At 34.2% G+C, this 72,089-nt stretch overlaps 6 protein-coding genes and 1 long non-coding RNA gene across 8 annotated transcripts; 2 read left to right on the plus strand and 5 right to left on the minus strand.

Moving 5' to 3' along the window:
- The first annotated feature begins 206 nt into the window (after positions 1-206).
- Positions 207-4,081, plus strand: LOC142547117 (uncharacterized). Its single transcript, XM_075655218.1, has 6 exons — positions 207-339; positions 434-514; positions 2,247-2,375; positions 2,733-2,795; positions 2,985-3,109; positions 3,683-4,081. Exons 1-6 carry the CDS (start codon positions 241-243, stop codon positions 3,873-3,875), a joined length of 690 nt encoding a protein of 229 aa, XP_075511333.1. The 5' UTR covers positions 207-240; the 3' UTR covers positions 3,876-4,081.
- An 8,069-nt stretch (positions 4,082-12,150) lies between these two features.
- LOC142547118 (protein NLP2-like) lies at positions 12,151-15,771 on the plus strand. 2 transcript variants are annotated; one of them, XM_075655220.1, is made up of 7 exons: positions 12,151-12,488; positions 12,614-12,676; positions 12,834-12,961; positions 13,054-13,742; positions 13,856-13,903; positions 13,992-14,919; positions 15,000-15,771. In XM_075655220.1, the coding sequence occupies exons 3-7, from the start codon at positions 12,949-12,951 to the stop codon at positions 15,746-15,748; spliced, it is 2,427 nt and encodes an 808-aa protein (XP_075511335.1). In that variant the 5' UTR covers positions 12,151-12,488; positions 12,614-12,676; positions 12,834-12,948; the 3' UTR covers positions 15,749-15,771. The 2 variants fall into 2 exon arrangements, with proteins under 2 accessions (XP_075511335.1, XP_075511334.1); XM_075655219.1 differs by having other exon boundaries at positions 12,834-13,742.
- Positions 15,772-16,413: 642 nt separating this feature from the next.
- On the minus strand, positions 16,414-24,052 carry LOC142547119 (putative serine/threonine-protein kinase PIX13). The gene is made up of 6 exons (XM_075655221.1): positions 23,674-24,052; positions 23,268-23,584; positions 23,053-23,188; positions 22,830-22,972; positions 17,173-17,296; positions 16,414-17,082 (listed from the first exon to the last, which is right to left on the minus strand). Exons 1-6 carry the CDS (start codon positions 23,771-23,773, stop codon positions 16,622-16,624), a joined length of 1,281 nt encoding a protein of 426 aa, XP_075511336.1. The 5' UTR covers positions 23,774-24,052; the 3' UTR covers positions 16,414-16,621.
- A 7,394-nt stretch (positions 24,053-31,446) lies between these two features.
- Positions 31,447-34,934, minus strand: LOC142544878 (uncharacterized). The gene is made up of 3 exons (XR_012820131.1): positions 34,709-34,934; positions 33,830-34,036; positions 31,447-31,816 (listed from the first exon to the last, which is right to left on the minus strand). It is a non-coding gene; the product is annotated as an uncharacterized LOC142544878 (long non-coding RNA).
- Positions 34,935-61,929: 26,995 nt separating this feature from the next.
- On the minus strand, positions 61,930-63,629 carry LOC142544879 (tetraketide alpha-pyrone reductase 1-like). The gene is made up of 6 exons (XM_075651905.1): positions 63,352-63,629; positions 63,083-63,252; positions 62,818-63,006; positions 62,560-62,722; positions 62,262-62,454; positions 61,930-62,185 (listed from the first exon to the last, which is right to left on the minus strand). The coding sequence occupies exons 1-6, from the start codon at positions 63,467-63,469 to the stop codon at positions 62,029-62,031; spliced, it is 990 nt and encodes a 329-aa protein (XP_075508020.1). The 5' UTR covers positions 63,470-63,629; the 3' UTR covers positions 61,930-62,028.
- A 2,915-nt stretch (positions 63,630-66,544) lies between these two features.
- LOC142544880 (uncharacterized) lies at positions 66,545-67,368 on the minus strand. Its single transcript, XM_075651906.1, has one exon. The coding sequence runs from the start codon at positions 67,272-67,274 to the stop codon at positions 66,843-66,845; it is 432 nt and encodes a 143-aa protein (XP_075508021.1). The 5' UTR covers positions 67,275-67,368; the 3' UTR covers positions 66,545-66,842.
- Positions 67,369-68,031: 663 nt separating this feature from the next.
- LOC142547121 (damage-control phosphatase At2g17340-like) lies at positions 68,032-71,788 on the minus strand. Its single transcript, XM_075655223.1, has 12 exons — positions 71,556-71,788; positions 71,403-71,468; positions 71,218-71,284; positions 71,048-71,116; positions 70,303-70,443; positions 69,482-69,610; positions 69,290-69,376; positions 68,978-69,052; positions 68,820-68,897; positions 68,653-68,730; positions 68,384-68,446; positions 68,032-68,306 (listed from the first exon to the last, which is right to left on the minus strand). Exons 1-12 carry the CDS (start codon positions 71,714-71,716, stop codon positions 68,226-68,228), a joined length of 1,095 nt encoding a protein of 364 aa, XP_075511338.1. The 5' UTR covers positions 71,717-71,788; the 3' UTR covers positions 68,032-68,225.
- Positions 71,789-72,089: the final 301 nt, after the last annotated feature.

A 72,089-nucleotide genomic window follows, 5' to 3' on the forward strand; every position in this document is an offset into this window, starting at 1 on the left:
TGGATCCATTTACATTAATTTACTTATATTTTCGAAAATGAAAATAAATTTATCCTTTTTTAAATACTTGAGTTTTGGAATTAAATATTTAATATGACACTTATTTATTCTGAAACTTCTAAATTTATATATTATTATTATTTAAATAATAAATTTTTTTAACAGTTTAGATATTAAAATGTTTTATATCACGTTTGCCGGGTTCAGTATACGTTTGAAGAGTGGCTGCTGAATGTTTTGATGGCGGCTGAGTATTCATCGTTTCTGAAGAACAAAATCTGGGTACTCAGGCATGGAAGAAGCATCCCAAACGCAAAGGGAATAATCATTTCATCTCTGGTAATCGTATCCTCAATCGCCATTTATCCACCAACACCACTATGCGCTCTGTTTTCTGCCATTTCTTGTTAAATTTCCGATTTGTTTGTGATAGGAAAATGGGATTCTTGAAGAATATCGTCTGTGTCCTGATGGGATTCAGCAGGCTCGTTTGGCTGGAGAATCCTTCCTCAGGGTACCCCCCACTCTCATTCATCGATTATTACACTAGCTTTAATTTTGTTTCGTTGTAGAATCAAAATTTCGTGTCTTATATATTTAATACTCGTATTCATATTTTGATGATAATGCTATTCCTAGTGTTGCATTGAGATTTGAGATATGACGCACATTTTCAGCACTCACTTCCGCTTTGAAGCCAAACTCCGTTGATTGGTTTATATATTAGCTTAAAAGTGTATTACATAATTTGTTATATGTTGGGGGCTCAACAAATAACTGTGGGAGGAGTAACAAATTTGAGACATTGTCACGCCCCATACCTGAGGCGAGTGACACCAACATTATATCGAATTATATATTCGAAATTTCAGAAATCATTCTATTAATTGATAATGTCGAAATACAATGTCTTTACGACAATCAAAAATAAATAATAAAAACAACGAAATGTCTAACAAAGACATCGAATTAACATAAAATAAACTAAACCAATTAATTAATTTAATCTCCTTCGCCGGTCCCAGAACAAGGCTTGCTCTTCTTCTTCAACCCTTCTTCATTCTTGTCGGAGAAGGGTGAGTGAGTGGTATGATCGTCACTCAGTAAGTTGGGAAAATAATCCTCACAACCTTTAAAATCATTTTTCAATGGAAATCCCTATATAACAATAATAAAAAATATTTACATAAATATTTTGATTTTCAAAATAAACAGATACGAAAATTATGCACTGAAGATATTACGAATTTATGGCTCACTGATATCAGTCCGCCGTATTTTAATTCTCTGAGGGGTCAGATAAGAATCAGAAATAACAAGAATCATGCATGTTCAGAATATATATTCTTATTATTTGTTTATAAATTTTAGTGCTTCAAACATACAAATTTCAAGAATCATACTTTGGATACATGAAATACATGTTGGTTGGTTTTAAATCAAATTACGCGAGTTAAAACAGAAAACTTACTTACCGTGATATGCTTAATAAGCTTCGGTTGGTGTTTGAAAAAACATACGCTCTCGCTACTAGAATGCTGCTCGAATAAGGTTGCTCTTTGCTCGAATTTTAGGGTGATTTGTTAAGAATTTTGTGTAACAATGATTCAGAATTTCGTGCGTTATTTATAGGGTAAAGTATGATTGTTAGCCTCTCATTTACTGCAATTATCTGCCATAATTTCGAAATAATTTGTCTGATAAGATTTTATATGGCTGTCGACTGATGGGATGCTCTGCTGAAATTTGGCTGCGGCGATGGTCCGCTGAAATTGTCATGCTGAAATTGAGGGTTGCCCTACTAAAATCAATAGCTATGCTGAAATTATTAATTTTGCTGAAATTTGGGGTTCTCACAGACATCCCATCTAATAAGCTAAATTTTATGTTTAGTCCCTCCTCTCGTTCTTATAACTTTCAAGTTAACAAATTTGTTGAGAGCTTATACAATGAAAGGACCTGAAAGCTACCATTGATTCAATGTTGATTGACTAATTCCATCACTAAAATAGTTTTTGTCGAGAATAAAATTTAGTTCTTAAAAAACTTATCTTTTGAGAATCGAGGAGTTAAAGCAATTATTTTTAATGTTGTGCAGTTGACATTGTTCCAGTAGTAGTAGCAGTAATGGTTTTTATAGCTAGCATAGGTGCTGTTTTTTTGTTGAAACTTCTTTTAAATTTCAGAAGTTTCACTATGGTCGATCAGTTATTTATTTTTTTTCTAACTTTGAATTCTCTGTGCAGGAAATAAAGAAAAGAAACATTGGAATAGAACACATTCGTATATGTTACTCACCATTTTCAAGGACCAGTCATACTGCAAAAGTGGTTGCTTCTGTTCTAAATGTTGCATTTGATGGTCCACAGTGCGAGGTGATTTATTTTTACATATTGAAATTACCTGTTTATTTTTGTTTGAGAGTTTGCATTCAAAGTTTGAGAAATTTACCAGGCTTGTGTCACATGTTTATCGGATACCCGGTTTAAGAATGTGGTTTGGCTGTTAAATTTTTTGGACTCTGACGATGGATTATTCCTTATGTTGAATGAAAATTTATGATTTTAGAGAGCAGTTATTTGTCTTCGACCAGTCACCTGAAAACGCAGTACTTAATGGTGAAAGTATAATCTCGTGGAGAAGTGATGAGTGACACGGTGATAGTTGTTTCCATTTCTTATTTTGAGGTTAATATATGCTTTGTTTTTATCCCAGTAATATCTGTTTAACAGGCTATGGAGGATCTTCGGGAGCGGTTCTTTGGCTGTTCATTTGAGCTGATGTCCCATGATAAAGTAAGTAGCTTGAGAAAGTACTAGCAGATATCATCTCAGATCCAATTTGATTATCAATATGCTCCTTGAGTCTCCTTTTGTGGTTATCACGGAGCTTATGAGTATCGAAGCTCACCTAGGTTTACAGAATCCTACCTAGGTTTACAGAATCCTCAATTAATTAACGGTAATTGTGTTTTCTTCTCACAGTACCCTGAGATTTGGGCTATGGATGAGAAAGATCCCTTCACACGGCCTGAAGGAGGAGAAAGTGTTGCTGATGTTGTCACAAGGCTGACAAGTGCTTTGACTAAAATGGAATCAGCATTTGAAGAGTAACAATTGACTTTATTCTTTTTTCAGCTTTTGTTTCAATGCTTGACATGTTTATCAAGTGATGTTCGATCCATTTGGTAAATTTGTAGTGCATCTTTACCTGTTTTGGCATCATATTTCTGGTTTTTTCTTTTTTAATACCAGGGAAAACTTATATATGTTGAAGTAGCCATCACATGTTTATTCTCCTAGTTAAATAGGATATACAAAATTTTGATTATCATTCAGAGTTTTTGTTCCGCCCAATAATATAAGTTTGATAAGTTTCACATATGTGAAACTCTAACAAATTTTCTACCTCGCTGGTGCTATTCAAGTGTAAATATTTCATACCGTATATTGCGTCATTTGACCATGCATACACAATTTTAATCACACAGATCCTATTAACAAACACATAATTCCTCTGCAGTTCATTGAACTTTGTCATCTTATAAATCAATTGCTATGTGTATGTGATTTAGTTTTTGATAATAATTTATCTTTCACATAATTCAGTGGTTTTATGGCATATGCTTGGTTCAATGTCCTTGGGTGATTTATATGAGGATGCTGTCCTTTCTGTTTTGTAGCTGCATGGTGTTAGTTGTCAGTCATGGAGATCCCTTGCAGATTCTGCAGACAATAATCAATGCAGCTGTGCAGACCAGAAGAACTGATGCAAATGACTTGACCTCAAGAATTCAGGCAATCAGTGTCCCTTCCATACTATCACAGCATCGGAAATTTGCTCTAAATACGGGAGAACTTCGTGAATTAATGTAGTTTATGGCTTCTATGGTTTTTCTTCTTCCCAGAACCTGTTTGCATGAGATGTAAAGCCGTGCATGCAGTATCTGCTTCTGCTTATACACGCCTAAATTTTTTTCTTCTTAGAAGCCAGGTGCCAAAAGGCATTTTTTTAGTTTTATCTTTTATTGAACTGTGTTGAAGGGAACAATCATCATAAATAAGTGTTAGTTGTTCTTGGACTTGTCTCTACAGAAATTTTTCAGACTCTATACCAACCACCATTATCAGTACTTATTATATGAGTGTAATGCACATACAGAACTCATTATATAAGCGTAATGCATATACAAAACTATATTGTTATAGTTAATACAAACTAATAATCTCGTTTCATATATGCGCCATAGAAATAACTCATTCACGAGTGTAGTATTTCTTTTCCAAAAAATTTCATAATTTATAACCAAATTTAGTTCACATGTATGATTATCTTGTATGTTGTTGTGAAGTTGTCCACCTTTGAGTGCCTTCTTGGCCGTTCTAAAACTAATTACTCAAGAGCAATGATCATGACAATCATGGCAGCATTGATTTGTAAATCCATAATTTCCCCAGTTCACTTCCACTTGACATTTTGTTCCTCATGTTGGAGCATAATATTACGTAATACCTCTTCACCAGGAAACGATTGAGCCTTTTCAAGTTGATTCTCTGAATTCTCCATCAAATGATTATGAATTTGGGAGAATGATATCGCATCTCATAGAGTTTGTAGAAATTGTTGGATCAGTCAGACCAAGGTGAGTATGCAGAGAGCATGCCCTTCAGCTATGACCATGTATTCTCAGTTAGTCAGTTTATGGTTGTGCTGTTCAGTGTTATGATCTATTTCCTTTGTTTTACTTACTAGGTTTTCTGTGCAGAAATGGTCAATGAAGAGTTTCACCAAACAAAGGTATTTTGCCTCTGAGTATGGAAAGCCTATATTTCATTTTCTGATGTTAACTTACTTTCTTGATGTTCTCATCCCTAGTTCATGTGAGGATTTGGATACAGATTGTGGCTTGGTTTTCATATCACTTGCAAGAATTTTCATATTCTTATTTGCTTGTGCTTGTTGTGGCGTACAAGTCACTGATGCTTATCCTGTGCAATGATCGGGTTTACGGGTTTTATTCGTTTCTGCATGATACAACTTCTAACTGAGCTGCATGCATTATATCTGTTTGATCAATATGTACATGGCTGGACAGTTGATGTTGCATCAATATTTCAATTAAATATGTCAACTTTGTTGGCCCAATTTTTTTGATAAAGTTCGAATATTCCTGGTGTACACAGCTGAATTTGATATTGCCATACCAAACTAAGGCATATGGTGGGAAGAGATTGATTCTATAATCAACAAGTTTTTGAGATATACGTTAGATTCTGACGCACGTACACTTGTGGATAATATAACATTAACACCACTTCACATATCTGCAATTTGGTAAGGGACCCGATGTTATCCAAGTTTAGATTAATATATATCCAGGTGACACGTTATTTTGTCTATGTATGACCAATAGCATGTTACTTGAAATTTTAATAGAACTCTATAATTCAAGGGAATACTTTATTTCAATTGTGCAAATGACTTTCATGAGTACATTTGCCACATTTTCCCCCATAGATTTAAAGTCAACCCCTCAACCCCGAGCGAAACCAAGAGATTCACGTCCATGGTTTCAAATTTTTTCAGCTGTTTTCGTTCGAGATCCAATTATAACAAACCACTTCTTAATCTTAAACAAAAAATGGTTTTCTTAAATCAAATGTTCCCATTCTTTATATACCAAATTAGAGGACACCCAGTCCTAAACATCTAATATAATGTATTTGAGTTCCCTGCCTTATTTTTCCTGATGTATATACACTTGCAAATGGTATATAGAAAATTCTCAAAATTTGATTTATATTGATAGAGTTGTAATGAAGAAGATGGATGATTAGTTGTAGCCACATCAGATGCTTGCAAGAATTCACCATTATATTAGTATTATTATCTTGAAAAACAGGTACATGCTTGTTTCGTCACTATGAATTATTGTTATCATTACAGATAAAGGAGGAGGCAGGACCAAGTACTGCTAAACCCCATATTTTAAAATTGCAAATTTTCAAATTATGAATATTCCATTCGATCCTTTTCACTGCTTATACGGAAAACTTGGCTTCTGCCGCAAACATATACTTATATAAGTGCGTCATCAAACAACAATAATTGAGGTTTGACTGCCCTTTACTCTATTTTAATATATATACTGATTATATGACAACAGCAGCAATAATAATAATAATATATAAAATACACATAATTAGGCTTAACTCCCAAAGTAGTCAAACGGGTCGGGTCCATGACAGGTGAAACCGGCCAGGGTTAGTTGGGTCAGAACTGGTCCACAATCCACGTAACCATGAAAGGAGTGAAATAGCTCCCAACGATGAATTCGAGTTGGTAGGATATGTGTACGTTTGGTCAATAATTAAAAGTTCGATTTCTCATATCAACCTCTTTTTAGACAAGTTTATCACGTATGACTTGTCTATAAGGCCAGACTTTCTTCGAGGCCAAACAAGTTGCCTGCCGCCTTAGGACCTGTCCCTAAAGGAGGCCCATTTTTTTAATATATATATATATATATACATGTTGAGTTGGTTATCCATTGAAAAAAAAAAAAAAAAACATAGCCCAATATCAAGTAAAAACAAGACCAGTTTGAATATTTTATGTTCATAATCGATCAAATTCGATCTTTTTTTCAAGTTCGATTTGAATAATTTTAAAAAATCAAGAGAACTTAGGGTTTTTTTATTATATAATTTGGAGAAATTAAACTTTTGTATATAGTTTTAATAATTATATAATAACAGTGGATGTTCAGACCTTAATGATGATGAGTTGTTTCAAATTTGATGGTCGTGAGATGTTATTTAACGAATGTAAAAAAGAAAAGAAATTGAGAGTGCATGTTTGGCGAAACTGAATGTTTTATTCCCAAATGATTATAATGTCTAAGCTTTGTTAATCATATCAATAAAAGTTACATCAACAGAACGAAGCTTATCGAAGTTTAAGTTAATTAATAATTATTTTCGATCAAAAATGTCACAAAATAGACTAAATAACTAGCCATATTTCTGACTGACAAATAAATTATCAGACAAATGGATTATACATATTTTATAAATAATTTTGTATCTAAAACAACTAGATGAATAATATTTATGTAATTATCAAATATTTATTGATTATTTATTAATGTGATATATTGTTTCTGGTATGTTTATACATTGTTTATTATATTAGTTATTTGCGAAGTGAACTATACGGTTATTTACCGCAACAAAAGGATTAATTTTTACTTTTCGCCTCATACCTCATCGAACATATGTACGACTCTGCTTGCCTTGTATGATTTACCTGACTACCCAGTGTGCACTGAAAGGTAGTGGCTGCGAGTTTCCGTGTCATAAAAAATGAGTGGAAGATCCTTCAAGAGTGTTCGAATTGTTGAAGTAAGTGAACGATTGACCAATGTTCAAGATTTCGATAATCTTTATCAACATTTTCTCGGGCGAGCTTGTCACACATGATTTGTGAAGTGTTGTTTACGTGACTAATATGATTTTTAAGCTATTGCGTTAGTTCAGAAATTTATCCAGTGCACACCGAAGAGTGTATGCTGAAAAAAAATGAGTGGAATAGTCATCAGGGATATCCGATTTGGTAGAGTAAATAAACGCTTGCCCAATGATACAAGTTCGATTATTTGTACTAATACTTTCTTGTGTGAGTCTATCATATACGATTTTTTCAGTACGATTTACCAAATTAACATAATTTATAAAATATTATATTAGTCCAACAATTTACCAAATAAACATAGAAGAAAAATAGCAGCGACCGTTCCAAAAGAAGCGGATTATTCCTGCTGATTCTATTATAGAGTGGTAGTATGTTCAAATCCAATCACAGCTTATTAATTGCCAAAATAAATATAAGAGTACTTAGAAAAAATCAATTATTATTATATTTTTGACATCAGAAGCCCATCCCATTGGCTGGGAGTCGTTGACAACCATATTATATTAAATATTAATTCACCCTTTTTATAATCTTCCCATTTCCTACTTTGCCAATGCTTATTAAACATTGATTCGCCCAATAAATAATTTTTCCAAATGACTCAATAAACAAACAATAATAATTATACTATATGATTAATTTGAGACGCCTCGTCACATATTCAACAAGTAGATTTGTGTAAAACAATTCAAATGTACATCCCGCATTAAACTTTTCAAAATATTTGAAAAGAATTAAATTTAAGTGAGACATTAACCACTCACATATAACTTTAAGGTAAAAACTTGTGTGAGACGGTCTCATGGGTCGTATTTTGTGAGATAGATCTCTTATTTGAGTCATCCATGAAAAATATTACTTTTTATGCCAAGATTATTACTTTTTAGTGTGAATATCGATAGAGTTGACTCGTATCACAGATAAAGATTCGTTAGACCGTCTCACAAGAGACCTACTCTAACCTAAATTATAAATTTAAATCACTTATTACAGTTAATTAACATGGATTAAGCTTCTAATTAAGCAAACGAGCAAGCTTTGGTGGTTGGTTGTGCATAAGCACTAGTGATTATTAAAATATAATATAGTAATCATCGACACACTTCTATGATAATATATATATATATATATATATATATATATTTATTTATTTATTTATTGTTTGGTGCGTTGGAGTGTGGAGGGGCAACTTTTAGTTGAGATGCGGCAAACCGAAGCTGATTATTAGAGGCAGCAAATGCATGTCCCTAAGATGATTTTGAGAGCCATCCATACATATAGATACATATACGTATATGTTTATATTGCTAACTTTCTTTGTATTAGACACTAATTATTACATATATAAAAATGTATGTTTATTTATTTCACTCAATCTCTTTTGCATCGTCGGATCATAATTGGATCATAATTTTATATATATATATATATATATATACCTATAAAAGTGTGTATAATTGACATTGTTTTTCGATTGTACATTGACAAAAATACCCTTCGTGCAAACTTGAACAAAATAAAACTTATTATTATTATGGTAATGTAAAGATAAAAATAATAGGACATAAATGCCTCATAATTACTAATAATTAATTGACTTTAGAGCTTTATTGTAATGTATCTATATATCTATAAATCTATATCTATCTATATCTATATCTATATACTTATAAAAGTATAAATAATTGGCAAAGTTTTTGCATTATGATTTTACCACTTTGCCCAAAAACTATGCATTGTTTATATTAATTGCATGGGCATTGGTGAAAAATCTATATAAAATTTAAGGATAAATTTGGGATATTGAATTTGTAATGTATTGATTATTTATTTAATTGATGCATTTATTTTTTTGAACTCATTAAATACATGAAGATCATAGAGTTTTTATTTTTTAATAGAAAATTGTAAAATAAGAAATTTTGAAAATAATATTACATGAAAATTGAATATATATTCGATAATAAAAAATACATTAGAAAAATAATATTTTCTTCATATATAATTTTTACAAAAAATAATAAAAGAATAGATTTTTAATAAAAAATTATATTTTTCATTAAAAATATTAAAAAATATATATATTTAACTATTATGCTTATAAAAGTGTAAAAAAATAACAAAGTTTTTCATTGTAAATTTTCTACTATTCCCATAAATTGTGTGTTGTTAAATTAATTGCATGAAAATTTTCTACACAATCATTAAATAAATGAGGATCATAATAGTGTTTTTATTTTTTAATAGAAAATTGCAACATAAGAAACTTTGAAAATAATGTTACATAAAAATTGAATAGATATTTGATAATAAAAATACATTAGAGAAATAACATTTTCTTAATACCTAATTCGTAGAAAAAATATTAAAATAATATATTTTTTAATTTAAAAAAATCATTAAAAATATTAAAAACATATATATTTAACTATTATACTTATAAAAGTGTAAAAAGAATAACAAAGTTTTTCATTGTAAATTTTCTATTATCCCCTTAAATTGTGTGTTGTTAGATTAATTCCATTGAAATTTTCTACACAATTTATGGGAAATCTATTCATTAAAAATGAATATATGTTTGATAATAAAAATATATTTTTTATCTATATACCTACAAAAGTATAGATAATTGATCATGTTTTTCAATTCTCAAAAGATAAAAATGACATTCTCATCAATACAGATCCAAAAATTCAATGAAAATATTTTTGTAAATATCTAATTGTTGTAAGTGTAAAAATGAAATATCAATTTTTTTTTATTTATTTCACCTAATATATAATTAATTAATAGCCTAATTATTCCACATAATATATAATTAATAGTCTAACAAATGCTAATGAATTATCACTACAATATACATTGATTGTAATAATTTATATCATTTCAAGAATAAAATGTAACTCCTATATTAATTTTCTCAAATAATCCATCTTTATACTTGTTGGGTGCAATAATTGTCCATGCTTGGTAGAGCGATCGAACCGTGGTGCTTGAGCTGCTGTGCGGTTTAAAAGATTTGAGTTGCACCATTACTACTAGCTATAGCTTTTGGTAAAGCGGTAAGCACTCGGTCCTACAATTGGTATCAGAGCCAAGGTCACGGGTTCGATTCCCATTGATTGCAAGGAGTGCAATTATTGGGAGGGAGATTGTTGGGTGCAATAATTGTCCCTGCTTGGTAGAGCGATCGAACCGTGGTGCTTGAGCTGCTGTGCGGTTTAAAAGATTTGAGTTGCACCATTACTACTAGCTATAACTTTTGGTAAAGCGGTAAGCACTCGGTCTTACAATACTTACTTTAAATATTTTATCATTTTAATTTTCTTTCTACATGTTATTTTATGATTTTAATGCAATTTTGTAATTATATTTTAGTGTAGTTTCTAATTAAGTAATAAATTATAGTATCACAAGAATATATAAGAAAAAAATAATTATATATGCAACGATACAAAAGGTAAAAAAGTTATGTAGGATGTTAAATAATATGTAAATTGAATATTATAGGTTATATTTTATTATCAGTATTATTATTTCATTAGTTTTGATAATATTTTGATGAGTTAGTCACAAATATTTTAAATTGATAATTATTTGTCCTTAGTCTGCTTCACTTATATAAATTATGATTTATGCATTTATAAAATCCATAATTTGGTTGATTTTTAGGTTATTATACCTTATACGTGGTGCTTAATTAGATATATATATTTTCAAAATTTGTTTCAGTTCAATTCGTTCTATATATTATGCTCATTATAATTTATTATATAACATAAAATCAACGCTTGAATTTTAATCAGAGAAACAATTTTGAAAGTAAGTTATAAAATTTTTTAATTAATTTATTCGTCTAATATGACAAAAGACTAAACCAATATAAATAAAAAAATAATTAAAATTATTTTTTAAAAAATCTAATTTTATTTTTTATTAAATAATTAATATTTACGTGCATCGCACGTGCTTCTTGCTAGTATATATATATTAAAAGATGATGAAAACCAGGCTTGACAATAAAGAATTGGAATGGATATCATCGCTACTGGGCACTATTTAAACAGGAAATAATTATAAGAAAATGATCATTAGCAGTAAAGATTTTGATATGCATTTCATGACAAAAAGTAGGGTTGTAAATGAACCAAACCGTTTGTGAGCTATTCGAAGCTCGATTCGATAAAAGCTCGTTTGAGCTCGTTTAATAAGGTTCGTTAAGATAAACAAATCAAACTCAAGCTTTACAGTATTTGGCTCGTTAGCTTGTGAACATGTTCGTTGGTAAGTTCATCATTAATCTTTTAGATGAAAAAATAATAGTTTTGATATTTGATTTATTGATTTTGCATATTATTTATGAAATATATAGAAAAATATATTAAATTTATTTATTATAATAAATTTACAAATTTTAACAAGAATAATATATTTTTCTTTAAATATATAATTTATTTTTAATTAATTTAATGAGAATTTAAATGTATAATTCATATTTGTTAAGCTTTTTTAGGCTCGATAAAGGCTTGAATAAGCTCGTGAGCCATGCATATATTCGTTAAATAAAGCTCGAGCTCGGCTCGATTATTAACGAGCCGAGCTCAAATATTCAAGAGTTCGACTCGACTTGACTCGATTACATCCCTGACAAGAAGTCTATTTATCAAAGGGTAAAATTCTTTCACTTTTTATACGATTCACAAATATAGCATAACAAGAGAGAGAGATTCTTCATACTGTCTGTCCATCACACGTCCACCAGACAAAAAAAGGAACTGAAAAAGTCACAGCCCAGAAGAAACCTGAAATTTTTAAGGAAAGTGAGGGAAAGAAGAGGACATGCATGAAGGAAAATATATATAAATGAACCAAAAATTTGCTTGAATGATAACATTTTCTCCTTCGTGGAATTAGTCGAGAGGGAACCGGCAAGAAACTGCAAAACTTTCTGATGTTACAGATAGCACTTTGGGGAATATTGTTGATTCACAAGAATTAATTAGTCCCTTGTCCAAGTGAGATCTTCTTTTCCCTTTCTGTTCTTAAAATTTGATTTCATATCATGCATCGATCATATATACATCCTTTTTCCTTTATGCACGATGGTGTTGAACCCTTTTTTTTTTTGCCTTGATTTCAGGCGTACAGATGATTTCCATGCAGAATATCTGTATCATTTGAAGAAATTGTACCATCTTTTCGGGTATGCCTGAGCTGATCCACCACCAGTTTCTTTTCTTTTAGAAAATGTTCCGTATCGAGTTTTCTTAAAAAGCATATAATTTATGTACTTTGTGTGTGTGTGTGTGCGTGCGTGTGTTTGGATTTCTTTGCATTTATGTTTTATTGTGATGATTCAGGTTTATAATATTAAATTCTGAAATGGAAGATTGAAGCAGTGGCACGTGTTGTTATTGATGATGGAAGAATTTGGATTCACCGCCGTTGATTTCAATCTTATGGATCAACTCTTGTATGATGGATTCTGGTTAGAGACTCAGACTGCTGATGGATCCAACTTTTGGCAGCCTATTTCAACTCATCATTTAACTTCTCCTTCATTTATTTTTCCTGCTTCAGACAACATAGGCAGCTGGAATACGAATCCGAGTCCGGACAATATCTTAAAACAAACACAAACATCAGATTTGTTTCTTAATTATCCGCTAATGGATCATCATCTTTCTCATAGCAGTGAATCCACTGTCCCACCAGGTTCTTTAAATAACCCCGATATGGAAATGAACACAAAGTCATGGGTTGGAACGAACCGAAACCCGGTCAATGCTCGTGCTCCGATTTCAGTGAGGAAGAGACTAGACGAGGCTATCAAACGCCTTAAAGACTCTGTAAAAGATAAAAATGTGCTTATCCAAATCTGGTTTCCTGTAAAGAAAGATGGCGGACAAGTGCTTGTAACTAACAACCAGCCATTTTCACTGGATTCCAACTGCAAAAATCTTGTGGAGTACAGGGATGTATCTAGAAATTATCAATTCGCAGCAGATGAGGAGTCTAAAGAGTTTGTTGGGCTGCCGAGCCGGGTTTTCTTGAAGAAGTTGCCGGAGTGGACGCCTGATGTTCGGTTTTTCAAAAGAGAGGAGTATCCTCGCGTTAATCACGCGCAGCAGTACAATGTTAGAGGATCACTCGCACTTCCTGTTTTCGAATTGGGGAGCCGTCGTTGCTTGGGGGTGGTTGAAATCGTGACGACCACTCAGAAACTCAATTACCGCCCTGAACTTGAAAATATCGGCAGAGCTCTACAGGTGCTTTTTCTTCGCTCTAGTTAGTCTAAGTTTCATTAATTGCTTTTCACTCTCTTCTATACAGCCAAAAAGATGATCAAAGGATGCATGTAAAATAATTTTTTTTCTTACAGGCTGTTGATTTGAAGAGTTTCGATGTTCCAAGTCCCCCCCGTATAGAGGTATAGAACAAAAACTTTTCAAGTTTCCTAGTCGTGCTTATATCATTGGATAAAAGTTTTAACGCATAAACACAATCTTTTTTCTCAGGGTTGTGATGAATCTTACCAATCTGCTCTGGCAGATATCAGAAATGTTGTGAAATATGTGTGCAGTGTGCATGAACTGCCTTTGGCACAGACATGGGCGCCCTGTACTCAACATATTAAACAGGGGTGCCGACACTCTGATGAGAACTATGCACGTTGTGTTTCAACTATTGACTCTGCCTGCTTTGTTGCTGATCCCCAAGTTTCTGGTTTTCACGAGGCGTGCTCTGAACACCACTTGCTCAAAGGTGAAGGTATTCCTGGGAAAGCCTTCATGAGTAACAAACCGTGTTTTTCTGAGGATGTGACGGCTTTTAGCAAGACAGATTACCCTCTCTCACATCATGCTAGGGTGTTTAACTTGTGCTCTGCTGTGGCGATACGATTAAGAAGTACCTACACCGGAAATGATGATTTTGTTCTGGAGTTCTTTTTGCCTCTAAATTGCAAAGACCCCAACGATCAAAAGATGATGCTCGACTCTTTATTGTATGTTATACAACAAACTTGCCAGAGTCTGAGGGTTCTGTCCCACCAAGAGTTGGCTCAAGAAACTTCAGATAAAGAAACTAGTAGAACTAAAGCAGGCATGTCGTACAAGGAAAATTGGCCAAATTTTAATCCTTCACGTTCAGAAGAACCTTCTCAAAATGCTTCATCCTGGATCATGAATGTAATGGATTCGCAGCAAAAAGGTGAAGGAGTTTCGGTTTCTTTTGATGACGATAACAAGGAGGAATCAGGAGGAGAGTTCAGGGTGACAACTGAGTGGGATAATCCTGAAGACGTTTCCCCTTCTGGTGGGCATCTTTCTCTAGATGGGAAAGCAAACAAAAAGAGGCGGACAAAGACTGAGAAGACCATTAGTTTGCAAGTAATTGGGCAATATTTTGCTGGGAGCCTAAAAGATGCTGCCAAGAGCATTGGGGGTATGACTGACTGATAGACTAGAAGCAACATCTTTAGTTTCTGAAAATTACTAATCCATTTTCTTTATTTCAATTTGCAGTTTGTCCTACTACCCTGAAAAGAATATGCAGGCAGCATGGGATCACCCGATGGCCTTCCAGGAAGATAAAAAAAGTAGACCATTCATTGAAGAAACTCCAACTTGTGATGGATTCCGTCCAGGGTGCTGAAGGTCCTATTAAGCTCGGTTCTTTCTATAGCAACTTCCCGGAATTTGCCTCTCCAAAATTACCCGTAAACACTTCAAACATGAACACTCAGACTACTTCAAAGTCACCTTCATCTTCCAGCAGTCACAGCTCCAGTTCAAGTTACTGTCTTTCTACTGGGGTGAAACAATCATCTCTGACTCTCAGTGGAGATGCTTTATCAACAGAACAAATAATTGATCAAGGAATGCTGAAGAGAGCAAGGAGTGATGCAGAATTGCCTCACTTTGAGGCCCCACCAGTACCACAGAACAGCAGCAGGCAGGCGAAGGACAACATAGTCCCATACAGGATAAAGGCCACTTTCGGGGACGAAAAGATCCGATTCAGTCTGCATCCAAACTGGAGTTTCAATGATTTAAAAGAAGAGGTTTTAACGCGTTTCAATGTAGAAAATGTGGGTAATGTTGATATAAAATACCTGGATGATGATGCCGAATGGGTGCTTTTGACATGCGACGCTGATCTTGATGAATGTGTTGACATACACAGATCATCCAAGACCAGAACCATAAAAATAACTGTCATTGATAAAGCTTATAACCAAAGTCTTGGAAGTTCGTTTGGTAGCAATAAATAGTGGCTTCTGCAGGACTTCACAAATTATCCTCTTATGCAAAAAGTGGGGTTAATTTGGCCTTTGGGGATTGTTACACAACCATAGTCTTAGTTTTATTAGACCATTGGTGGTGAGATACAAAACTAGTGTGTTAAATTGATCTATAAGACTTGTGTGACTAAGACAATATGTAGGGAAAAAGTAAAAATAAAAAACATCGGCACTCTATGTTTAAGTGTCATTACATATTTTCTCTGTATCTTTGTGCTGATTTGTGCTTATATAAATAAATGAAATATGTGTAAGGAGTCCCTCCATGCTCTATAGATATCATCGTTATCAACGTCATTATTTTTTATTTATTTTCGTCGTCGTCATTATTCCATCTCGTGTTTTTTATCCCCGTGTTACGATTAAGAGTTCAACTCATGTTGTAATAAGGTGTATGTTAGTTATAGCTGGCGATTTCAAGTTTTTACAGAAATAAAAAATTTTGAATTTGGTTTATGTAGTTTCTAAACCAAATGAAATAATATGAGTGCAGAGAAGTGCTTGAATGGTCCACGGCAATGTGGAGAGGCCAATATTTATTTTTTGCACCATCCCACGAAATTAATGTGAAACAGATTCTCGTCGAAAGGATCAATTTTCCAATACTTGAATCCTGCTTTACTCACCGAGAGGGATTGAAAATCCGTTCAATATATAAGCACATAGGTAGAAAGTACCTTTACAATGAATACAAATTCATCGTAGAAAGAAAATGACAGTTCCCATGATTTGCAATTCTCCATACTTCCATCATATCTTACAGCATAAAACTATGGAGCACTATATCACAACAGCTCTTCATTGCAGCTGAAAAGGAAGACTTGGTTCTTTTAATTTCCCACTCTACATACGTTGTGGCAGCGGATATGTTGGATTTACATCTTGCCTCGGATGAAGCGGGTAACGGTGCTGAAGAGGCTGCTGGCCGCCACGGCCACGTCCATTGATTGGCTGATGAGTCGATTTTACCCTGAGCTGATCTCTAGGTAATGTCTCGGGAGCGCCGTCGATTCTTTCCAAGGTCTCCACAATCTCTTGCATTGATGGTCTGTTCTTTTGTTCATTCTCGAGACAATCTAGTGAAAGCTGAGCCATTTGTAATGCTGATCTTGAGGGATATTTTCCTTCCATCCGAGAATCCATAACGTTCTTCAACTTCCTCCTGTCAGTTAGATGCGGCTTGATCCAATCAACCAGATTTTGTTGCCCGTTTGGACGACTTGTGTCGAGCGCCCGTAACCCTGTCAGCATCTCTACTAAGACGACACCGAAACCGTATACATCACTCTTGACGTACAAGTGCCCTGATAGACAAGAAATCAAAACTCCGTTAAAACACATCTTTGCTATGTTGTTTGCTTTTCCAGCGCTAGTGTGGAAGAAATTTAACTCACCTGTGGCGACATATTCAGGGGCAGCGTAACCGTTGGTTCCCATTACCTGCGTAGTTACATGGGATTTACTTTCCGTCGGACCCATTTTGGCGAGACCGAAATCCGATAACTTGGCGTGGTATGACTGAGCGTAGACGAAAAATCAAACCAACGTCGCAAAGATCAGATGATGATAATTTTTCAATCATTAGGAATATTTCATTTCTTTCAAGAAAACTAACCATGTAATTGGATTGATTGTCCACTTATAAATATAATATAAAATACAAAATGTATCAACTAACAAATCATAAATATATACAAGATGAAAATATCAGAATAGGTGTCAAGCGAGTTAATTTGTGGCTTGAACTTTATTGAATAAAAACAATCTTCATTTTAATATTATTTCACGATTTTGTCCAATTATGACATTTACTTTATTTGTATTTAAATGTAAGTAATATACATAATGTCTTTGAATATGCAAAATGTACCATGAAGTTTGTCTCTCAACGTAAGATCATGAAACTCATTAGGAAGTGTACCAAATTTTAAACAGGTTTCTATTAGAATCAAACACCTAAAATAAGAATAAGGTCGCTTGAGCTTGAGACTAGCATCTGTGATGTAAAAACTATGTTTCATTGGTATGGGCATGGATATATCTGTTCATACAGATGAGTGGTCATTTAATGATGTATTGAACAACCATCCCTCAGACTGTGCAAGTGGTTATCACTTATCGACTGGATAGTCCGCGGTTATGGTTGTACATCATTATTAGTCCTTGGACACATGATAATGTAGAAGCTCTATGTATTATCATTGCACTTTAATCCGTTTACCGAATCTATTGAGGGTCATCAGGTGACGATGTTTGATGTAGCTTCGAAATATATATGAGCCAATATATTATAGTTGGGGATTCACATTTGCCTACGGGTGAAGATATGAGCCAATATATTATAGTTGGGGATTCACATTTGCCTACGGGTGAAGATATCCTATGTGATATGATGAGTTAATAGTGCAAAGAATCTCTGGCCAGCGTAATACATGTGCATTTAGGAAATGTATTTCCTCAGTTGCACATATCATGTCACTATTACTACTTAAAGATATATCATATCGTCATCGAATTCATTTGAAACTCCCGATACACCAATTATTATAGATTTGATCTGGATATATGAGTTGAAGGGACTGTACTATATGCTAACTATAACTTAAGTTTCTTGCAGGCACAATCAGTGATACCTAGGGGATCATGGACGATGCTACAGACGCTCTTGCCACGATCTGATATGTGCAATCAGACTTGAGTCTCGGCATTCTTGATCAAATGGTTGATGAAAAGAATGAGGCCAATTAAGATAAGTCCGAATAAGAAGACATGTTATTTTGAATCATATGAAGTTGTGAACCCACAGGTAGCTATATCCCTGAACCATTGATGGTCATACAAGTATCAGATTCCGTGTTCCCAATGAGATAATCAAATTCAAGGAGTTGAATTTGATAACTGTAGTTTAATCGAGATAAAACTCCATATGAGATATAAATTGGAAAACCTCCAAAATATTCTTTCTTATCAATATGTGTATGTCCTGCTTATGTGAAGCAGACAGTGTAAGACAAATTGAATAGTAGAGCCAATTTGTGGTAGGATATCCAAAAAATTCCATTGGATAACATTTATATGATCCCAATGAAACAAATGTATTTGTTTCAAGGAATGATACATTCTTAGAGAATGGGTTTCTATTTGATAGAAAAGACGAAATGATATAACTCTAGGAGATTCGGAATCATCCACTTCTGAAATAGTAGAATCCATACCCCAACAGCCAGTTGAAGAAACACAAGCTTATAGGAGACCTGAAAGAGTCTCAAGGCCACTTAAGATGACGAGCCTGCTTCTTGATGAAGACCAAGACGAGCTCATTCGTGGATGTGATCCAAGCAACTTCAAATAAGTATTGTCTGATATCGATTCATCTAAATATCTTGAATCCATACAGTCTGAGATGGACTTCATGTATTTGAACCAAGTATGATCCTTAGTAGATCTACATGAGGGGATTGTTCTCATAGGAAGCAAATGGATTTACAAAAGGTAACTTGTGATAGATGGGAAGCTAGTGACCTTCAAAGCAAGATTGATAGAAAAAGGATATAGTTAAAGACAAAGTATTGACTACGAGGAAACCTTTTCTCCAGACACAATATTCAAGTCATTAGAATATTGCTAGCCATAACAACATGGTACGACTATAAAATATGGAAGATGAATACGAAGACAATGTTTCTTAATGATGAAATTAAGAAATAAATGTACATATTTCATTGATGAAACTTCAGATTTTACAATACTATCAAAGATTAATTTTTTTAAGAAGCCTGAGGAACCATGTGTATACAAGAAGTTAGGCGTGAATGCAGTGATATTCCCAGTATTTTATGTTGATGATATACTACTTATTGAGAATGATGTAGGGATGTTGTAGTCAGCTAAAGTATGGTGAGCTAGTAAATTCTCCATGAAGGATATGAGTGAAGCATCCTATGTATTGGGAATATAGATCTATAAGTATAGAAAAAAAGGATGATAGGGCTCAATCAATCCACTTATATCAATGTCATACTAAGGAGATTCTCTATGAAGGAGTCCGAGAGAGGTTATCACCCAATATGTCATGGTGTGACTCTATCTAAGTTTATGTGCCCTAAGACAGACGATTAGATAGAAACCATGAACCACATCCCATATGCGTCTGTTATAGGATGTGTAATGTATGATTTGATATCTACTCGACCTGATATTGTAATTTCACTGAATGTTGCAAGCAGATATCTGTCGAATCTCGGTCCATTGCATTGAAAAGCAGTGAATGACATTTTTAAGTACTTAAGAAGAACTAAGAATTTGTTCTTGGTTTACGAGAATGGAGAATTAAAATTGGAATACTTTACTGATTCTAGCTTCCAAATAAATGCAGATGATTCTAAATCAACATCAGGATTTGTATCCAAACTCAATGATGGTGTTGTCTCTTAGAAGAGTTCCGAACAAAACACCACATCAGATTTAATCATTGAGGCTGAATACATAGCTGCATTAGCAGCAGAAAATGAGGTTGTTTGGATGCTGAATTTCGTTCAAGAGTTGTGTGTCATTCCTCAAACAGTTGATCCAGTCTCAGTCTACTGCGACAACACCAGTGCTGTTGTGCAAGCAAAGGAACCGAGATTTCATGAGCGATCTAAACTTATACTGAGGAAATTCCACATGATCCGAGAGATTGTGGGAAGAGGAGACATATCAGTAGAGAGAGTCGCCTATACATATAACATTGTTGATCAACTGATGAAGCCCCTGCCAGGACCATTGTGAAGCAATGGGTCTGAAATCTATAGGTAGTTGGTTATAAGTCAAGTGAGAGATTTTGAGAGTAGGTGTCCAACAAGCCAAACTTGTGAGTTGAGCTTTATTGTCTCTTATAAAAAAATCTTTATTTTAATAATATTTTACGGTTTTATCCAAATATGTATACCCATGCAAGTTGCATAGATAGAGTCCATGAATATGCAAAACGTATCATGAGGTCTACCTCTCAACGTAAGATCATGAAACTCATTAGGAAGTCTACCGTATATTCTAAACAGGTTCCTAGTCGAATCAACAGCCTAAAATAAGGATAAAAATCACTTGAGTTTGAGACTAACGTATGTGATGTAAACATCATGTTTCACTGGTAAGGGCATGAATATGTCCGTTCATACAGATGATTGATAATTTAATGATACACTGAACAACCCTCCTACAAACTGTCCAAGTGGTTATCACTTATTGAGTTGAATAGTTTGCGGTTATGGTTGTACATCATTAGTCTTTTGATCTAGGATAATGTAGAAGCTCTATGTATTAGCATGTCATTTGTCCGTTTACCGACTCCATTGAGGGTCATCAGGTGGCGAGTGGGTGTAATTTTGAAATACGTAGAAGCTATTATATTGTAGTCGGGGATTCACTGTTTGCCTACGTGTAAAGATATCATATGTAATCTGATGAGTTAATAGCGCAAGAAATCTATGTCCAAGGTAAGACATGTGCATTTCGAAAACGTATTTCCTCAGTTGCACATATCATGTCACTATTATTACTCAAAATATATCACATTGTTATCAAATTCATTTGAAACTCTCGATACACAAATGGTTCTAGATTCGACCGAGATATATGAGTTGCAGAGACCGTACTATATGCTAATCATACTTAAGTTTCTTGCGGGCACAATCAGTGATAACTAGGAGATCATGGGCGATGCTACTAGCCGCTCTCACCATGATCCAATATGTGTAATCAGACTTGAGTTATGAGATTCTTGATCAAGGGGTTGATGAAAAGAATGAGGCTAATTAAGGTAAGTCCGAATAAGAATAAATGTTATTCTAAAACATATGAAGTTTTGAATTCACAGGCAGATGTATTCCTGAACCATTGAGGGTCACAAAAGTATCAGATTCTGTGTACCCATTGAGATAGTCAAATTCAATGAGTTGAATTTGGCGATTGATGTGTAATGAAGATCAAACAATTTGCTTATACAGAAGTTTATAAGATAATTTCTTATGATGAAAGTTGTGGAAGTTATCCTAATAGCTAATTAAGCGAGAAGAGTGGAATTGCATGTTTTGGTGGTGAAGGAATCCACAAAAGTGACAATTATCAGAAATGGATTAGCGAAAATTTTGATAGTCAAAATTTTCGATTTTCATTACATGAACAAGATTTGCCCCCGGTACTTCGGTGTTGTCTGATTGTCGATCGGGGTTATAATGAGTTCACAATAATTTATTTAGTAAATTTAGAATCTACCAATCAAATAAAAACATTAATATTGATGACTACTACATGTACTTGATTATCATGAAATATTGTAGAGCGGTCTAGAATCAATTAATTAATTAACAATTAATTAAAAAATAATATTTATTTTTACATATATTATCAAATAGCTGACTTTGAATGATATATACTAAATGAGAATTTTTAATTAATGAAAATAAAATAATCCTAATGGGATTAAGATTATGAATTATAATAAGAGTGAGATTTCTGATGTGATCAGAAATCTATAAATATTTATTAAGAGTTATATGAAATAAGACAGTTTTTACTGACAAAATTTTGCTTTCTCTCCTCCACACATAGAATTTTTCGGCCACTTCTTGAGAAGAGCAAGTCACGGCCGTGACTCTTTTTCCTCTGCGCCGCTGCCCCGTCGCCGCCAGTTTTCTGAAATTTCGGCAATCCAGTCTCAACGCAAAACTGTTTAAGATCTCTAGTGCGATCTAAACAATGATCATCTATTTTTCAATCATTGACTTGATTAGACGATCAAAATGAAGAGATCTATTAGTAGGGATTTACAAGAAGGACCAACTCTGTTATTCCTCGAACTGGTTTGGTGTCCAGTGTTAAATACACAAATGTACACAGATCTAAACAGCTTATGAATGTTTTAAATCAAATGACGGACGAAAAACATTTTGAATGTCATAACAAAATTTAACAAATTTTTTTAAATTTTCGTTATGCTTTGATTTTGCGAGAAAATTATATTCCAACATAAAATACAAACAAAAAGATCTAGTGTGAAACAGTATCTTACCTCATGAAGCAATATGTTGGACGCCTTGAAGTCTCTGTAGATAACTTTTCTATCCGAAGCATGCAAGAATGCAAGACCACGAGCTGCTCCGATCAATATCTTAAGCCTAACGTCCCACGGAAGTGGCTGAACAGCAGAACCCCCTAAACCCAAGAACTAATTGAATAATAAAAAATTCGGATACAAATTAGCGGTCCTCCAATTCAACCATTGACACACTTACTTCCAAACAGATGGTTCTCTAAGCTCCCTTTTGCCATGAATTCATAGACCAGTAGTAGTTCTACGCCCTCCCAACAGTAGCCCAACAGCATCACCAGATTGGGATGAGAAAGTCTTCCCAGGAAATTTATCTCTGACTGAAGAACTAATATTGATCAGAAAAATCCCATACAATTGAAAGATAAAAAAACTGGTTAAACTGGGATTGGAAGAGACCTGCCATTCTTGATATCCTTGGCTGCTTCCCGAATTCAACTTCTTTACAGCAATAGCTGTTCTTGCCCCATTTGTTCCTAGGAGCCATCCCTTGTACACTTTGCCGAATCCACCTTCTCCCAGCAGTGTATCACTTCTGAAATTTCTGGTGGCGGTCTTGAGCTCTGAAAAAGAGAAGACCCTCAAGTTGGGATGGGGTAACATCTGGCCGGCGGCGGAAGCAGGGGAGCTCATCTCATGATCGCTTCCGGAGAATATGCTGCTATTCCCAGAAAGATTAGCGCTCTTGCTCGACGTAGACATCGTTGTAGTCGCCACTGCATCACATAAAAAACCATCAATTTCAACACACAATAAATTCACATATACACTCGAACATATATCGGATCAATCGGTATCTGATAACCTGAACTCCATTGGCTGCTGGTGGTGGAGGGCTGGCTCTGGTTAACGTAGCTATTAACAGTAGCCGATCTACTGCCACTACGACTCAAGCAAATTCCCATGTGTACACCACGCCGATACGATTTAGTATTAATCTTGAGACCTGTTTATTGAACGGGACAAATATATCATCCACTGATCAAATTTCTTCCATTCGAGATAAAAATGGAGGGTCTGGGAAGATTGTTTCAGATCAAGTTTTCTTAGAGTTGGTCTTCGTCTTAACACCTAACAAATGGGAAGACAGGAAATTAATGGATCGAAACACGGAGAGATATGAAAGTCAAAATCAAAGGATGTGAACGTAGATATTATCATGGCAGACTTGTTCTCCTCCAATTTTTTTTTATTTTTCTAAAAAGTTTGGCGAGGATGATAAACCCCTCCCTAGAGGTACATTGACCAGATCGGGAGATAAATTAAAGAACATATGCAAGTAAAAACTCGAAGAAGAGAATAACAAACACCAACTTTAGAGTAATATCATTGTATTATTGTGTTAGGATATGTAACATTATATTTACATTATATATCTACATTTTGTTATATTTAATGATAAATAACATGTAAATTTTTTTTTCTTACATAATATGCTAGTTATGTAATTTCCACGATGTATCTTACGAGTAATTCTCATATTTCTCCAAGAGTAGGTCACTTGTGAGACGGTCTCACGAATTTTTATCTGTAAGACAGGTCAACCCTACCGATATTCACAATAAATAGTAATACTCTTAGCATAAAAAGTAATACTTTTTCATAGATGACTCAAATAAGAGATTTGTCTCACAAAAAACGACCTGTGAGACCATCTCACATAAGTTGTTGACTTTCTTCTGGTTATTTCTAATGTTTTCTCCAACTTCTTCCTACTTTTTTTTTTCAAATTAAATGTCTAATATTTATTTCTCCGTTACAGTTTATTGTAAAAATAATTCTTTTTCAAATAATTAAATTGTGTTAATGCGTGAAAACTTCCAACTACAATAGTATATATAATAAATCAAATTAATAATTGACATTTCATATAAGTAGAGCATTTTAGAGCGATGGTAGATATGTATACAACATGATCTCTCCCTGTATGTCTAGATCCCATGAAGTGGTCCAAAACCCTTCTAGTACTGAACTACCACATGCATATAAAATATACAAATATTGGCGGAGTTCTTGTATTCCATATATTAAAAGCAAATTGAACAGGAAAAAAATAAGAATGGCGAAAAATAATATATATTGGCGGAGTTCTTGTATTTCATATATTAAACGCAAATTGAGTGGATTGTAAAAGAATGACGTCTGATTTTAATGGGTAATACTATGCCTGCTGAAGACAGGATAGGCGACATGAAAATTGTAAGACTGATCTCTAAGACCAGTAGATAGATACGTACATCTCCGGATTCATGAGCTTAACATCCCAATCTATTAGCACTCAAGTAGGTGCACTTTGCGTTGAAACGAATATAAAGAAATAAAGTTGCATCTTAACTAACAACTATAACTTTTGACCTAAATATAAACATTTGATCATAACAAACAATTGGTTTCAGTGCGAGATCATAAGTTCAAGTCTCCCAAGAAACATATTTATATACTTCTTGGGGGAATGTTAGGTTAAGCGTTCATGAGTGACCTCCTGGGAACTACGTCAAGTTGCTGACATTTTCTAGTTGGATATGTGGGCCGTAAAAGAGTGATGTCAGATCTTAACGTGTAATAGTATCTCTACTGAGGATAGGGTAGGCGGTATGAAAATGATAAGATTGATCTTTAAGTGATTTGACACATCACCGACAGATAGATATGCAGCTCTTCGGACTCGTGAGCCTAACAGCTCGACCCATTAGCACTCAAGTTAGTGTACTCCGCACTGCCACGACTATAAAGAAATAAATTTTCCTTGGCTAACAATTATAAATTTATCCTAATGGTAAGCGTTTGACCGTATATATATATATAAGTTACATTATGAATTTACAATGATGTCCTCAATAATAAAATTTTGTGCTTTCATTTAATTCATTTTAAAATAATTTTTTGTGCATTTATTAAATAATAATTTATATATGAATTTATGATTTTTTTCTCAATAACAATATTTTTGTGACTTCATTTAATTTATCCTTAACAATAAAATTTCGTGTCTTCATTTAATTCATTTAAAAATAAATTTTTGTACATTGTATCTATATATTAATTTGCGATTTTGTCCTCAATAAAATTCTTGTATCTTCATTTAATTTGTCCTTTATAATAAAAATAGTGCCTTCATTTAATTCATTTTAAAAATAAATTTTCGTACCTTCATTTTTATTTATTTAAAAATATTTTGTTGTGCATTTATTTTATAATTAAATTTTTGTGCAGCTCTTAATTTCATGCTTCGATGTCCTTCATTTAATAATGAATGGTTATATATATTTCCTTCATTTGATAATTAAATAATAATCTATATCTGTATGTATTCTATCTATCTGTCTATATATGTATTCTCTCTAAAATTCGGAGTTGATTTATGAGTTTACAAAATTATGCCCATATTTTTTAGTTATTTTTTGGGTTTTATGAGCATGTTTGTCTTTTCAGGTGACTTCACAAGCTTATTCAAATATTTTTCTGTGCTAGCTTATTAGGTCATAAATTCCTAAGATTTGAAAATATTAAATATTGATGCAATTTGTGTTTTTTTGCTAAGTTTCATTATTTCCTAGGAAATTTAAAATATTAATATAATTTATTTTTATTTTTTCCTAAAGTACATAGAAATTAATCTATGTTAGCTTTCTCAAAAAATCAATGTTAGCTAATATCTTATAAAGTTCATAAATTCTTAGAAATTGGAATTTTTAATTTTTTGCTAAAGTACATAAAATTTAATTTATATATTAATTTTTAAAAATAATTTATAATGAAATTTTAAGTTCACTGATAAAATACGAAAAATAACTATTCAATAACAATGTAATAGCAAAAGAAGGTCATGCATAAGTACTCGACACAATAATTTGTTTGATAAGAATAGTTTTGAGAATATTTCAAAGAATTTATAAAATTATTTATCATGAAAACTAACCGAACTGAATCAAATAGGGAAATTGAACTAAGAAGTTTAACTGATTACAAAGTTAGACTGATAGATGTTGTCGATTCTAGGCGGACTGATGAAGCTCAACTAACAGTCTATCTAGTTGATCGGTCTGAGTCAATACATATATTTTCTAAGAAATCATTAAGATCAATTATTAGGGACCAGAGTCCAGCTGAAATATCGGACGAAGCTTTCCGTACTGATAGTCATTTAACCTTAAACATAATGTCAGGTTTTGGTACACTACCAGAACATGTCAGAAAAGACGATGACATGACAGCAACGTCATCTGCATTTGGAAACGTACATATTTTGATAAGATTGCGGTTGCAGATTAAAGCTATAAATAAGTTGGACAAGATCTAAATTAGTTACACCAACTATCTTTAAGTAACAAGATTGAAGTTGGTAGAGGTAGGTGTTTGTGTCGTGACAAAAGACAGACCAGGATAGATCTATTCTATTAAATGTTTAGTATAATCGATGACACTAAAAAAATTCGTACCTCATATTCTATGGAAAAATAAATAAATATTTAAACATATATATGAATATGTATACGTACAGTGTGAGAAAAAAGTCCAAGATTATGATTAAATTATTTGTTTAAAGTGGAATATAAATGATTAACATTGATTGTATGATATGAAATCATCTTTTCATTGATAGTATAATCGGCGTGGGCAGCGTCCGCTGCCTCTAATAGAGGACGCTGCTCAGTTTTATATTTTGTTATCCGTCCTCAAAATTTTCATAATTTTTAAAACTATTTGCCTACTATTTATTCTTTCTTTACATTTTTTCAATCCAAAATTTTCTGTCAGTTTATTTATATTTTCCCTATATCCTATTGATATAAATGAATTAAGAAGAGTGTTGAAAAGAAAAGTGAGTGGGACTTGTCCCACATCAGAAAAGGAGACAACTTGGGTCTTCCTTATAAACTCTAAGTTTAAGTTAGGGGTTTGGGCACCAAAAGGTACCAAAAGTTTTTAGAAGGAGAAAGACGCTAATAGGCTGTGTCTTGATGAAACACACACATGCGCGCTTCGCCCGGCCAGGCCGGTGCGGTCTTTTGATCGTATTAATCTTTTTGGACAAAAGTTATTTGAAAATAATTTTGTTGACAAGGACCTACACAAGAAAAACAGAAACCAGCGTGCATGTGAGAGCATTTACAGAAGATGCCGCGCACATGCGCGCCAGAATCCGCGCACATGCGCGCCACTTACTGTTTTATACGCATGGGCAGAACAAGGCGCGCATAAGGACGCCCATATGCGCGACCCTTTCTGGAGATCTGCGCTGCGCTGTTACTGGAAACATGCGCGTCCCTTGGCTATGTTGGCATCTGTTCTTGATCACTTGTGCATCAACCAATGTGTTCTTTCACTAGAGTTGTGACTCTTCTTTGCATCCGGTCTGGAAATGCGTGTCTTTTCTACGCAACCGGTGATTGTTTATAAATAAATCCAATCAGCCCATTTCGAAGGTTGCTGGTCATTTTTTTATTGCATTGCTTCTTACCATATTGTTGCATTCATCATTTCGAAACACTTGAAAGTACAAGCATACACTTGTTCGCTGATATCCAGAAATTGTTGTGCTGCATCTTCTGGATTAACTCGTTGTATCTTGGGGACGATTGCCTGCAACGTATAGCACTATATACGGGCAATTTCGTCTTGCGGAGAAAGGAATTTACTTGCCTCGACTTGCTGTTATTGTTGCTGTGTTTTGTTCCAGTTCAAGACATCCAGAGTAATATTTCATCACATATCTGAAATAACATTTCTCTCGGGTCGCAAATAATGAACAAGCTGTTGCAGACTAACTTTAATAAGATTTGTAGAATTTTTTATATTTGACCAAATTAGAGTTTGAAAATCATGGTCAGCAAACGAATGTTGGCCAGCACCTGATGGATCAGATGACTGTGTATTACCGAAAAAACATGTTGGTCCAGATGGCCATGAATTACCGAAAACACATGATGGATAATATGGCCATGTATAACCAAAAAAACCAGATGAACCAGATGCTATCAAAAGGACCTAAGGGACCAGATGAGCATATGATATCGAAAATACCTGAGGTAACAAATGACACTATATTACCGAAAACATCTGATGGCCTAAATGACCATGTAGTCTCATATTCATCGAAATGTCGTACAATATTAAACTCAGCTGATGTACCAATAATGGTAAATCCACTTGATGGCCTAACCAATTTACTCTCCCACGCTAATGATTAATGATGAGAATAAAGAGAATGTGTACTTAAATTTGTTGGGTATTATGTTTTTCGGCAACATTATGAAATGAAAATGGTCGAAACCAATCTCATGCACTGTAGGAGATAAAAAGTGGACATTTATTTGCTCATACCATTGAAAATAGTCGTCATCAGTTTGTCTCGATCTCCCGTGTCGTTCTCCTTGGAAAACATATCTCAACTTTCTATTCCATATAATAATTGCATATGATATTCTTTCCAATCTGTGTTCCTTTGATCAATTCCCGTGATTTTATGAAGTTCATTGTTGTCGAGAGCAGACACTGGAATAAATTGTCGTATTTTGAACTGTCTCGTCACCCTATTGAGACGTTGTATATCCACGATTTCAAAACAAATGAGAGGACAAACACATCACCATATTTCGTTATCATATGAATCAATAATTGTTTTTACATCTATGCCATGTTTCATGTAAATGGTTCAGTTAAACTGAACATAAAAAATTCATATAATTATTACATAATTTAAATGATCCAAAAACACCTCATTATTGTTCATCAAGAAAGTTCTTTAAATTTTTTACAGCATGAGTCGATGAATGTGTGTAACTAAACACATTTTTCCACCTATAATTTAACAAATATGATTACATATTGAAATTTAAATTTTGTACAGCATGAGTCGGTGAATGTGTGTAACTAAACACATTTTTCCACCTATAATTTAACAAATATGATTACATATTGAAATTTTAAAAATAGAAAATAGTTATAGATTACATTTGGACAACAAATTAAAATATTATCATGCACCGAAAAAAGATTATCGGGTTGACTTGGAGGCACAACAGCTATATACTCATCTCGGTTGGGGTTAACCAATTTAATCCGGTTCCATGCTCATATATAATAATAATAATAATATAAACAGTTAAAAATATATATGATGTATTAAATAATGAAAATACAATATTTATACATGCATGATATATAAAAGTTCAATATACATGTATTGCGCAACTCGTGGTATATGAATGCTAAAATTGCACATCCTCAATTATAAGATTCAACACGGTCAATATCATGTAGTGGTTGCAAAAACATGAGTTTAGACGACCTTCCTTGATAATCCGAGAACAATATTTCTCCAATAATCATCAACGTTACACGTCGGGTATATTTCAAATGACATCTACTTCTGAATTATTAGCATCAATTTCTGTCATTCTGAAATAAGTTGTCGAAATAATAAACTAATACAAAATATTATAATAAGAAATAAAATAAAACATATAAATTTAATTGAAAAAGTTAATAATCATAAATTTAAAAAAATATTTAATATATGCACAAAATAAAAAATCAATCTTCATTTTTCATATAAACAAATATTTGTTCTTTCTTTTTTCTTTTGAATATTTTACTTTTCCTTCCTTTTATTTATAATAAAAAAAATTTGATCCCACCGTAAGCGGACGCTGAAAAAGTTGCAGCAGCTATAAAGCAACACATTACATGTACATGGTCCGTCACACTTGGTGGCATTCTGCAATAATTTTTTTATTACTACAAAACCGCCATCATACAGATTATTTTTAAAATAATTTTTCTTAAATTATTAATAAAAAAGGACGCTTTTTAATTTTTTTAAAATTATTAATTAAAAAAAACCCACCTTTTCATTCATTGATGCATCGAATTTTCAAAGTCAAGAATGACGCGTAGCCGCTCAAAACAATCACATTTTTTATTTTATTTTTAGATAGCTGCAATTACCTCGGTTATATATTATATTATTGAGGGTAACATATTAATTAATTATTAATCCAAAGAGCAAAAGTCTCTTTCCCTCTTACATCATCACTTACATTATATATATATATATATATATGATAAAAACTTGTGTGAGACAGTCTCACAGATCGTATTTTATTAGACAAATCTCTTGTTTGAGTCATCCATTGTTCAATTTATATCTAAAAGTTCCTTTGAAATTGAATAAGATAAAACCACGCATGTTATTCAAATTATAATTAAATTCATCATGGCATATATGGTGGGATTATGTATTTGTCGTTTTATTAAAAAAAAAACAATAACTAGCAGTGAAAGTGAAATTCAATTATTTTAAATTTTATAATATCCTAAGAACCATATTTTATCAATGACAATATTTGCGCCTCATCAAACTCCACACAATAATTATACCGATTTACAAGTCATAAAATTCTACATATGATATTGTTTAATTTGATATTATTTGGAGGATCAAATGCATATTATGTTATAAAAAATATAGTTTATGATAATTATATGATCCAAATTTTAGGCGTTGGAAACGGCTAATGAATACACATATTTAATTGCAATTTAGCTCTCAAATTTGTGGATCAAATTGCGAACATATATTTTTTTACCCCACAAATCAACTATAAATACAAGATCATTTTTTGACATTTTCACAAATTAATTTTCTCTCGACTCTATATTTCTCTATTTTCTATCATTTCTGAACATATATTCAATACATTTTGTTTTATTTTATCTACATTCAATATTCTTTTTTATTATTATTTACTTAATATTTCGCAATTTACTCATATAAATAATTTGAATTTCAATGATGTCGTCTTCAAACCGTGGTGGCAGTGGAGGTGAATACATTTCCGATTTTGGTGAACATTTTGACTACATCCTCGATTTTGATAAAGTCAAACCTGGCCACGAGAAAGAAGAAGCCATGGAACTTCCCAACAAATATGTAGGGACGTCATCTTCCATTCCAGCAAGCAACGAGCACGATGACAGTTCGAGCAAAGCAAATCAAAGTTTCGAATCACTTCGGTATTGAACAACAATGTACAAATAACTCTTTTGCAATATGTAAAATTTGAAAATCCAAATATTCGTACAAAACGGGTGCTGGTTCTGGTGACACATGCACTTTTGAAAAACATTTAATCAAGGTACGCAAAATTGACCATGATACCCAACAAATTAATCCTTCTAGCGATAAAGCTTTCATAATTACAAAAGAAATATCTCAAAAAGTCATCGTCAAATTTATTACGAAATGTTGTCAATCTTTTATAATAATAGAACTAGAAGGTTTTATTAAATTTACTTGTACTATTCAACTCGGTTTTTACAATATTTCTAGACATACACTTAAGAAATATTGTTTTGATATATATAAAGAAACATTAAAATTGCATCTTTCAAATATTTTTCGTAGATTAGTTTGATAGCTGATATTTAGACTAATTTGAAATATGAATATTATGTCGTTGTTACATGTCATTGGATTGATGAAACTTGGACTATGCAAATAAGAATTTTAGCGTTAGATCATTTAGAATCGTCACACAATTTATACACTATAGCTAGATATGTTTTAAATGTTGTTAAGATTCATGATATAAATAAAATAATGTGTGTCAATACACTTGTGATTAAATATCTTAAAGATTCATTAAAACTAATTTCAGATAATAATTTCCTTCATGTTAGATGTGCATGCCATATTATCAACTTATGTGCTAAATGTGCATGTGATGAGCATATATCTATTGTAATATAAAAATTCAAATATGTAAGAAATTATTACGTGAAAGAAGACATAGACATAATTAAAAAACACTAGTCGAATCAAACATGATTAAATTTAAAAAAATCCATCTTCATGTTGAAACTAGATATAATTCTTTATATCAATTTCTTTATAATTAGTTACATTTAAAAGATTTAGTTACTCCATATTACAATAATATTGCAGTAGTGTCTTTAATGTTGACTGAAAATTATTGAAATATTTTGAGTAATTGTATTTCTTTGTTAGATATTTTTAAAAAAGTAACCGAAAAATTCTGCATTAATTACCCTACTTCAATCATGTTTCTATATTTGCTTTTCAATATATTTTATAAATTTATTGAATATCGTGATGATGTTGTTATGCATGATTTTGTTTCAAGTATGAAAAACAAGTGTCAAAATATTGAGAGAATATCCCATTGTACATGGCTTAGCAACATTACTTGATCATAATAAAAGTCAATGTGGGTTAGACATGTTTTTGAATATATGTTAAATTTCTCCAGAAGAATGTTAACGATAAACAAATTGAATCATTCATTCTCTCCAAGAATTGTTTGATTTGTATGCTAATGAACAATGTGAACAGAGTGCATAGTCAAAAGAGAGGCCGACATAGAGAAGAAAAACTAGAGCACTCGACTTCTTTCAAAGTTTGAAACGAAAAAATTTCAAAGGAAAATCGGTTACAACAATAAATTAAAATGAGATCCAAATTTATCTAAGTCAATATATTAAGATTATAGAGAATTTTGATATCCTTGACTGATGGAAAGTAAATTCTCAGTTTTATCCAGTGTTAGCGACAACACTGCAAGAGATATTATACATGTTCAAAGTTGGTGTTGCTTCCGAATCACCATTTTCAGTGTGGAAGAATCTTCCTCGGTGAACAAAGAACTAATTTAAAGCCAAAAACACTTAGCATGCTGACATTCCTAAAGATTGGTTTGCTAATGATAAAAGAATAGGACTGCTAGAGCGATTGATGAATTTCAAAGCACAAGCTCCTACGAAAATCCCGTGTATTCAAAATATATCTTAATAAATTGTGATAACTTTTAGATATTCAATTGAAAAAATCAATTTGTAAGTTATTCTATTTTTATTTATATTGTTTTCACTCAAAATACTAAATTAAAAAATTTTCATTAATGAAATTAATTTTATATTAAAAATAATAAAAGTCGTACCAGATTCGATTCGATTCGATCTGGACCGGAACTAGTCTATAAACTATAGAATCGGTCCGCAGTTCGGATTGACCTTGGAACTAGAATCGGTTTTGATCCGACCCGGAACCGGTCACTACCGCACCAGAACTTGAACTTGAACCGGGATCGTTAAGCATGCCTACCGTGATGTGTCCAATCAAACACCACAAATCAGTCTTCATACAGCTGATAACGATATAACAACGTATGATATTAAAATTTCAAGAGCATTTAACATAGAAACTACATCAAAAATAGACAATCATATTTAGTCTCAGGGAAAACTAGGCTCGTAAGCTACCCGCTGATTCCAAAATAACAACCATATGTGTAAGGAATATAACATAATAGGACAATTGTTAACAAGAACAATGATGTTCAACATGTATATCTTAATATCATGCCTTAAATTAAATATCATAATATGTCACATAAATAGACATATAATCAACTACGCATTTTACTAACTTATATAATCCACATAATCACATTAACAATCAATAACAATACATAAATATGTTTAAAACATAATTTTTACATAACCATCCTATGTTAACAAACTATAACATATTTTAAACTGACATTGAACGACACACAAGCTCAACTTTATCTCATCGGCCTAAAAATAAGATACAAATCGAATAATTCCACAATTTACTAATAAAACTAAATTAATCCAACTAATTCTCAAAATTATTAAAATTGAATTTATTTGATAAAAATCCAACTTAATGACTTAATTACCAAAACTCATTCTCAATATTATCAATATTTCACCAAATCACATATTATTTTAAAATAATTATCCATTTCTAAATTTAATCCAATACAACCAAGAAAAACGAAGCAACCTCTCACCTGAATCTGAGAAGAAACATGGCGCATGAGGTAGCGGTCGAGTCTACGAAGGGAGGCTCGACTTGCTTCGATCCATACCACTACAGGCGTCGCCCAGCCCTCTGCTGCACTCCACAGTGGTCGGACCACGTTTTCCAGGTGACGTGGTGGTCTGAAACGGTTCGATGGAAGGGGCCGACGAGTTGGGAGTGAAAGGGATAGGTTTTTTTTTCCTCTCTCTTTTCTTGTTTTTAAATGTTGAAAGGAAGATATAATAATGTATGGGAGCGTTTGGTACGCGTGATTAGGCGGTATTATTTTTTTTATCCTGCCTAGTCAGCTGTTTGGTACGCGTGATTATTTAACCAAGTCAATCTCTCTTATGAATGATTAGGTTATATTAGGTAGGTTAAAATAATACCTCTCACCTCTTAGGATTATTTATCCAACTCTTAATACCTCCTATTTTTCCAATTTTACCCTTCTCTTATATTCAAACTCACCACCACTTCCCGCCACCGACAGCCGCCGCCACGACCGCCGCCGGCCGACTGCCGGCGCCGGCGCCGGCGCCGACCATTTCCGGCGTCGGCCGATTTTTTCGGCCGGCCGTTTCCGGCCGGCCGCCGGCGCGACTGTCGCCGTCGCCGCCGCGCGTAGCGAAAGGGCAATTTTGTCTTTTCATCAAAAAATTCAAAATTATCCTATACTTAAAAATCTTACCAAACATAATATTATTTTACACTATATATTACAATCCTACCACAATCATTTTCTTTATCATTTACATACTAATCATTAGTTTATCTTATCCTTCCAACCAAACGTAGCCTATATGTATTGTATTGGATTACTATATATAATAACTTATGTTTTGTGTAATTATTTTTTTCTCGTGTGTTATTTTAATTTTATTTTTTTATATCATTTTAATCTATGATATTTAAGTTATATATTTTTAACACGATTTATGAATGTATTTGATATAAATAATTATTTTAATTAATAAAATCAATGATTATTTTAATTATATTAACTTATCGAATAATTAATTACAAAACTTTACATAATTTGTGACATATTTTGTTACTTAATAGAAATTGTATTACTTCACATTTTATATTCCTCTCCCATCATTCATGAAACACAACAGTGTCTTTTCCACACTTCAGAAATAAATAACATATCTAGCTACTTACATAATAATTTAATTATTTAACACATCAATTTTGTAATCATTCATCCATTTTTCAATGCTATAATATAATAGTTGACTTCACTATAAAACTTCTGAGGCTGCCCGTAAAAGAAAACGTATCAAAAGCGCAAGAGATATAAATTATTTAATTAATTCATTCGCCGGATTAATATCCAACACAAAATTAGGCAGATAAATAATGCATGAATTCTGACTCGTTACTTGAGGTTGAACGTGTAGCAACCTTGTACCTTGTCCGGAACGCTTACATTAACCAAAACTAACATATAATAATAAAACATAATACAAAATATTCGGAATATAAAAACTCATAAATCAGCAGAAATAACATAAAATATAAATCCTTGCAATACAAGTGGTAATCCCAAATATTATCGTGGTAACCACAAATAAACGTAATTTGTCGAGGGCGTCTAAGTGTGCATAATTTGATCTGTTAGTACTTACGTACCTCTAAACGGTCTTGGTGATCCTGGATGTCTACTCAATGCTCCTAAACATCAAATATGATAATACTAAGAGCAACTCCTTCTATCTAGTCTACTCGTATCTTTTAAACATGAGTAATAAAGCTTATACTATATCCCCAAACTATATGTAAGGCAATCGGAACATACATTTGCTCTTCTTCATTTCTTTAGGGGATGCTTGCTTCATCGACTGGTCCTCGCACTGTCGAATACTCTGGAAGCGCTTCGCAACTCGTAGAGCCTTCGAAAACGGCTGGAAATACCTAGAATGCTCTAGAAATCAAGAGAGAAACTTATACTTGGGGCACCTAGCTAGAAATGAATCTCGCATGGCATGTTTATAGTGGATCTTGGTATCTTCGTTCTGGAGTTCGCACTACGAGTACCAGATCATCCAAAAAATAGGGCCCAACGTTACTAGATCAAAGCTTATCTCAAGGGATAATCAGTATCTAACATGATACGAAAATGTAGTTCATATAACATGGCATTATTACATGCATCATATGACAAGTAAAATGTTACACATATGACAAGTAAAATTCAACACATAAGAATGCATATTCAGTTGTATATCTCAATTAGTACTTATGTACCTGTACTATAATCTGAAATTCCTATGCTGCAAGCCTAGACATTATAACCAATAAACTGATATTATTGCTCAACGATGCGTATAGCTCACATATACTATTCTTCAGTTATAACTAAGGTTCTCGGATCATACATTCATCCCTCCCAAGAATGTTTAACAACTTTTTGCCGCCTTCGGAAATAACTGGAAAATCCTATAATTGTTCTAGATTTCGAGAAAGAATTTATAGTTGGTGCATTTTGAAATGAAACTCGCATGGCCTATTTATAGGCTGTGTTCGGAAGGTTTGAACCCACTTCTTGCTCACCTTTACACTCATTGGATGATGGAGATCGGAAGCTCCGAACTATTATGTGTTGAAGCTCATTGGACATGTTACTATTTTGCTGGCTATGTAGGTTCGGAAGGTCCGAAACCGATCAATTGTTCCAAACATAGCTTTGGTGCTTCCGATCTAGCTGTTGAACAATTGCTTCAATTTGATTATCCAGTAACATTTTAATCGTGTTTAAATAATTCTTTATTCATAATAGAACTTGGGTATTTACATTATCTCCCCCTTAAAAGGTTTCATCCCCAAAATCAACTGGTGTAAATACAAAACAAATTATAATTGAAGCACAAAGTACAAATTCTAAAACATATGTGGATAATCCCAGTACATACGGCTCTCTAGTTAACAAGTTTCTGATTGAATTCTTTTTCGATAAAAAATCATGGGCATTTTCTTTACATAAGTCAACTTATCAGTAGTTGAACCTCTGTAGGATTCATAATGTGTCTTTTCTACTACGTATCTTCTTAACAATAATATGTGAAATACATAATGAATTCGGGATGGATAAGGCAATAAGGCAATAAGGCAAGTCTGTAAACCGAATTCCCGCAGCTTTGAGAATATCCAACAGCACAATGAATCTAGAAGTCAATTTAACCTTCAATCTGAATCATTTAACTCTTCTAAAAGGCCAACTTCTAGAAATATTTTCTCCCCTGGCTGGAAATCTAGCGGATTGTGCTTGTTATTCGTATAACTAGCTTGATAATTAATCTTATGCAATCTTTATCTCCTTTTTAATCTGATCAACTTTGTCGATTTCTTTTTGCACTAACTCTAGTCCCTCGACTTGTCATTCACCAAATTCATCTCATAACAACACAGTGTGACAACATCTTTCGTACAACTCTTCAAAAGTTTTCATGAATTGTTGTTTTACACGAATTCCACTAGAGGCAGATGGTCGTGCCAAGATGGTCCATATGCCCATTCTCAAGACATACTCCAGCCCTTGCAAAGAGGCATCAGTATAGACAATGAATCTTCCAGATCCTGATGGCGAAGACAACTTTGCTGCATTTCCTTGAAACTATCTTCACACTCTATTGTTCCTTAGAATTTGAAATTTTTTCGGGAGGTGTAGGCGATCATATGCCCATTCTCAAGTGCAGTCAAGACCGCGTAATTCTCCTTGTGAACTTTCAACTGTCTGGAGGCATAGGCGATCATATGCCCATTCTCAAAACACACCCGATCCCTTGCAAAGAGGCGTTAGTGTAAACAACGAGTCCTCCAAATCCTGATGGAAAAGCCAACACTGGTTTTGTCATCAAACTCTTGAAATTCTCTTCACACTCTGTTGTTCTCTTTAACTGACATTTGTTTTGATCATCTGCATCAATGATCTAGCAATTTGGAAGAATCTTGAAATGATTTTTTGATAATATCCTTCCAAACCAATAAAACTTTGCATTTCTTGATTTGTACTTGGTCGTAACCAATTGAGTACACTTTCACTTTGATTGGATATACGGATATCCCTTCTTTGGGAACCACACGTTCCAAAAAAGATAACTATGTTGAATTATAATTCATATATTTCTAACTTGTCGTACAACTGATTGTTCTTTAGGGTTTGCAACATAATTCGTAGATAATGGTCGTGCCTATCTGGACTAAAATAATATACTAGGATGTCATCAATGAAGATTATGACAAAATTATAGGGTAAGTTTCAAAAGACTCTATTCATCAAATCCAAGAACAATGTTGGTGCATATGTCAACCTGAAAGGCATCAATAAGAACTCATAAAGACCTTATTTTTTTTAAAATGAAAAACGCCCTTGAGTATATCCTCTTGTCCCACTTGCAGCTGGTGATAGTCAGGAATAGACCGAAGTCTCTTGCAGTTGATTAAATAGATTGTCAATGTGATACAAAGGATATTTGTTCTTGATTGTCACGTGGTTCAAATTTTTTTAGTCTATACAGGGCCTCATAGACCCATATTTCATTTTCACTAATAACATCGGTGCTAGGGGACACACTAGGTCGAATGTACCCTTTGTTGAGTAGATATTGAAGTTAATGCTTCAACTCATGAATTTCTGATGGTGCCAATACTGAGATGGGTGACTTCCTGATAAGTTTTTATGAGTCAAGCTGGTGACGTTATGCCGCTTGATCTGGTTGGCTAAGTGGGCCGTAAAAGAGTGATACCAGATCGTAACGGGTAATAACGTCTTTGCTGGAGACAGAGCCGACATTGGAAAAATGGTAAGACTAATCTCTAAGAGATATCAGACAAAACCAGCAGATAGACACGCACCTCTCCGGACTCATGGGCCTTACAGCCCGACCCATTAACACCCAAGTAAGTGCACTCTGTGCTGCCACAAGTTTAAAGAAATAAAGTTGCGTCTTGGCTAACAGCTATAGCTTTTGTCTTAGTGATAAACACTTGATTCTAACACAATCTATAGGGTGCCCTAGAATAAGTGTGGTATTTGGCGCTAACTCAATCCCGAATTCCATTTATCGTGTTCAAGGTAAACCTAGAATTTTGTCTGGAAACACGTTAGAAAATTCATCCGCTACTGGGAAAATTTGGACGTCATCAAATTATTTTGATGTGTCTATTGTGTATATGAGGTGACATTCACCTTCTTTTACTAAAGCACACTAAACTTTCAAAGAAGATATCGCTAGCATTGGAGGTCGAGCTCCCTCACTGCATAAGAACCAACTTTCATCTCAATCTAGACGAAATTGAACAAATCGCTTATATCAATTTATTGTTGTACTATATTTTTTAAACAAATTGATTTTTTTGACGCAGTCAAAGTCATCCATGGCTAGACTCATCAGATTCGCAGATAGATATTTACCTTCAAACTCAAGAAGAAATTTTAACACTAGGCGGTTTGCGAGAAATTCTAAACCCATATGTGTAGATACAAACATCAAAACTTCTAAGGATACACATGCAAATTTATATTTCTTTACGAGATCGAGATGACATGAATGAACGCAATGTTCTCGTGTCTATAAACACATAAGCAGGAAATAAATGTTCCTGCAATGACTTGATTTTTCTTGGCATTTTCATGCTTCTGGTTGAGTGCAAAGACTTGGCCCTAGGCTCGAGGACGCCGTTGAGTCCATGATGTGATCCTTTGGTCCATTACTGAATGGATGCCTCTGTAAGACACAGACATAAATACTCCTTGCCCTGAGTTCCTCGATTCGGACAATCCCTCTTCATTTGTCCCACACCGCCACGGCTAACACAAGTTCGATATTCTTTACAGCTGGTCAGAAATATGATTCTTCCCACAGTGCTCACAATGAAATTCTTCCTGCCAAAATGATGGAAACTAGAATAAGCTGAGAAATATAACAAAGACACAGGCTTGTAGAAAGATTAACCTCAAGGTCCGAACAAACTAGATCCTCAGTTAGCTCGCACTATTTTGCTCCTAGCATTTCTTATCTCAGCCTTTCATCGACGGTTTACCATTCTCACATAAGGAGTTGGATTGTCATTGACAGATACACGGTCGCAGATGTCCAGATTTATACCATTCAAAAACATTGAATACTTAGCTGCAGAATTATTGATGACATGGGGTGAAAAGGACAAGAGTTCGATGAATCACCTCGGGCATTCCACAATAGTATAATCACTTTGCTTCAAAGTCAGAAGCTCGATCTCCTTCGGTTGTTGGAGATCTATAGGAAATCAGTGTGTCATGAATGCCTAGCAGAAATTTTCCCCGCGGAATGGCCCATGCTTCTGAATTAAAGTAGTTGACATGACTTTCCTGTTAGAGTAGATACCCTGTAAGCCAACGGTTGGCTAGGGAATTTATTGACTCAAGTGTAATAAACAATCTTTATTTTAATTTAACTTTTTATGGTCTTGTTATACTTTATCTGTATACCCATGCAAACAGCATAGATAAAGTCCTTGATTATGCTTTAATACAAATGAATCGTAATTCGATATTGAAACTCATTTGTAAACACTGCATATTCTAAATTCGTTCCTAGTCGATTCAGCCGTCTGAAACAGGGATAAAGGCCGCTTGAGCTCGAGACTAGCATCTGTGATGTTGTGTACTGCGTTTCTTGGTAAGGGCATAGAGATGTCCAAACATGCAGATGGGTAGTCATATGATGATTATACCGAACAACCCTCCCTCGGACTTTCCAAGTGGTTATCATTCATCGAGAGGATAAGTTCGTGGTTATGATTGTACACCATTAGTCCTTACGACCCGGGACAACACTGAGGCTCTATATGCTAGGGCTGTGCTTTGACTCGTTTACCGGCTCCAGGAGAGTCATCAGGTGGCGAGGTTGGGTACAGTTGCGACACATATAGGAGCCAGTGCATTGTAGTCGGGGATTCACCGCTCATCTACGGGTGTGGATATCCTATGTGATCTGATGTAATAATAGTGCATGGAATCTCTGGCCAGAGTATGAGATGTACGTTGGAGAAGGAGTTCTCCAATAGTACACGCGATGCCACTATTATAGTTGTCATATAGTTATCGAATTATTATGCAACCCTCGATGAACTAATGGTTGCAGATTCGATCGGGATATATGAGATGAAGGGACCGTACTGTGCGTTAATCATAATCTACTGGTTCTTGCAGGCACTATCAGTGATACCTAGGGGGTCATGGGGCGATGCTACTAGACGCTCTTACCATGATCCGATTGGTGCAACCAGAAATGAGTTCTGACATTCTCATGATCAATTGTTGATACATAGAATGAGGCAAATTAAGGGTAAGCCCGAATAAAGGATTATTTCCTGAATCACAAGGAGTTGTGAACCCACGGCTAGCTGTATCCCTGAACCATTGAGGGTCACACAAGCACTGGATCGTTTGTTCTCGTTGAGAGAATAAATTCAAGGAGTTGAATTTATATTATGAGATAGTAAATTCAAGGAGTTGAATTTATATAAAATATTGAGAGAATAAATTCAAGGAGTTGAATTTATATTATAATATATTAAATTCAAGGAGTTGAATTTATGATATAGTAAATTCAAGAAGTTGAATTTATGAAATTTGGAGAGAATAAATTCAAGGAGTTGAATTTATAAAATTTGATAATTTAATTTATTAAACTCAAAAGTTGGGTTTATTAAATATTAAATTTTGGAGGTGATAAATTCAAGAAGTTGAATTTATAATTTAAATATTAAATTCAAATGTTGAATTTATAATTAATTTAATTTATTAAACTTAAAAGTTGAGTTTATTAAATATTAAATTAAATATAATGAAAATATGTTCAATGGGCTTGTAGGAGTACAAGTCCAACATATTAAATAATTAAAGTTATTAATGGACTTAGATTAATTGATTAAACTAGTTGGACTAGCCCAATTAATTAATCAAGCTCATTAATGTTAATTATGGAATTTTGGTCAAGGCTATTGTTTTTAGGAAAAAAAAAGGAAAAATTGACCTAGCCTCCAAGTCTCCCAATTGGTGATTCACGTGAATGGCAATATCAAAAATTCCTCCAAAATATTTTTGGCCATTTTTTGAAAAAAAAAAGGTTTGAGCCGTCTCTCGTTTTCAATCTCTACACAAAAGTTCTTCTAAATTTCTAGTGCAATTTAGAAGAGGAACAAATATTCCAGTCGTGGACCGGACTAGGAGATCGAAGAAAGTTCGTAGGGAATCAACAAGAGCTAATCCGTTTATACCGGATTAGTTGGAGTACAGTGATTTATTCACAAAAGGTATAACTTTTAACACCCTATGAATGTTTATGATAAAATAATACGAGCGCCCAAAGCAAAACTTATTTTGATTGTCAAAATAAACTAAAATTTTAAAACTTCCACTGCGTTTGGGCGTGTAGAAAACCGAGATCCAACAGTGGTATCAGAGCCAGGTTTTTCTAAATCGTATGGTTTGATATTGAATAATTTATTTCTAACCACACATGAAAATTTTTCAGAAAATTGATGCACCATAAAAATTTTATTTTTCCAGAAAACAAAAAAAAAATTATTTTCGTTTCTGCCCGGAACTGTTCCGGGCAGCCCGTTCGCGTCGGGTCGCGCACGGGTGCGCGCAGCGTGCGCGCGGCCTGCGCGCAGAGACGCGCAGATTGCGCGCCCGCTGTGCGGAGTGTCCGCACAGCGCGCGGCGGCCGTGCGCGCGCGGCGTGCGGAACGTCCGCACGCTGCGCGCACGGCGGGCCGCCGCGCTGCGCGCGCCCCCGCACAGGGCCCCCTGCTACTGCCCGAAACGTTCGGGCAGCACGGGCGGCTGCCCGGGAGTGTCTCGGGAACCGTTCTGGATAATGGGCTTGAATTGTTTGGGCCTAGGGTGCAATTTTCTGATTTTTCAAATTTTTGGGTAAAATTGGTTCAATTTTTATTTTTGAAAATTTAATTTTTGAAAATTAATAATTTTCTTGTAAAATAAATAATTAGAATATGATTTCAATTATTTATGGTAAAAATGAGTTTTTACAAGAAATCAATTATTATTGATTTAATTGAAAATTAAATAAATTAGTTTATTTAATTTATTAATTCTTTAATAATTGTGGTGGTTAGTGATAAAATTATTAGATATATGATTAATCAATTAATTAAATTGTTTAACTAAATTGATGTTAATATTTGATATTAAATGCATGAAGGATGATCGAGAGCCTTGACCAATGTGTTAGGTGTATGTTAGGATATTTTACTGTTTTTATTCATTTTGTTAATATTTGATATTATTAAAGTGAGCCTGGTTTATGGCCCGTTCCCACCCCATGAGATGTATCCCTTATGTGCCATGGCTATTTAAATGTAATTATTAGAAATAGTGGGAGATCAAGACTGGAAGATGGTGGACCCGATGAACGAGATGAAGACATGTAAAATATTGGAAGCTCTTGTAATAGTTGCATTTGCATCCCTGCATTCACCTAGGTTTGGACCTGGATCCATGTATGGCTCACATGGATCTAATAGTGTTGCGATCGATCATCCTTATTTATTGTTGAATGTCATATTATGATATATGCGATATATAGTAGTATGCATGTATGTATATTATTAAGTAAATATAGTTGCATGAATCCGGCAAACATACAAACTCGTGGCACGCGATTTTTAAATTAAAATGATGAGACAATTTTTGAAATTAAAATCCCTCATTTTGAATAAGATTCAAAATTTATATCAAACCGAAAAAGTAAAAATTAAAAGAGTTTAATTTTTCCTTGCCTTCCATCAACCGTGGTTGCATGTTGATCGCTACCCGCAGACAGTGTCTGGCTCATATTATTGGGGAGGCCTGTACGCCGGAAAGCTGTGACTTCCACCGGACATATGATGTGAATTGAGTGGAACTCCCATGACTTCGGCTCATATTATTGGGGGAACTCATGGCGACCGTCCACTACAATTCAATATTGATGGGTTGGTTTGACACGTGAAAATAAACGGCGTCATATTATTGGGTCTTTATTAAACGTGAGGCAAAATACGCGGAGGTTGCATAGGGATGCAATTGGACTCTACCTTTTAGAAATTATAATTGGCTGATATTATTCGGGATTATAATTGGCTAATTGGACTCTACGTGCCCACTAAGGAAATGCGATTTCCCTTTTTCATCAGAGGGTGGTGGAAATGTCAAAATAGTGGGAATGAGATTTATAAAATAAAATCCATATTTTATATCTTAAAATTATTTTAAAATAATCAGCAACTATTATTCTGTTTCCATATCAGTATATTTTTCGATTTCGTCACATAATCTAATTTTGTTATTAACAAGCTAACCAAATCTAATTTTCAAGACTGGTTGGGAAATTGTTCTGAATTTGGAGAAAATGACATACACACTAATGTCAGTCCTGTTGAACTGAAAAAGCATGCAAGATGGTAAGACCATAGTATGCAAGCTAAAGTGTAACAAGCTCGCTTCTATGTCAAATGAACTGTGGGGACAGTTTGAGGAAATGTTGGATGCTGCTGACATTCGAATACACATGCAAGAGTTGCATGGTGCATGACACTCCTACAATGATACACATTATTTTCAAGGAGCTCATGACCACACGTATGCAAGATGGGGCTTTGGCCCATGAGCATGGTGTACGTATGACTGGGCTTATTGAAAATATGGTGGGCCTGGAATATGTGATTCCTAACGAGTTGGTTGATAACATCAATTTGTTATCTTTCTATTCCTCATTTGACGGGGTTATGGTGAACTTCAAGTTTAATAAGATATTTTGATAGCCTTGAAGAGCTAGTCAATATGCTTATGACTTATGAGATCACCATAAAATAAGAAAAAATTGTTATTTTTATAATGGGCCTTTCGTCGGACGAAAAATGACCCACAAGGTAAGGGAAAGAAATGTTCCGCCCCTCACAAGGAAAAACAAACCCAATAAGAGGCAAACTCCGAAGAACACTTAAAGGGCCCACAAAGCCCGATAAGTCAGAACATATTTATTTCACTGCAAGAAGTCCGGACATAAGAAATTATATGTGCCAGAAATGTTCTGGAAATGATAAGTGAATGTCCAAGTAAACATGATTTCAACAACAAACAAAAGAAAATTAGATGATCCAAATCCCACACAAATATGGCATGCTAGACTATGTCACATTTCCCAAAGAAGGATGCACAAACTAGTGGGAGAAGGCATGTTTGACTTGTCAAACATAAATTCTCTACTTACTTGTGAGTTCTGTCTAAAAGGAAAAACGACTAAGACTCCATTCGATGGAAACGTGGAACGTGCACATGGTCTACTGGATTTGATCCACACAGACGTTTGTGACCCGCTAAGTGTTAGCACAAAATATGGGCAATCCTACTTCATTACCTTTACTAATGACCATTCGAGGTATGGGTACGTTTATTTGATGAAACACAAATCTGAAGCATTTGAAAAGTTCAAAGAGTTCAGATCTGAAGTAGAAAATCAGCTGGAAAGAAGTATTAAGGCACTTCGATCTGATCGAGGTGGAGAATACTTAAATGCTGAATTTTTGGGTTATCTAAAAGAGAATGAGATTCTCTCACAGTGGACTCCACCAGCAACACCACAATTGAATGGTGTTTCTGAACGTCGTAAGCGAACCTTGTTGGACATGGTTCGATCCATGATGGGATTCACTGAATTGCCTACATCGTTTTGGGGCTTTGCGCTTGAAACTGTGGCAATGTTGTTGAATAATGTCTACGCTAAAGCAGTTGATAAAACACCATATGAGATATGGATGGGAAAAACTCCCAAATATTCTTACGAGAGAATATGGGGATGTCCTGCTTACGTGAAGCAGACAGTGGGAGAAAAATTGGATAGTAGATCCACTTTGTTCTACTTTGTAGAATATCCAAAGAATTCTGTTGGGTATTATTTCTATCGTCCCAATGAAGCAAAAGTGTTTGTTTCAAGAAATGCCACCTTTTTGGAAAAGGAATTTCTATTAGATAGAAAAGGCAAGATAATAGAACTTGAAGAAATTCAAGATACTCCCTCAACTGTAGAAGTTTAACCCATTTCCAAGAACCAGTAGTTGAAGTACAAGCTCCTAGAAGGTCTGATAGGGTTATTAGACCGCCTGCAAGATATACGCTTCTTCATGAACAAAGCCACGATGAGCATTGTGTTGGATGTGATCCAATGAATTTCAAAGAAACAATATCTGATACCGATTCAACCAAATGGCTTGAAGCCATGCAGTCAGAAATGGACTCTATGTATTCAAACCAAGTCTGGACATTGGTGGATCAACCGGAGGGAATCGTTCTTATAGGGTGCAAATGGATCTACAAAAGAAAGCTTGGGGCGAATGGGAAGGTAGTGACCTTCAAAGCAAGACTGGTTGCAAAAGATTATACTCAAAGGCAAGGAGTTGACTGTGAGGAAATTTTTCACCAGTTGCTATGTTTAAGTCCATTAGATTACTACTAGCCATAGCATCATGGTATGACTATGAGATATGGCAAATGGATGTAAAGACTGCATTCCTCATTGGAGACATCAAAGAAGAAATTTATATGTCTCAACCTGAGGGATACACATCAGTAGGAAGTGAGCATAAGGTATGCAAACTTCAGAGATCAATACATGGTCTCAAGCAGGAGTCAAGGAGTTGGAACCTCAGATTTGATAGAACTATCAAAGAGTTTGGTTTTGCTAAGAATCCTGAGGAACCGTGTGTGTACAAGAAAGTTAGTGGGAGTGCAGTGACATTCCTTATACTTTATGTTGATGATATCATGCTCATTGGGAATGATGTAGGATTATTGCAATCAACTAAAGTATGGTTATCCAGTAAATTCTCCATGAAATACATGGGTGAAGCATCCTACGTATTGGGAATACAAATCTATAGAGATAGATCAAATAGGATGCTCGGACTCACCCAAGCCACCTATATCGATACCATTATAAAACGATTCTCTATGGAAGAGTCCAAGAGAGGATACTTACCAATGTTTCATGGTATCACTCTATCTAAGGCAATGTGTCCCAAAACTGATGAAGAGATAGAGATGATGACACGAATTCCATATGCGTCAGCCATTGGTAGTAACATGTATAGTGTGATATAGACACGTCCTGATATTGCTTACGCTCTGAGTGTTACAAGCAGATATCAGGCAAATCCTGGTCCAATGTATTGGAAGGCCGTGAAAGATATTCTTAAGTACTTGAGAAGGACTAAGAACTTGTTCATGGTCTATGGGGTGGAGAATTGAAATTGGAAGGCTACACTGATTCTAGCTTCCAATGTGACGTAGATGATTCGAAATCGACCTCTGGCTTTGTATTCATGCTTAATGGTGCGGCTGTCTCTTGGAAAAGTTCCAAGTAAGACACCGTTGCGGATTCCACCACTGAAGCTGAATATATTGCTGCATCTGATTCAGCCAAAGAGGTAGTTTGGATGAGGAATTTTGTCCAAGAGTTGGGCGTTATTCCTAATGGAGTTGATCCAGTCCCGTTGTACTGGGACAACACTGGTGCCATTGCACGAGCAAAGGAACCAAGGTCTCATCAGCGATCCAAACATGTACTGAGGAAGTTCCACATCATACGGGAGATTGTGGGAAGAGGAGACATATCAGTCGAAAGAGTCCCCTCTGCAGATAATGTTGCTGATCCACTTACATAGCCCTTGCCAGAACCATTGTTTGAGAAGCATCGCGAAGCAATGGGATTAAAGTTATGGGTAGTTGGCTCTAGGGCAAGTGGGAGATTGTTAGAGTAGATGCCCTGTAAGCCAACGGTTGGATAGGGAATTTATTGACTCAAGTGTAATAAACAATCTTTATTTTAATTTAACTTTTTATGGTCTTGTTATACTTTATCTGTATACCCATGCAAACAGCATAGTTAAAGTCCTTGATTATGCTTTAATACAAATGAATCGTAATTCGATGTTGAAACTCATTTGTAAACACTGCATATTCTAAATTCGTTCCTAGTCGATTCAGCCGCCTGAAACAGGGATAAAGGCCGCTTGAGCTCGAGACTAGCATCTGTGATGTTGTGTACTGCGTTTCTTGGTAAGGGCATAGAGATGTCCAAACATGCAGATGGGTAGTCATATGATGATTATACCGAACAACCCTCCCTCGGACTTTCCAAGTGGTTATCATTCATCGAGAGGATAAGTCCGTGGTTATGATTGTACACCATTAGTTCTTACGACCCGGGACAACACTGAGGCTCTATATGCTAGGGCTGTGCTTTGACTCGTTTACCGGCTCCAGGAGAGTCATCAGGTGGCGAGGTTGGGTACAGTTGCGACACATATAGGAGCCAGTGCATTGTAGTCGGGGATTCACCGCTCATCTACGGGTGTGGATATCCTATGTGATCTGATGTAATAATAGTGCATGGAATCTCTGGCCAGAGTATGAGATGTACGTTGGAGAAGGAGTTCTCCAATAGTACACGCGATGCCACTATTATAGTTGTCACATAGTTATCGAATTATTATGCAACCCTCGATGAACTAATGGTTGCAGATTCGATCGGGATATATGAGATGAAGGGACCGTACTGTACGTTAATCATAATCTACTGGTTCTTGCAGGCACTATCAGTGATACCTAGGGGGTCATGGGGCGATGCTACTAGACGTTCTTACCATGATCCGATGGGTGCAATCAGAAATGAGTTCTGACATTCTCATGATCAATTGTTGATACATAGAATGGGGCAAATTAAGGGTAAGCCCGAATAAAGGATTATGTCCTGAATCACAAGGAGTTGTGAACCCACGGCTAGCTGTATCCCTGAACCATTGAGGGTCACACAAGCACTGGATCGTTTGTTCTCGTTGAGAGAATAAATTCAAGGAGTTGAATTTATATTATGAGATAATAAATTCAAGGAGTTGAATTTATATAAAATATTGAGAGAATAAATTTAAGGAGTTGAATTTATATTATAATATAGTAAATTCAAGGAGTTGAATTTATGATATAGTAAATTCAAGAAGTTGAATTTATGAAATTTGGAGAGAATAAATTCAAGGAGTTGAATTTATAAATTTTGATAATTTAATTTATTAAACTCAAAAGTTGGGTTTATTAAATATTAAATTTTGGAGGTGATAAATTCAAGGAGTTAAATTTATAATTTAAATATTAAATTCAAATGTTGAATTTATAATTAATTTAATTTATTAAACTTAAAAGTTGAGTTTATTAAATATTAAATTAAATATAATGGGAATATGTTTAATGGGCTTGTAGGAGTACAAGTCCAACATATTAAATAATTAAAGTTATTAATGGACTTTGATTAATTGATTAAACTAGTTAGACTATCTCAATTAATTAATCAAGCTCATTAATGTTAATTATGGAATTTAGGTCAAGGCTATTGTTTTTAGGAAAAAAAAAAGGAAAAATTGATCTAGCCTCCAAGTCTCCCAATTGGTGATTCACGTGAATGGCAATATCAAAAATTCCTCCAAAATATTTTTGGCCATTTTTTGAAAAAAAAAGGTTTGAGCCGTCTCTCGTTTTCAATCTCTACACAAAAGTTCTTCTAAATTTCTAGTGCAATTTAGAAGAGGAACAAATATTCCAGTCGGGACCGGATTAGGAGATCGAAGAAAGTTCGTAGGGAATCAACAAGAGCTAATCCGTTTATACCGGATTAGTTTATTCACTGGAGGTATAACTTTTAACACCCTATGAATGTTTATGATAAAATCATACGAGCGCCCAAAGCAAAACTTATTTTGATTGTCAAAATAAACTAAAATTTTAAAACTTGCGCTGCGTTTGGGCGTGTAGAAAACCGAGATCCAACATTCCCAACACTTCATATCCTTTCAGTGGATCATGAATACAACAATCTTCATCTTTTTTAATTTTTCTCGTCGTCATACCCGAAGGTTCAAAAACACTGTTACATGTGTTCCAACCATACATCAGCCACATATATACCCTTCTTGTTGCTAAGAGGTGGAGTTCCGTCTCTTTCACAAATTTCATGATGTTGACGCGGTATTGGCTTTGTCTCTCCTTATGATCACGATGGTGCTAATCTTGATGGCACTTTCCAGAACCCTCATGGCAGTCATGAACAATTTAATCCTCGTAGTGACCATGTCCAATAATTTCAAGGTTACTGCCCCAACCACAATTTCCTCCTTTTGACATTTGAATTTAATCAAATTAATCGAAGTATAAAAACACATACATCAGGTGAAATAACATAAATTATGAATACCAGATACAAGTCGTGACCAAAAATAAACTTAATGTTATACGACCATATCAAATTTTTGTAAATAAATCTTAGAACAAAACCACAACATATAAGCCTCATCTGGAAGCATCGATCTCCTCTAGCCACTACCTTATCTACTGGCTCGTCCAACATGATATATGTCCCGTAAGAATAGGGTGTCCAAGATAAAATCAAATACGTGAGCGACCTAATCGTCTAGTACGTAGTTTATTAGTATACAAAACAAAACGAATTTCATGTCTTATGATTAGTTAACAGGAACCACAAATAATGAACTGGTGAACAAGGATCAAACTTGAAATTCAGGCTCAGTCTAAAGGCATCTGAGTGTATAACACATTGTTCCGTCAAATCAGTTGGTGCCTCTCACACTCAATTAAGATCTTAGACCTGAAATGTCTTGGGTCACCATAGCATGTTGGTCCGTAGAATCAGTGGGTGGCTCCCAGTACCCGATCATCCAAGAAATAGAGATGAATGACACTTTCAAGATTAAGGGTTATCTCAAGGGATAATCAGACTCAACATGATATGCAAATGTTGTATAAATAACACGACAATATAAAATTTATCATATGAAAAGCAAAATGCAACACATAAAAATACACACTCGCCTGGATATCTTAGTCAGTGCTTACATATCTTTATTATAGTCTGGAATGTCTACGATCCAAGCCTAGACATTATAACCAATAAACTGATACTACTATTAATCAATTCTTATAGTTCACATTTACTAATTATCAAATATAAATAAGGCCCAAATATCAAATCTTCGTCCGTTGACAGCCTTTTGGGGACAATAGCTTCACACTAGAAACGCATACACTGCACTATATTTTGTGAGAGAATTTATATTTGGTGCATTTTGAAATGAAACTTGCATGTCCTATTTATAAACTGAGTTCGGAAGGTCCAAATTTGGTTTCAGTTGCGTGTCATGCTCTCTTTGACACCTCATCGGATGACGGAAATCGGAAGGTACGATCTAGGGCACACGGTCCGAAATATTGTGTCAGTGCTCATTGGACACATTATTGTTTTGTTGGCTGTGTAGGTTAGGAAGGTCCGACCCTAGTTTCAGAAGGTCCGAACTGACTGGTAGTTCCGAACTTAGCTTCGGTGGTTCCGATCTAACAGCTAAACAATTACTTCAGTTTTCTTAAGTATTGACATCTTAATTGTGTTTGATGATGTTTTATTCATAATAGAACTTGCGTCATTATATTTCGAATCGTCATTCGGTCTTTCCGAACCTACTGCAGTTAAACTGCTATGATTTTCTTAATTAATGATATGGTAATCGTGTTTAAATGATATTTTATTAATAACTAAACATGGTTCATTTGTATTCCTCTCCCAAAGATTTTTTCCCCGAAATCATTTGGGTAAAAACATAGCATATTACAACTGAATACAAATGCATATTACAACTCTTAAAACAAGTGCAGAGAATCAGAGCACGTACGGATCTCAAAATCCCAAGTGGATTCTTTTGTTCTTCGTCATTTCCATTGTACCTAGACAAGTGGAATGCTTTATTTCTAAATGTCTTCTCTTTTCTATCCAGAAGTCTGAGTCGTTGCTACACATAAGATAAATTATCTTTAAGTTGAACACTTTCGGACATAGAATATTGATTCATTTGATACTTATCCTCTCATAAATGATAGTTTAAAAAAATTGTGAATGTTAGATAGATAAGGCGGTAGTGCCAATTATAGGTCAAATTCCCAACAACTTAGACAATCTCAAATGGTTCAATTAATCTTGGAGTCAATTTTCCCTTGAGTCCAAATCTCATAACTCGTATAAAAGGTAAAACTTTCAAAAGTAGTTTCTCTCTTGGCTGAAACTGTTGTAGCCTACGCTTAATATTCACGTAACTGGATTGTTGATCTTGTGTAGTCCTTGTATCCTTTTTAATCAGATTCACTTTATCATTTACATGTTGCACTAACTCTAGTCCTTCCACTTGTCGCTCGCCTACTTGGTTCCAGAATTTAAAAAAAGTACAATAACGTCTTCCATACAACGCTTCAAAGGGTGTCATGCCAATAATAATATAGTAACTTCTGTTGGATTCGAATTCAACAAGTAGCAAATGGTCGTGCCAAGCTTGCTTGAAATCCAAAGCACAAGCTCGCAACATATCTTACAATGTCTGAATTGTTCTTTCGGACTGTCTGTCTATTTCTGGAATATATTTTGAGCTTAGAATTAAAGTAATTCTCAATAGTTTTGAAGATTGTGTTATTGGTTCCAATGAACTAGAACATTTTCTATTCTTGAAGGAACTTCCCTTATCCTCACGAGGGTTATGGTATTCTGACTTAAAATTTGTAAGATTTGTTTCTCTCTCTCTTGTCTGGTGGATAGTTGGTAGACAATAAAAACCTAAGAGACATTGTCTGAAATGTTCCCATCAAAGCTTCCCAAAATGTTGTTGCAATATCACAATAGCAGACTGCCACCATTCTTGAGCTTTCCCTCGTAAATTTAAGTCAACAACTAGGAGATTTTCTTCATCTCTATATAATTCAAATACGACAAAATACTTATACAGCTTATCATGCCTCCTCCTATAAGCGAATAAGGTCCAATTTTGAAAAAATTCAAGGATTTTCAAATGATCCCTACATTGTCTTTCCACGGGATTTCATCGATGGTGATCTATACAGCAATCGTCAGATCCCTTATAAAGATGATGGAAATACTCATCCTCGTGATGGTCTTTAATACCACCTAAATGTAACACTTTTACGGAAATGCCTACATTAACTAGCATGCAATAATGGAATTTAATCCAAAATAATCAGAGTATAAAAACCCATAAAATAGCGAAAATAACATCAGATAGTACATATCAACGATTCATATGGTAAACCCAAATAAACTTAATGTTATACGACGATATTGAATAACTGAATATATATTCTGTATAAAACAACAACTGATAAACCTCATCTGGAAGCATCGATCTCTTATAGCAACAGTCATGTCCTCCTGACAAACTGAGACTTGCCTCGTGGGAATATGGTGCCCAAGATAAAAACAAGAGCATGAACAACCAAATTACCCCGTACATAAATTATGAGTATACAAATATATATGCAAATGCATGAATTATGAACTGGTGATCAAGGATAAAAATAGAAACTAATGCTCACTCGAGAGTGCCTAAGTGTGCGCATGATGGTCCATTGATACGATTGGTGTCTCACACATTTAACGAGATCTTGGACCCGAAATTTCATGGGTCACTGCACATGCTAGTCTACAGATGCACTTTGTGCCACATAGTACCCGATCACTCGAGAAATAGGGATGAGCGGAACTTACTAGATCAAGACTTATCTCAAAGAATAACATGCACAACATGATATGAAAATTCCGCATATATAATAATGACAATAAACATGTGTAAAATCCATGAGTCTACCCTTTTTGGGTCTTGCAATCACAGTCCTTAAATAGTCGATGGAGCCCACTCACATAACTTCTCACTCCTGGTAGTGGAGTACACGTCTCCCGGTCTCGAGCCCAAGACTTATGTTCAGGTCATAAATACATGGATTAAAGAGACCTAATACCAATTGAGCTTCAAGACATGGGGAGGCAAAAAAACCCATTGCCAGGAATAAGGATAGTCATGTGAGTTTGGGCTTCATGGGCTACCGTGAAGGCTGTAATTGCGGGACCCAAAAATGGTAGACACATAGGCTTTACAATAAAAAGTTTAGCTCAATTGGTACCAGATTTCTTTAATCCATGTAATTATGACCTGAACATAAGTCTTGGGTTCGAGACCTGATGAGGCATGTACTCCACTGCCAGGATTGGAGAGTTTTGTGAGGGGCTCCATTGGTTATCATGAGTTTTGTGATTGCATGACCTAAATGGGGTAGGTCAATGGGCCTTACAACATGTATCATATGATTAGTAAATGTAACACATAAGAATTCATACTCAGATGGATATCTCACTCGGTACTAACGTACCTCTAAACTGTCATAGTGATACGTAAAAATGACACACATCAAGGTCGACCAAGTATAAGTTTCATCTCAAATTCTAGTCCATTCTAGGCATTTTAGTTGTTTTATAAGGCTTGGCGAGTTGCTAAGCACTTCCGTAGTAGCCTACAGTGCGAGGATCGGACGACAAAGCAAGCATCCCAAATGGCTGCAACAGACAAAGATACGATCCAATAGCCTTACAAATAGTTTTTGGATATATTATAAGGTTTATAACACATGTTTAAAATATATGAGCATATTAGCCAGAAATATCATATGTCGGGAAAGTTATTAATGTTATCATGTTTGATGTCTAGGAGTAGTGAGTAGACATTGTTTGCATTGTGTGTGCGTGCATTTCATATATATTTTGTTCATTTTAGAATTAACATATACATATGATCGTGTCTCACTCGTACTTGATGAATTTATAGGTGAAACGGCCGGAGAGCTGAAATCGGGAGAGAAATACACAAGCTACACGAGAAAGAATGGAACGGGGCAGAAAAGCTGGTGCCCAAGCGGTAGAATCTTATCGCTTGGGCGCGAAGATGGATTTCCGGATAGAAGAGTTGTTTATATTTTTCATAAGCATTCGGTACATTATTTTTTAATCTACATTTAATTTTAAATAGAATTATCATCCCTATTAATATCATGATACTCTTAGTTAAAACAAACTAAAGTTAAATTATATCTACCAACAAATTTACCAATTCTAACATGTGAACACAACATTATGGGGGATTATAAGAAAAAGAAAATTATTAAGACATGAGGGAATGTCGGAATATATTAAGGAATAAGTTTTATATATATAAATTACTGTGACATGAATTTATGATTTTGAGTGTCAAGTATAAATAACTTTGATTTATAAACATGAAAATAAAAATAAGAGATATAATTACATATCATTGAAATTATAACACAGATACAAATTTAAAGTGCTAACTAAATTAAATTAGATATATAACAATAATTTTCGTTTCGAAATAAAATGTCACGTTTTTTAGTCGATATAGGTACATATAGTCAAAAATAAATGTACTCATTTTGAATAGCAAATAACACAAATTGAATATGCATTGATGATTTTTTTTTTTATTACAGAACTAGAATTTGGATATTAGAAGAAAAAAAAATTATTTTGTAGTACGAATGTGTTGATATAAAACATTCAAATGTACCCACACATATAGTTATTAAAGCACGGATTTACCGACTCAAAATGGTTATTGGATATATGAACTATGAATTTCAAGTTTCTAAGTTTAGGAAAGGTATAATAAATATTTAAAAAAAAACGAGAATAGAGTTGAAAAAAATGTTTTCCCATATCCAATTAACCCATATTTTAATTTCCTCAAATGTTTGTTTTTTATAGTTATTTTTTTTAAAATTATAGGTGCACGTTTTAGTTTAGTTTATTTGGGGAAAAAAAGAAGAAAAAATTGAATTTGGATATTTTTAAAATATTTAAAATTATTATAATTAAATTAAAACAAATATAATCAAAATATAACAAAATGTTCTAATATATATCAAAATCAAATTGAATTAACCAAACTATAACAAAGCCGAACTGAAATTTTTTTCCCCCCAAATAAATCAAACTAAAATGAAATCGAACTGAAGAATTGAATTACACATATACATATTAAACAATAAAAATAAAGTTAAAACATTGATAATAAAGACATCCATTTAATGTTTTTGTATCAAATCCAGGATTAACCCACGTGTATATGTAATAGATTAACTTGGTTTTATTAGTACACAGTTATATAATACAGTAAAATAATCGAATTTACTTATTATTTTGAAAAATTTTGTGTTTTTATATTGAATTTATAATAAACTTTTGATAATAAAATTATTTCGCCAATAAAGCCAAAACAACAAAATTAACAATATTTACAATCTTAACTTATGTCATATTATCATGACTTCTCCTTTATATTATATATGATATATATCATATCGCATGATTTTTTTAAAAAAAATTATACCGATATCATATTTACATATCGAAATATATAACTAAATTGTACCAAAATTATACGAAATGTCTGAGATTTTCTATATCATATATATCTCGACTTGAGATTTTCTATATCATATCTCGACTGCGGCAATAACGATTCAATACGTCATGACAAAAATTTGTGTGAAACGGTCTCACTAGCTAGCTAAGCAGTAGCTGTGCACGTTGGACAGGCACACCCTGCACCACAGCTGCAGAAGGCCTTCCCCGTCCCGCCGGAGGCCTCCTTATTGGGTTTGAAAGACACCATATCCAAGACTGGATGTGAGTTCAGCAAATATGTAAGACCCGGATTTCGTACACCCAAATCCACGCACTATTTGTAGAGGTCAAGACTTATTTAGAGTACCGATAACCCATATAATCAACATAAGACCTAGTGTTAAAAAAATCATAATTTATTTATTAAAAGAAAACAGTGAGTCAATCTCCTAATAATACCAATGAGTAAATAAATTAGTCTTTCAAAAACTAGCCAAGGTATATGAAATGAAATAATCCACAAATCCTAACAGAACTCAAATAAAAGAATTCAAGTCTCCAAAGTCTAAAAAACATCTTCCATGTCATCATCATCCTCAATGATCTCTTCAACATATTCTACGTATTCATCTTTCTCAGCTAGATTATTACCTGAAATCAAAATTATTCAATACATTCCCGCATCCAGTCACTAATTCGATCTCAAGGATAACGACAAAAGCTTTCACAAAAATAAATAATAAATACACATGTAAGTAAAATGACATAATGAGATAATAAAAGAATGACAGAACCCAGATAAGAATTTTCTATCATGCAGCACTTTGACCATAGGGAAACAAGAGGTGGCTCACAAGCTTCCCCACATGCAGCACTTTGACCCGCAAGAACCAAGAGATGGCTCACATAACAGACAGAACAGAACAACATCCACAATTGGACCTCATCATGCATCACTTTGACCATAGAGAAACAAGAGGTGACTCACATGTATCCCACATGCAGCACTTTGACCTGCAGGAACCAAGAGGTGGCTCACACGACAGACATATCATCCAGAATATCATCATAACATAACCAAATACAAAATCCAAAATGAACAATAAAGCATCGATAACAACGACATGTATCCAAATTCATTATTGTGGAGCTTTTGCGAAATAATGTCGAAATAGGAGTGTACGCACCTGAGGTCTTTAGCTTAAAGGTGAATACTAAATCAGGAATCTTGAGAAATATCAAAATCTATAAACCAAGGTTATAAGCATTAGCTAACAAATCCTAAAATATTATTTCTAATTCATTTGCTTTACAAAGTATCAATTAATATCTAAGACTCCATATCTTTCAATAATAGGCTGTCCTTAATTTAATAATACTACATACAATTGTACGTAGATGATTTGTATTGAATTTACACTAACCAAACATAGTTTTTCTAGCATTCAAACTAAAATATGCAGTCGAATTATGACTTCTAAAAATAAAAATATAAGTAACGTAAATGTATGTCTACAAGGTTTAAAGTTTTAAAATATAATAGTTTCTATTTATTCATTAAATCATGATATATGTATGATTCATGCCTAACAACATGAATTTGATATGATTTAGAATGATCCAAGCTACAACTTTGGTACACTGAATTCTTACTATTTCATTTTATCATCTAGTCTGTTATTTAGCAATAAAATAGCCCTGATTTGAAGATGTTTTTGACTGACAGAGAAAAATGGTGATTTACTAAGGATTGCACTTGTGAGACTATGCCTATGCTTTTGATGATTTAGCCGGTAAGCAGGGCTAACACTAGAGATCCACGATATAGTTCCGAATTTGTGTATTGGTTGGTTGATATCATTTGAATACAACCGCTCACACACAGCACTTCACTTTATAGGCAACATATATTTTTATTGACGTTATGTTGTATTATGCAATGCCTTTTATGCTAGAAATATAATGAATGTGCCCTTTATATATACTTTTACAGCCGCTAGATTTATTTATGTTTGTCATTCCTCAAGTATTTAGGTCTCGAATAAAATTAGTTGTTTCGTTGCCGAAACTCGGAAGAGTAAGATAAAGCTTAAGATAAAGCTTAATCCCCTCCACCGTCTTTCTTTGAATTGATGTTGGTTGAGAAAACATGTCGTATCATTTCAAGGCTTTGGCTATGGGGAGGGTGTTTCTTCCAGATGGCTGGTTTCTTTGGAGTTGCTTATCTCCGAGGATGACAAATTCAGCAAGCATGTCTCAACAGATGATTGATTGTAGCTGAAAAATTGATACAAAGCTAGAGTAGCCAATAAATTAGGTGTCATGTTTGGTTGCTTGGATAAAAATAATTGAATTTTTCTCGTATTTGGTTTATCATTGTTTATTAATAAAAAGAGTAGGTCTCATGGGAGACCGTCTCACTGATCCTAATATGTGAGACGAGTCCATCCGTCTGTCACAAATTACCCGGTTTGCTTAAATTAGGATCTTTCTCAAAATCATGTGACACGATTTCACTCTCTCCTTCTCGCTCCCGGTTGAAAATTCCCACAAAAATTAGCAATTTTCTTCTAACGGTTCTCGATCATATTTTGGGCGATTGTACATGGAATCAACGTTTCTCTCCCCTCAAAGTGTCGTTGAAATCTTCGCATTGCAGGTTATTATTTTTCTTTAATTTGATTCTGGAGTTTTTCTTCAAATTTGTTTGTGTGTGTTGAGAATTTTTGTATGGAAATGAATTTAATGTTTGTTGTCAATGACATGAATCAATTTGTAGGATTAAAGGAAAAGACTGAAATGAGGCAATTTAATTTGATAATTTTATCAGTAAATGTCTATTTTTTCTTTCGTATTTTTTCATTACAACACTATCATTTCAAATTCACAATCCTGTAAGTATGTATGTATGATCCATGATAGTGTACTGCTTCCAGAATACAGTTGGTATCATTATATTTAACATTTGTTTCAACATGTTCATCATATGATGAAACGTCCACTACTCGTTTTTCTACTAAGTTTAAAAACGAATCGAGGAAATTGTCAAGAACAAAATTTTAAGCCTAATGAATATTTAAGAGAGTGTTTTAAGGTAATAGGTTAAGTTTGGAATGATTTGGGACGTCTAAATATTTTTAAAGTATCAAAGTTGGTTTTCTTTTTATCGGATTAATTTTAATTAGAGTAACATGAGTTTAACTATCGCCGTATTGTCATCTAATAAAAAATCAATGTAAAAAAATCATATTTAATAGATTTAAAAGGTATTTGACTAAACTCATTTAAAACAAGTTATAAATTTTTACATCTTTTAAGTCGTTTTAATAGTTTATAAACTATGATATCTTATTTAAAAATAAGTTATTAAAGTATTTGGATGTACTTATTTTAAACAAATTAAATATGTTAATTTTTTTATATTATAATATCTTTTTACTTCAAAATTATCAAAAATGATATAATATTATGAGTTAATGTGAGTAGTTACATGAAAATATTTTTATCATTTCAATATTAAAAAAATAAATCTATTTTATATTTATATTTAGAAAAATTAATGTTCGAAATAATATTTAATATTATTTTTAATATATGTAAGTAAAATATTGATTAAAATTATAATTATTAATTTACTCAATAAAGTTTCAACAATTTTGTTTTTTTTATTTGAACAAAACTTTGTTTTAAATTTGATATTAAAAAAAAAAAAACAAAGTGATACAATGGAAATTAAGAATGGTTGATAAAAATGAATAAGAAAATATATAGAGATATTTAGGATAAGTGAAATATTAAAATACAATCTTTTTAAAAGAGGCAAAGTATTCCAACTTTTTTTTTAAAAAACAGTTTTAAACTAGTACACAAATTATAAAAGCGTTTATAAGTTGTTTTAATGCTTATAAGTTCTGTCAAACACTTTCTTAGTAGTTTCACGCATAAAAAAATATCAAAACAAAAAATTAAGTTATTATATGAAAATCAAACTCGGACAAGTTATAAAATTAAAACTCAAAATAAGTCAACTTACTGGACTAAAATTGTAATTTTTTTAAAAAAAATTGGAATTACTTAATTGAAATTTAAGCAAATGCTCTAATATTTTCAAAATTAGTACAAAGAAAAAAGACTAAAAAATTTGGAAAATGGAAAAGAAGTTGAAAGAGTTTAGTGGGAGAAAAAACTGAATTGCGGTTTGTAAGAGTAGGAGGAGGAAATATGTAGTTTTTTCATTACCATTTGCCCCTTTAAATATGTAACCTTCGTGGAGGTGTTTGAGATATTTTTGTAGAATTACGTAATCAAGTTGGACAAAAAATTAGTAAAAGATATATATTATTACCATAATTTATTTTTAATTCAATTCAATTTTAGTTGTTTTCAGACGTCAAATAGTTTGAATAAAACAAAATGAATTAAATCGTGAATTAATTCGATTATTTAAAAAAAAAATAAATCGAATCGGCTCAAAATTTAAAATTCAACGTTCCTTGAGACCCCAAGATATTCAGTTTGAGTTCCTTTTACGTGGCTTATTCAGTTATATAAAATTCCTATCGAAAGTGATTAAAATTTAATGTCACTACACTAAAGCAAAAACTTATGTGAGACGATCTCACGGGTCGTATTTTATGAGACGAATCTCTTATTTGGGTCATTGATGAAAATGTATTATTTTTATGGTAAGAGTATTACTTTTTATTTTAAATATCGGTAGAGTTGACCCGTCTCACATATAAAGATTCGTGAGATCGTATCACAAGATACTTATTCTACTACTAAAACCCAACTGGCCTGATTACTACTACCTTGAATGTTTTATGCTTGTTTTATGGATATATATCAACAAATCAAGAATCAAAATGAAAATGAAAATTACATTATTGTTTGAACCACAATATTCATTTTTGTTTCATTATGATTTTTTGGTATGCTGTATCGATTACGATGAATGAGTCGAGACAGAGGTTAGATGGCCTTGCTGGATTAATGATTCAACACAATCATCAAACATCTCTTGAATTGATCTGAACTTCACTCCTAAACCCTTCAGTTTCGACACGTTGAAGTCATAGTAAGGTCTGTCCAATTTCTCAAACCTGCAAAAAGAAAAGGCTGCAACATCTTATTCAACATGGATTCAATGATATTTGTTGGTGACTGGGGGATTCTTACCTTTTGGGAATGGGTAGTGCAGGATAGCGTGCTGATAGAATTGAAGCCAATTCATTGTTGTCCAGAACGGCTGAGCTGCAAAGATACCGCCCTTTCGCGTTCTCATTCTCAAACACAACAATATGGCTCGACGCAACGTCATCTATGTGAACATATCCCATTCTTCCATACCACTGAAACTTCTCTGATTCCCCTGGTGTGTGTTTTTATTGGAGACGAGCAAAAAAACTAGAAGTCAGTTACTCGGAAGTTGGAAGTCAGTTTTGTTCCACTCATGATAATCTTAATCATGTATTACCTCTGAGCAAGCCAAGTACATCAGCTGAAGTAGAACAAAGAACTGGGGGTAAACAGGGTCCAATCACAAACGAAGGCAGAACAGTCACCAGATTGATTTTATTGTTCTCACAGAATTCCCAGGCAGCTTTCTCCGCCAGAGTTTTTGATATTGCATACCAAACCTAGTAGGAACAAACCCAAGAAAAAAGGCGCCCATGTCAGATATACTTACAAAGCATATATAAAAGATATTCCAGGCTGCTACTTATTGGAATACCTTGTGTTTTTCACACAGGTCCACAGAGCTCCAAGATGACTCATCCAATGGCACATCTGGGTCAAAATCTTCTCTTGTCCTCACTGTCGATGAAGATGAGGTCAGAACCACACGCCTCAAAGATGGATTTCTTTTGCACGAGCGTAACACATTGAGAGTGCCATCAATTGCAGGTTTCAATATCTCCGCCTGCCACGAACCAAAATCAACGTTTGTCTAGGGGAGAATATATAGGGTATTAAAATAGGTGGTATATAAAGCATGCCTCTGGATCAGAAGGGTGCCCTAAAACAGGTGATGCAGTATGAAACACTCCAACACAGCCCATGATTGCTTCATCAAAGCTGCCTTCTATCATCAGGTCTCCTCTCACCAGGCAAAGCCTTTCTTTTGCTCCATCCAGCTTCCACAGATGCCCCGCTTTCTTCTCATCTCCTGATTAAGAAATTGTAAGAAACAGACTAAATACTGCAAATATAATTAAAAAATACCACAGGAGCAAAGTTAATCTTTCAATTTTGCAGCTGATTCTACCTGGATCTCTGACTGTTCCAATGACATGATAATCAGATAAAAGGAGGCGCTTGATCAACCATGAGGCTAGAAACCCAGCTGCACCAGTAACACACACTTTACCCTTCACTTCAGGCATCTGATCCAATCTCCTTTTGTTTTATTAAAATTGTAGTTATATGATATGAAATTCTGTTTGGGAACCAAATTTATACACCCTTCAAAGCAATGCAAGTACTAGAGATGGTAGGTCATCTGATGTGTGTGTCTCATTAATTAACAAATATAAAAATAAAAGGCAACAATGTTAGAGTGGTAGTTGTTGGCGTGATATTCTTTTGACTTGGGAAATCAAGAGATAGAAATGGGTGAACCAAATTGCTATGAGAAAATAGTCGAGGCAAGAGTTTGACTTTTTTCCCTTAAAACGATATTGCTCCGCCCCGATGTTCACGGTTGTTGGCAATTCGTTTCCCAAGATACAACGACTACGACTTTAAAATAATAGCACTACAAATTTTAAAGCCACACGAACTTGAAAAATTTAGAACGCTATCAATATGGTATGTAAACTTTTTAATTACGAATTCTAAGCGTTAAACTTAAAAATTCAATTCCAAGAGTTTAAATCTTGCAAAACGTAGATTTAAGTGCAAATGCTTAAAAAACTCAAAACTAGAAGACAACTCTCGAATTTAATTCCAAAGTTCGAATTTAAGCGTATAAGCTTAGAAAATTCAAACTCAAGATTTTATATCTTGAAAATTTGAACTTTAAGCGCTAATACTTAAAATTCGCATAAAGAACTAAACTTAGAGAGAAAAGAGAAGAAGAGAAATTGGTGCTTTGAATACAAACGAGGGATGTCCTATTTATAATAGATGAAAAGCTTTCATGAAATGATGCACCACTTCACAACACCATTTCATAATTGAACCAAAATCATCTTGGCCATTCGGCCAAGACCAAAGAGACGCCACATTCACGAAATCACACGGCCAAATGGTCGTGTGAGGTAGTGTGATTTCAATAAATTTTTTTAATGTTATATATCCTTTCGATTCAATCTTTTCACTCGATAAAATTTAAATTCAATTAATTTCTCATTCACCCTAATTGGTAATCGAAAAATAATTCTATTTCCTACGATTTAAATTATTTTATCGATTTTAAATTATTACAAGAACTGATTTACAGGTATTAAGTAGGCAGAGAAGCCAAAAAGCATGACGATCATCAATGTGCTCAAATTAATGAAACATGACAAAACTGTTACAGAGTTGGTTCTTGTTAAATAAGAATGAATCTCACTATCCAGTTTAACATAAGCTATTCTCTATCACAAGGATACTTTCTGCTACAAAGGAACTGTTAAAAATGGCAAAATCGTCTGCTATGAATCTCTTCGTGCCACAAGACGCAGTGGTAGAAAAATGGCAGATCAAAGTTTCTCTTTGCCACTGTCCAATAAACATAGCCGTATAATCAATTTGTTCGCAGCCGTTTTGCAGATTTACCACTGTGATCTTCAGATACGCCAATTGCTCGGCCATGATCATTTATCAGATTGATTTAAATTTAAACATCCAACCAGGAAAGTCAGATTCCAAGAACAAAGATGTTGGAGTTGATTTGTAAAACGCCAGTGGGACTTGTTTTGACCCTTCTTCGTACCTACAACAAAAATTAAGCTTTAAATAGGATACTGAATTAAGAATGGCAACCAGCAAAAATATAGTGGTTTAAAGAGAGTCGCATTGTAGGTCAAGTGAAGACGAAACAAAATAAAAGATCAAACAGTTTGGATAAAAGTTATCTAAAATGCACACAACATGGGCTACCTATCTTTCTCCTCAAATTTCATAGCATGACATGTATTTCCAAGAACGTGGACATAATCGATAGCATGACATGTATTTCCAAGAAGACTGCGGGAGCCAAGTCCAACCCCTTGAAATTTTGCCACCTCAACAACGTTAATGGAACCCACCACCCATTTGGGCATTCGCCGTCTTTTTTGCTTGTAATCTATCCCAAATAGATGGTCTCTGCGTGAGTGAACGATCGTCAAACGTGTGAGTCTGTCGCTGGGGAAATATGGATAACAGGCGTAGGGTCGAGGAGTTTACGGCGGGGGTACTACGGTCTGTGTGTTGCTGGAGGTATGCTGAGTGCTGGACCAGCCATCTCGCGATAACCCCGCTCGATGTCTTGAAGGTTAACGTGCAGGTATGCCCAGAAAATTGTTCATCCATTCAACTCCCGTAATTGGCTCTTGTGATTTGGATTCTTTAATTTGCTCTCTGTATGTTAGGCGTCTTAAATTTTGTCCATGGCTGTGTGAGCCTCTGTTCTTAGTACTCACTTTGTTTTTCTTCGTGACTTGGCGAAGTCGAGGTGGTTTTTTTGACATTTAACTGCTTACAGGGATGCTGCTTCCAGTTAAGAACCGAATGGAAATAAGATTTCGATTTTAAATGATATATTTTATTTATTTTCCTAACAGAGTTTTATTTGTTGATTTGATTGTGCAAACAAGGATGTTTGTTTTATTGATGATAATATGTGTGCTACCCTACCATCTGGGCATTTTAGGTGTCGGGCCTGACAACTCTGTGCAGAGAAGAAGGTGCCTCTGCTCTTTGGAGAGGTTGGTCTGGGAAATATTTTGGATATGGTTAAAAGGTGGATGCAAATTTGGTCTTTATGAATATTACAAGAAGATTATTTATGAAGATTATTTGATCTCAGTGAATGTGTTCTAGTTATTGAAACAACTTTGTGGAAACTACAAAATGTTGCGAAGAGTTGGTGCAAGTTATTTTTAGCTAACGACTAAAGTGTTCTGTTTGTTAAAAATAACAAACAGATGGTTGGGTGGATAGAATTAATTTGGATGTTTCTTTTGGTATTTATTTAGAAAAACATTGTGTTGTTTTTCTATTGATTAATTATATTTTAACCTTTTTTTATTATATAACATAAATATAGATATATTATTGTGTCGGTTTCATGTGGATTTGAAGAATGACATGGCAATGAATGTTATACACCGACAGTGTTTTTTAATGATAAAAATTACTTCCCAAAAAAAAAAAAAAAAAAAACTATGATAACCGGGGCTTGGTTCGATCCGAGTTGAATGAAAAAATAAAAAAAAAAACCGACCCATGTGATGTAATAAAAAATTAATAAACGAAACCCAACTACCAAGTAAGGCAAACAAATTAATAATCAAGAACATGAACACCGACAAATGTGTCGACCAAAAAACTGAGTATTCTACTCCGTTTGCGTACATTGATACGAACACCATGAAATTAGCTAAGATTACCACAAAACAATCTTCGTTTTAAGCAACAATAGAATAAGTGGAATCACACCCACAAGACGCCGGTGATATCTATCGATCATACTTGGAAGCTGGAGATGGATTGTGAATGATTTATTATTCTGGCTGGGTGAACAATGTACAGGCATATTATATATGTATGATTTGAAGGGATGATTGATTAGCTGTAGCGCATGGTCTGAGGGAGGCCAACGTCGTCCGAGCGGGAGAGTTTGCGGCGGAGTTGAGAGGTCACCTTGAAGAAGACGTGGCGCCAGCTGCCCTTGTTTTGAAACCCGAGGGTGGCAGTTTCCTCCGCGTTCATCTCCAGATCTGCAGCGAAGGCGGGCTTCCTGGAGAGGATCCATCCCCACCCCCAATCCCACCACTTCCTTATGGAGTCGCCGGCGTTCTCTCCCAAGGAGGAGAGCGACTTGGAGCGGCGGAATGCCCATGCCGCGGCGGCGGGAGGAGAGGGCTGGATCTTGAGGTTGAGGGAGAGGGATAAGAGCCTCCGCCGGATCCCGGGACGGTCCTGCAGGCCTGGCTCCGAGACTGGGAGTGATTGCGAACCCTGCTGCATCATCTTGAACACGGACCTGCAGCTCATCATTGCAGCCCAACAGTTACTGAGGAGAGAATGAATGAATCAAGAGGCTTGGAGGAGTTGGGACAAGACAGCCTGTTTTATTTGGATTCCACACAACACCAACCATGTGTTTACCTTTTAGCTATCAACCATTTTTAATTTAATTTTATTTTATTTTATTTACTGATTATTAAACATCCTTCCCAGATTTCTTGCTCAATGACAAAAACTTACGTGAAACGATCTCACAGATCATATTTTGTGAGACAGATCTCTTATTTGGATTATCCATGAAAAAAAATTACTTTTTATTGTGAATATCGATAAGATTGACTCGTCTCACAGATAAAAAATCGTGAAACTGTCTCACAAAAACATACGTTTACTATAATACACAATATTTTAGTTTTCTCCAACTTAATATCTTAATTCTTCGAAAGTTTTTACGTTACTAAATTTTCACATCTTGATTTTATGATATATATAATATAATATTATTAATTTTTCTTAACCAAAAATATATATTTTAACAAACATTTAAAATAAACTCCAAAAATTCATCAAGCTGTTCTTATCAACTTGCGTTAAATTGGAATGGAGGAAATATATCATTTCAGAAATCTCAACGAGTCTCAATTCGAAGAGCTTAGGGCCTTGAGCTCTTGGGCACATTACGCGCTTTGAACTTTTAATTATGTCTGTCCATATATATATACACACAAACACACACACGATTATGACCCTGTCAAAGCAACACTAGTTGGTTTGGAACGTTGCTGGATTCTTTCCGAATAAGGTGATTAAACATATAAAAAAAATATCATTTGAAGAATATTGTTACTCCAGGCCACTGGTTCATCTAGACTCGAGGACCACAAGTTACAATAGCCCAAAAAAGCTTCAGAAAACAGTAGGACGACCGTGATTTTGTTTGTCATAAAATTTGGGCAATTTCAGATGCTAGATACATATGTTTCAGGCCAAGTACTGATTAAACTTGATGACGCAATCATAGAGCCGTCCTCCAAGGAACTCAGCAACCTCCGGGTGCTTCACCTGGATTGCAGAGCAAGAAATGAATACATATCCATCAGTAGCAACCGACGTAAATATTCGAAGTAAGTTAACCTTACCATAGCAATTTTCAAGGAATCACATTTAAACTGTGCATAAAGGTTAGTCTCTATTCCACGGCCCTGACCAAAAATATCAAAACAAATATGTGAGGCTCAGAAAAATTAGTCATGTACCAACACTTAACCAAGCAACAAAGAAACACATCTTTAGTTTTCACTTGATCGGACCTCATCATCCCAAAGCACTTCCGCAGTCTAATAGAAGGTGGATAGAACAATGTCTTAAAAAATTAGCAATTTGAATTTATAACTTGGTAAGAACTTACCATCCCTTCCAAAATCACGAGGTCTGCATCACTTGCTAGGTAGGAAAGTTCTTGTGATACGCTGGTAAGATCAATAACCTGTTATAATATCAAACCATACTAAAATATCTACGGAAGTCTCATTTCAAGAAACAAAGTTAGAATAGATTAAGAAATGGATTTCTTACAGGCAAATCATTACCAGAGTTGGCAATGAAAAGATTTGAAGTGTCAACTCCCAGAAGCATCCCATTCTCATCCTTCAACTGTGCATACAAACTTTTGGTGACAAACCCAACCTACTCTTTAAGCTATTATAGCACCAATACTATAACAACTCTACTACCTTTGCTAAAACCTCGATCAGTTCAGTGTATGTTATGTCATTGATAGAAGGCAAGTCATTAGCGGCCAATACAACCTGCAAAGAAATAATTTTTTCCAGCTTGAAAGGCCAAAACAATTTATATACACGTCTCTTCTATCATAATATAGGATATATAATATAGGTTCATAAGTCGCCTAATTTCTGCACCACCGCAAGGGAATAAAATATGATTGCCAGGAATCGCTTTCCAATCAAGATAAAATCTTTACTTTACTTTCTTAGTAACAAGCCAAACACTTGATCGACAAGTAGTAAAATATCAAATCAGACCTTTACACCATGTCGTAAAAGCTCTCTTGCAAATGGCAATATACCTAAAACAACATCTGCACCAGAATTATCTACAAAGATTACAGCCTGTGCAATTGGAAAGCAAGTCAGAGAGAGTAAAATGTGCATAAAGGATGAGAGCAAACAATGGAAGAAAAAACCATTATAGGTCAATTAATCCCAGAAACTAACCTTTTTCCACGATTTTTGACCCCATTTTGATATGAAATTGTCCAAATCATCAATAACCCATGGTCGTGGGACAAGGTTCTGACAGCTAGCTTGAAAGGACATGCCATCCTTTGCAAACAACTCCGCTAGCTGCAATATTCAAGTGAGTTGACAAATTATGTAATGGCATTCAGAGGTTGAGCAATCAATCCAACCAGATAACTTAAAACGCAGACTGAGGAATTATTCCAACAGGATAAAGTAAATGCAGGCTGAGGAATTAATCCGACCATATAACTTAAATGGTAGTATGCTACCATTGTGCATGCTTCTAAGCTTGAAAACTGATCAGGCATGGATGCATCTAACTAAATAGAAATTTCAACAATTTCTGAAAGACAGCACGATTAAAAACACACCGGATCAGATTTCCAAACACGGACTACAACCCAGTCGGAAATTCAAATTGTGGCGAACGGTGTAGAAAGTTTAAATTTAACATGTTGATGAAATTTTATTTGAATCTTTCAGCATCAAATTCATATTACAGTGAGAAAATTAATCGATGATGTCAGTGAAGCGATGATGTCAGTGAAGCTCTAGAAATTTTCAGTTTCATCAGTGACAACCATCCACAGCAATCATGAGATAGAGGCTGTAATCTGATAGACCTACAACAAAAAAATTTCAAAAACTGGGGAATCTATTGTTTCTCATAAAATGCAAAGCTAAATGAGGAAATAAATTATTCTATAAAAGCCAATCATATAATCATGCAAGTCATCATATTCCAACAAAATGGTGCTTAATTCCTACAAATCCTAGCTGAGAGCCTGACATACCTGTGCTGAGCCAAGATCAAATATGTTACCAGCAAAGATTCCTCTAATCAAATTCTCAATACGCTTTGCTTCATCTTCTATGGCATCATTAAGATGAACAACATCTTTAAACAGGGTAATCGCCTTGGCATTCTCTTCATCCTATCAATGTAAAAAATTGATCTTGTTCCACCCATTGTTAAGCAGAAGTAAAACAAAGAAGGAAGCAAACATGAAGCTCAACTAAGAATTGCTTCATCAAATCCAGAGAAGTTGACACTGTGTATAGGTGCTATCATGTAAATGGTCAATATTTAATAAAGATCACTCTTGTAATTTTTTTAAAAATGGATAACCCCAGTCCGAAGTAATATTCAAATGTTGGACTTGGGTAACAGGTTGAATCATTTGCAATCCACGGTTTCAAATTTAAAAACTCAAATACATCTTCTACTTATTGACACTATAATTATACAAATCACAATGGATTTCATATAATTGTAATGTTACAAAGATTTGAAATTCATTATGATTAGTATAATTGTACATGAATAAGTAGGGAGAGGATTTAAATTTCATTTGAATCAATCAATTTCAAATACTTCCATCCAAACACAACCAAAGTGAATATGTCCCTCATTGACAAAATTGCTTTTCTCAATCCCTACTAAGTTTATTAGCAGCATCAAACTCAAAATCTCAAGGTCTAAAGGAATGAAGCTGGTGTTGGTATTGACTGAAACGAACGTGTGAGAAAATTCCCGACCTTGACCTTCTTGAATATATCTCTGAATCCCACTTCTCTAAGGACTAGCTCACGAAGCTGGCAAAGAAGCTGATAACAATTCCTTGTGAATAAAACAGATCAAATATACAAAAATATATAACTCGAAAACTTAACAGAATAGCTCAATTTTACGAGAGGGATCGGCATACAATGCAATCAGGCGGGCCACCATGACTTTCGGGATCTTTCTTCAAGTCCTCAAGTATTTCCTTGTATCTAGAGGGGGTGGACACACAAGTAGTCAAGAAAATCTAAACAAAATAAATGCAATCAATCGAGCACAGCTAATCTCGTATGTCAGTAGTTGAACTTAATACACAAAGTCATACATCACCTTTGAGCGAACTTTTCAGCTTTGGCGGGTGCATCGGGCACCGAATCGTCACTCTGAGCGCGATTCCTGCAAAGTCATTCATAATCACAAACATGATCATGAGAAACAGATATGACAAATTAATAGTCGAAAAGAAAAAGGGAAAGTTGATACCGGAAAGAGGGGATGGAATTGGCGAAGAGATTGATCCAAGAGAGCTCGGTGGGGGTGGTCTTCTTAGGATTGTCGGAAGGGAATCTGTAAGGAATGGTGCATGATCTGTAATTTTGCTCCAACAACACGGGCAGCGCCACCATTTCCCCCGATTTCTCCATGCCGAATTCTAGAGCAATCCCGATTGATTAGAACATGTAGTTTGATTTGAAGGTACCATAATTCACTGAGAAATATTAAATTATTAACCTAATTGCCCATTATTGCCATTATTGTCTCCAATATTGAAGGTTCGTTTATATAATCAAGAATAAAAATTTAGCCACACATTTACAGGGTCTATTGATTTTTTTAAAATCACGTGAATTTGTTCATTAAAATCATGTACAGTGCCCTCATATAACATCGAAATTACCAATATTGAATTAGGTCATGTTCTGAGTTTGGAAATATTCTAAATATTTTTTTTTTGTTTTCAAAGGAAATAGTTTATTTGTATGCTTAAATAATTTAATTTTTTGAAATATTATACAT

This window comes from Primulina tabacum, chromosome 5 (assembly GCF_025594145.1).
Source record: "Primulina tabacum isolate GXHZ01 chromosome 5, ASM2559414v2, whole genome shotgun sequence".
In the NCBI taxonomy this organism is placed as follows: Eukaryota; Viridiplantae; Streptophyta; class Magnoliopsida; order Lamiales; family Gesneriaceae; genus Primulina; species Primulina tabacum.

Coding starts and splice junctions, on each gene's coding strand:
- LOC142547121 (XM_075655223.1), bottom strand. CDS start 71,716: ATGGAGAAATCGGGGGAAATGGTGGCGCTGCCCGTGTTGTTGGAGCAA. Junction 69,053..69,289: donor TTTTACGACATGGTGTAAAG/GTCTGATTTGAT, acceptor ATTTCTTTGCAG/GTTGTATTGGCCGCTAATGA. Junction 68,447..68,652: donor TCGTGATTTTGGAAGGGATG/GTAAGTTCTTAC, acceptor ATTTTTGGTCAG/GGCCGTGGAATAGAGACTAA.
- LOC142547119 (XM_075655221.1), bottom strand. CDS start 23,773: ATGGGAATTTGCTTGAGTCGTAGTGGCAGTAGATCGGCTACTGTTAAT. Junction 23,585..23,673: donor CAGCAGCCAATGGAGTTCAG/GTTATCAGATAC, acceptor TATGTGATGCAG/TGGCGACTACAACGATGTCT. Junction 17,083..17,172: donor CCCTGAATATGTCGCCACAG/GTGAGTTAAATT, acceptor CTTGTCTATCAG/GGCACTTGTACGTCAAGAGT.
- LOC142544880 (XM_075651906.1), bottom strand. CDS start 67,274: ATGATGAGCTGCAGGTCCGTGTTCAAGATGATGCAGCAGGGTTCGCAA.
- LOC142544879 (XM_075651905.1), bottom strand. CDS start 63,469: ATGCCTGAAGTGAAGGGTAAAGTGTGTGTTACTGGTGCAGCTGGGTTT. Junction 62,723..62,817: donor ACCTGTGTGAAAAACACAAG/GTATTCCAATAA, acceptor TGTTCCTACTAG/GTTTGGTATGCAATATCAAA. Junction 62,455..62,559: donor TGTACTTGGCTTGCTCAGAG/GTAATACATGAT, acceptor AACACACACCAG/GGGAATCAGAGAAGTTTCAG.
- LOC142547118 (XM_075655219.1), top strand. CDS start 12,891: ATGATGGAAGAATTTGGATTCACCGCCGTTGATTTCAATCTTATGGAT. Junction 13,743..13,855: donor ATATCGGCAGAGCTCTACAG/GTGCTTTTTCTT, acceptor TTTTTCTTACAG/GCTGTTGATTTGAAGAGTTT. Junction 14,920..14,999: donor TGCTGCCAAGAGCATTGGGG/GTATGACTGACT, acceptor TTCAATTTGCAG/TTTGTCCTACTACCCTGAAA.
- LOC142547117 (XM_075655218.1), top strand. CDS start 241: ATGGCGGCTGAGTATTCATCGTTTCTGAAGAACAAAATCTGGGTACTC. Junction 2,376..2,732: donor TTGATGGTCCACAGTGCGAG/GTGATTTATTTT, acceptor TCTGTTTAACAG/GCTATGGAGGATCTTCGGGA. Junction 3,110..3,682: donor ATGGAATCAGCATTTGAAGA/GTAACAATTGAC, acceptor TCTGTTTTGTAG/CTGCATGGTGTTAGTTGTCA.